This window comes from Lissotriton vulgaris, chromosome 1_1 (assembly GCF_964263255.1).
Source record: "Lissotriton vulgaris chromosome 1_1, aLisVul1.2, whole genome shotgun sequence".
Lineage (NCBI taxonomy): Eukaryota > Metazoa > Chordata > Amphibia > Caudata > Salamandridae > Lissotriton > Lissotriton vulgaris.
Window position 1 is genome coordinate 1,128,542,920 of NC_141685.1, and position 72,089 is coordinate 1,128,615,008.

At 47.4% G+C, this 72,089-nt stretch overlaps 1 protein-coding gene across 1 annotated transcript; it reads left to right on the plus strand.

The window, feature by feature from the left end:
• The first annotated feature begins 45,107 nt into the window (after nt 1–45,107).
• On the plus strand, nt 45,108–52,467 carry LOC147748755 (uncharacterized). The gene is made up of 3 exons (XM_086928403.1): nt 45,108–46,573; nt 51,035–51,121; nt 52,299–52,467. Exons 1-3 carry the CDS (start codon nt 45,108–45,110, stop codon nt 52,465–52,467), a joined length of 1,722 nt encoding a protein of 573 aa, XP_086784529.1.
• The last annotated feature ends 19,622 nt before the right edge of the window (nt 52,468–72,089 follow it).

The window sequence follows — 72,089 nt, forward strand, 5'->3', positions numbered from 1 at the left end:
TACGGAGAAGCTGCTGGCACCGGAGCGAAACAAAGGAACTACCCACCGCATGCGGGCACACCTGGGAAACACACACCCCCAAAAAATAAATACCCCACGAGAAGGCCAAGGGGGGGAGGGGGATTTAGCCATGGAGTGCGAGGGCTAGATTCGCTACATGAGCCGCAAGGCATTCCAAAGGGAAAATTGATCAGTGAGCGAAGTTAAAGAAAGCGGCACGGAAACAGCAACCTCGAAAGCTATAATTACTCTCTCTATTACTTTCTAACAGAGAAATGGAACCTGAACATTGTGCCACCATGATACTTGAATAGTGTTTAGCCAAAGACGCCACTCGAGCCACTGATTAAAAGCCGGCACTGACTCACGAGAGCAAAAGCAACTCTCTCCGCTCCTGTTGATGACCGTGAATATAGAGACTGAACAATGCCCCTGATGGTGTCCAAAGGAAGAACAGACACGCCTCCACTCTACTCGAAGTTCCAAAGAGGCAACTCCGCAAGTCTGCAGCCAGAAACACTTGCACACAAACTACATAATAGACTCTGACAGACATGTCCCCCACAAAATGAAACAAAGACGCATAAAGGCCGTACAACGGGCACCATATCCCCCATGCGCCGGACACCTCGAAGTAAAGCACCCATGAAAATGGCCGCACTGGGAGCCCTTACCCACATGCGCAGTACATCAACAAATGGTGCCCCTAAAATGGCCGGACACAGACGCCATTAACCACGTGCGTCGGACCTATAGTAACAAACAGCCCTGAAAATGGCCGCCCTGTGCGACATTACCCCTCTGAGCCAGACATCACACAAATAGGCCCCTAAAAATGGCCGCACAAGTATTAATCAACTTGCCCCCCCACTACCTCCTGACCAGCCCACCAGCTCGACACTGTGCGACTGCCTTTACTAGAAACCGCCACCGCCAAACTGCGTGGACCCTCGGAAGGTTGCCGTTCAAGGAACTCACCCCGCATACTCTTCTACCTGCTGGGGGGCTCATGCAAACCAAACCCTACCAGCTCCCAAGCTCAGCAAAGGGCAGGAGAAGCCGCAATAGTGCAAGGAAAAACCAGAGAAATTCCCCAAGAAGACCCCCACACATTTGGATGAACCTGAAAACACCTGCACCCCTTACGCCAGACCGCTCAAAGATGCCAACACATGGACACCAGTAATGAACACCGTGCTAATCCCAAAGCTGGTAACGGACCACATCTAACACACAGACAGCCAAATGGCGATTGAAACACCCATTAAAAAGGCCGAGCCATAAGTGCGAAAAACCCCGTACACAACCTGATTTATATATCCACTTCCCGTGTAAGGGGCCGGGGCGCCCTACTACAAGGCACATCTCGCAAACAAACCAATAGTAGACCCTCATCTGTAGTGCGGCAAAACTTTTACTCGAATACGCCGTGACTCCCAAGCTCGCTTAACGACCAGCCCTCTTGACCGCTGCACATCTGCCCATGACGCGTTGTCCTCCAAAGCCTCCGTGCCTACCCTGGCCGCGCGTGCTGGCAAAAAGCATCGCTTCTGGCTTATACACAACAGTGGGCCAAAATAGGCTCCCCCACATGCACCCAGGCATCTCCGGACGTGTGCTTTCGATAAAATTACTGGCGAGCAGCATATCACCCCCGAGGACCGCACAAGGTAGCCCACACCAGTGCCCAAAGTAAATCAACACGGGCAAACACACGCGTCCCCACAAGCCCTCGCAGCAACCGAGACAGAGTCTCGGGAGAAACTCCCGGCAGGGCAGGGGGTTGCGCACGCGACCCGCGGCAAAGACATCTGCAACACCGCTGCTCCCTGGTCTAAAAGCGCCGACAAACCCCTCAAAAACCCGACTCACCGAAAGGAACACCTCCGAAGGAAAACACCTGACGCAATACCAAGGCCTCTGGACGACTACCAGATCGCCCACCAAACGGCGTCAGGGTGAGGGGACGGCGGACAAAGAGGCCGCTAGGTGGGCGGGGGAGGAATATATACTCTCCCCCGCCCACACCAGTCCGGAAGTGACGCGCGGGACCCTACGGGATCTCTTAGCGCTGGGCTGCCCCGGGCCGTGTGCCATCTTGTGGCACTATGGGGGCCGCCCTCTTACTAGTGTCCTCTGCGGGTACGTGTCGGTCGGCCTGCTTTGTATCACTTTCTTGGTGACGCTGGACAGAGAGGACTATTTGCTGTGTATTTTACACTCGCTCTGGTGATTTTAATAATATTTCTCTTCATCTACTTCTACAGACTGCCAGTACATTGGCTGTTTCACCTGTTATTTCAGTTGCTAGATATGCGCATGCTGTTTACCTCACTCAAGAGAATCGTGCAGATTGTCTCTTCGATGATAGCCCACTGTGACACACACATGCATTTGCTGAGAGACACAAGTTGGGTGCACTAGCGCGCCGGGAGCCCTCCAGCTCAGCGCTTCGTACGTGCCACCATCTAGTGGTTGGCGGGTGCACGTAACTTCCATACATTTCTTTCTTTCGTTTTCCTTGTCTTCCAGTGCAGCACAGTATTATTCTAGCTGTATCCTGTCTTTATCCATGGAGGTCACAACGATTGTGAGTTTTCACCAACTTCGGATCGTAACACTGGCACAATCCAGGTGCAGTCTGACAGTATATAAAAAAAGACAGGTGGTGAATATAGTGACTACATCTAGTGGCTGTGATTTCTTAGGCCCACTACTGACTCACTGTGTTCTGACTCTTCATGTTCCTTGTGGGTGCCACAATATACGTTTGACTTCGTTTTTGTGCTGCCAGTGCCGATGGGTGTTACAAGACACTGTCAGCAAAATGTGATCTATACAAAGATTGTCTGCTTGAGATATACAGTGTGTTCCACTGCACTTCCGTGACACGCTCACCCTATACTATAACTTTCAGCAAATTAAATTTCAATCCATTTCTGTTTCGATGCCAAATGTATGCTTTGCTATGATTACGTAGTTTACTTTCACTATGGTGACATGCACATCATTAACGCTTACTTACTGCAAATGATATTTTAATGTGCTGTTATGCTACCCCATGCATACATGTTTTGGTTTGTGGTACTTTACGTTATGGAATTGTTTATCTCCTATTTATCCTCACGGGATTGTTTGGTGGGTTTTAGTGGTCCATTATCTTACATTTATGGACATTGGGTACACACCTTCATGGGTTCATTTTTCATTTTTACATGAGTACTAGTTGCACTACACACTTTCCTACATTGGCTACGTGTTGCATTTATGGACTCTGGGTACATACCTTCTTTGGGTTCATTGTTCATTTTACATGTGTATGTTTTACATTTTATCTCTTCCCTACACAGGGAGGGCAATGGGTTCTAGCCCCATTTTCTCATACACGTGCTTGCTCGGGCTATATACGTTTTTCACCCTTACACAGGGCACCGTTGCATGGGTTACGTCCCAGTTACATTTACATCGCCACCCTCACACAGGGTGCATCTTATGAGTTCTAGTCCCATTTCTACTTTGCACTGCATTTTACCTCTATACAGGAGTTGTCCCCACATGGGTAACTTTGTCATGGGTCTCAGTCCCATTCACAGTGCTCCTCACCCTTTTGCCTAGGGGTAGAGGACGGTCAAGGGTTTCAGTCCCATTGGCTGTTATTTTCTTGCTTTGTAACCTTTTTATGTTACATTGTCGTATGAATACTCAATGCTATATATTATATCTTATTTGATTTGTCTGTTTGAAAATGGGGTAGGATAGTGATACTGTTTGTATTTACTTCACTTCTTCTTCTCTGTTTTCTCACATGTTCAGATTTCCTTTTGATGTCACTTCCTTTTCATCTTTGTAATCTGGACTATACACATCTTGTTGTTATTCTTCTTTGGTCTTCAGTCTTTCCCTTTCTGCAGTGTTCTTCTCATTCTTCCTTGTTCAGGAGGAGTCACTTCCTTCTCTTCTTCTTGAGCTTGGGTATGTGTTCTGTTCTGTTCAGGTCATGCATTGTCCTTCCTTCCTTGCTTGCCTGCCTGGCCAGTGGGTGTGTGTAGGGGTAGTCTTTGATGCGTCTGTGTCTCTCTCTACCACTGATTTCTTCTTCTGCGTCTCCCTGTCTCCTTCTTTCTATTTCATTGTTGTAGAGGATGTTTTTTTTCTATTTGTATACTTACACTATTTGTATACTTACACTTTACCTCCTCCTCCTTGTCTTCTCCCATTCACCTCTTTGCTCTGCCTTGCTTGCTCTTTTCCTTGACGTTTACTCTGTCACACCGTTGTTCCTCCTATGCATTCAGTTCTTTGTTTACTCTTGTTTTATTTTATTCATATATTGGACTTGTGCTTCTGTTGTAAAGAAAGGGGATATGTAGTATCCTGCATTTGTTAATGTAATGTATGTTAAACCTCCTGCTCGGCCAGTGCTTGTACTCTGTGCTCAATAGAATGTTGGAGTCTTGATGTGCCTCGGATTGTTGGGACACAGAGAGGAGGAGTGACAGTTGCGCATGGGCTGAGCTGCAGGCAGGCTGCTCCTCATGAGGCTCCCCTTCACTACTCAACTTCTCAACATGTTACCCATTTGAATAAATCATCTTTTATTACAACCTCCCTGTGTGGGCCTCCTTACTACCCCGAGGCCATAGCCTCGGCTGACCTGGCGGGTCAGTGGACCCCCCATTGCTTTTTAACCCCTTCGCTGCGGGGGATATTCCCCCGCTGTGCTGGAGGGGAGGGGGGCGCGCACAGCGCCCCCATGCTCTTGACAAGCTGAGCTCGTCATGAGCTACGTCGCTCCTGTGCTCATGAGGAGCTCAGCTCGTCACGGCCACACCCGTTCCCGTGGAACGCTCAGCACAGCAGGGGAATTATCCCCGCATGCGAGCGTTCCACGGCTCATGACGAGCTGAGCTCGTCATGAGCACCAGAGCGTGGTGGCTCATGACGGGCTCAACTCGTCCTGAGCATTCAAAGGGTTAAAGAGGGCTCTAGTCTGCCTGTAAAATAGAAGCTTATGTAGACATTGTGTTTCCTAGATAGGGCTGATGAAAGCACATTTCAGTCAAGTCTGTCCCTTAAACTTTATTGAGGAGGTCAAATCTTTATTTTGGCTTGATGTACTAGCCTCACTAGGGGAAAACTATAGTGTTGATGTTAGGAGGCTGTAGTCTGAGCAGGGCTGGGAAGCAAATGTATGTCTCTGCCATAGAGAATACCTATTGTTGTGACTCATGCCACAATGCACAATGGCATAAAAATGGTGCAATGATCCTATTTTATGCAAATCAATGCTAAAATTAAACAATTTCCTCTGGCTTTCTTGTAGTATAAATAATTAGTCTGGACAAGGACCAACTCCATAGGTCAGCCATTTCCATCAGACAAAAAAGGTTCAAACAATCTTAATCAGTGGAAGTAGAGTTTGAAAACATACACACAAAATTAACTTCTAAGATTCCTAAAAAGACGCAGATGTCTGGACCTGGGTTCTTCCTTCCGGGGTTTTCTTTAATAGTGTTGTTGCTGGGGGGAGGAGCCAAGATGGCGACCTGATCGGACGCGCAGCCTTCGGCTCCGCCGGCCCCGGAATCCCGCACCACAATCCTGATTGCTCCGCTCGCCAGTTTTCGCCTCAAAAGGTGCGGGTAACGGAGCTGCTGCCACCGGTGTTCCGCCGACCTCTCCACTCGCCCGGATTCGAAAGTTGCGGACCGATTTGCCCCGGCCCGGGAACCAGCTTGCTCCGCAGTGCACCCGGACCTCACGTCCACTACACAGCCGATCCGCTGCGGGGGTGGTGCGACTGGACGGCGCTTCCTTGCAGGAGCGCGGTCTTGGCGCTACCTGCCATTTGTGAACATTGTGCACGCTCCGGGCTGAGTGGTGGCGGAGGGAAGAGGGGTCTGCCCGGCGAGTCCTTTGTTCTCGGCCGCCATGCTTTGTTCCGCTCTCCTCGTCCCTCTGGCCGATGGCGGCTAGCCCCGCCGGGCACTGTCTGCCTCATCACGTAACTGCTGACCCACAGGCTCTACCCCAGATCGGGCGGAATATCGCTAGCCCGGGGACTGCTCCTGCTGCACCACCACGTCCCGCGAATTCCCCCTTTCCCCCTTCACAGCATCTTGTTGGGGAGAAGACAAGATGGCAATGCCGGCGGCTCGCCACGGTGTGGAAACCTACGCACTCTCCCCACGAAACAGCGAGCACATCGATTCGAAGGGGGCCGGAGCACACTCTTCCCATGGGCGTGCAAGAACGGGGACACTACAGCCTGACTTCACCCTTGTGGATGTGTTGGCAGCCCTGGGTGAGTTGAGATCAGCAATGAAGAGCACCTATAACGCGCTGGGGGTACGACTCGATGCTTGCGCCCAAGCTTTCAGCCAGGAGCAGGGGAATTGTCTCCCACAAAGCTCCGGACTGGAGCTGCTACAGTCTAATGTCACAACAATGCCTCGAAGGGATACAGTGGATGCTACAGTAACTATCGCTGTGGAGGGTAGCGGATTGTTGTCACTTGATAGTTCAGTCGTCGCTACAGTGTTTCCTCCTTGCTCCGAGCTCAACTGTGTGCAACTGTCTGAGACGATGAAGAATCGGCTACCAGCGGTCTGCCCTCCTGTTTTGTCACCAGCATTCTTGTCACGGACTTGGAGTGCTCTGCTTTGTGACTTTTGCGGCTTGAACACGCCAGAGAGGACTCATACCGAGGGAAAATCCTTTCCTAGGAACGGACGCCATTCCTTCTTTGTCTACGCGCCGCCCCCCTCCTCAGGGCGGCCATTTTCTCTCGTCTTCCTGGACCGCACTGGACTACCACGTAGGAGGGGTGAGAGGCCGAGTCCCAGAACGGGCCAGGGCTAGGAGACTTTCTTTGGTTTGATAGCCGGGCGGGTGGGTGGAGGCAAGGTGGACTTTGACTTAGGCCTGATTTTTACGGACTGTTCATTGACTCTCCCTGATTGATCTATTATTGTTGCTTTGCTTGATATTGCTATTGGGGCGGGAAATGCTTATTGGGCCGGCGGAGTCCGCATGCATGTATGATTGCTCCTCCTCCCGGTTCTTCTCTTGTGGGAGTCCAGGGATGGATTTCTGTTCCTACTCCCTATATCACTGGATTATTTTTACTTTCACTTTCCCCTTTGCTTTCTCTTCTTCCTCTTTTCTCTTCTCTTGCTATATTTCGGGTTTATGGGGCGACAAACACTCTGCTAGGGGGGGGGGGGCAGGCCATAGCCTCTGCATGTGTGTAGGGTGGGGGGTTACCTTTTGGTTCGAGTTTTTTTCTATGGTGCCTTTCTTTGTTCTTTTATGATTTTTTTCCTTCTTCTTTGGTCCGTGTTAGGCATATTGGGGGATGGGTGGCGGCGCAGATGTTTAGGGGTTGTTGAGACAGCTTTCTGGTGCTATGACTACTTTGTGACCCTCCTCTGGTCGGGACTTGCATGTTGTGCTTCGAACTGCTAGGAACTGCTGTTATTTGTCAAGTCCCACCTACATGGACCTCGTTCTTCATCTTTTAATTGTTTATGTATGGAGTACTACGACCTGATCTTAATAGTTGCACAAAAAAAATTTAAAATTAACCTGTATTGCTCCTGCGCCTAGTTATCGCGGCGCTTCCTGATCTGTATTTTGCATTGCACCTACTGCTAAGCTGCATTACCTTGCCACCGTATTGCATGCACTAGTGCTACATGAGAGTTCGTGGCTGGCCGGATGGTTGTGGGCCCGTATTTGTACTGTTTTTGTGCACAATAAAGGTTTTCAAAAATTTTAAAAAAAAAAAAATAGTGTTGTTGCTTTGTTACATGGAGAAGAATGTATTGGTTTAACGGTATCCAAGTCAAGGTGTTTGATCTTTCCCCATCATCCTGTTTCTTTGCTTTTTATTCTTTTGCAGGCTTATTTTTTTCATTGTCTGGCTGATGATCCTTGTGTGTATGTGTGTATTTTTGTTGCTGTATCGACAAAGTAAAACTCATGATACATTATGAGTGCATTTTTTCATGAGTATGTAATCTATGTAAAATGCTGTAGGCGTATCACCATTATCAGAACTAATTTAATGTGCGTTGGTTTTTAAAGGAAAACAATTCTACCATGCTTTGCATTAAAGATGTATGACATATGACATGAAAGCACATTGCAATGTATGTCTTGTTATGAGTTGGTTTCCTCGCCCAACAAGGGATAATGGCTTTCAATCTCTAATTATAAAAACTTAAAAATGTAACCAAGATGACAGTCTTCTGTCAGGATGAGCCAAGAAGTATATCATTCATAAGTGTTGGCCCTCTTAGAAACAGTCTTCACATCCATGAACAAGTGTGCAGTGTAATACCACCCTAATGCAGATAAGTGCAAAATGAGCTCTAATGAGTGAGTTATGTGCTTCTACTTTAAGAAATTATCTTGAATGTTGTATTGCAGGTCTTGAAATTATTCATGAGATTTTGAAGCTGATTTGTGCTTACAATATAGATCCAGGATTACAGGAGTGATGAGTCTTGCAGCTGTAATTAGTACGCTCTTTAGTGATATCGAGTGATTGTTTGTGATGTCCTTGAGCATGGTATTGCCTTCATTTAATTGCAACAGGACCGATGCTACGATGGCAGTTCTGAAGTTGTGCTCTCGGAGATAGGTTTTGACTTTGAAGAAAAGTGAGACCTAGTGTTAGGCTGTTTTGTTTTCTTTGTGATGTGGTTTTTGCAGAAGAGACTGCTCATATTGTGTAACCCAAGGAACTTGCTCTCTGGGTGATTTGAAGGGTACACTGCAGTGAGACATTCTTATAGCTTTTTAGTTATCATTGGCCATCAAGACAAATTCTCTTTTCAAGGGTTCAGGTTCAAGCTTCAAGATTTTGACACCTAGGCTTGGAATATGGGAGAAGCATTGACTTATGTAGCAAATAACACTGGCAGGCATAATCTTCATGTGGGCATTGTGTCTTTTGTGGCGATCCTAATGTTCTTCCCATTTAGGAGTATTCGCAGTGATTCTATGCAGAGAGGTACGCAGCTGGTCACCAGGAGGCGTTCTGAACATGACTTCCCTTGATGACCTGCTGTGTGTTGGTCAGGCAGGAAAAGAACAATTTCTGCATTGTGCCATCTAAGCCCACCCATGAAGACAGGACAATGAGCATGGCTAGGAGGTCTCCAGTACTGAACACTCCTGAGAGGTCCAATGTGATCAGGATAACAGGACTCGCCATTGCCGCTGATGAAGAAGACATTGTCTCCCACCTGGATGGTGGCCGACTTTGTGTAGAAAGAAGTCTGAATCTGTAGCTCAGTTGGTACTGTCTTCTCAATGACCTTGTCAAGAAGGGAATATGGGTGATTGGGCGGTATTTGGAGGGTGCTGAGGTGACGTTGGGCTTTTTCAACAGAGTAAGAATCTATCTGGTTTTGAGGGTGTCTCAGGAGACGCTTTGTGTGAAGGAGACATTAGCTATAATCTATTTGCTTTGTTTCTCAAGTGCTGGACAAGTGAAAGAGTTAACTATTGCAAAAGGCATGATGTTATCTTCCTAGAATGTGGCACTGATGGAGTTTATGGTTGAGCTGAAAGGGTGGAGTTTGTACATTCATGTGTTTCGAGAGGGATGGGGGAAGTGGCTGTTGCTGCCAATGTGCCCTCCGTGCATTGCTTTATCTTGAATATTTTATACTAGAAAAAGACGTTGATTATGTTGCACTTGCCTGTGGAATATTCTATTGGAGGGTCTGGTTTGGAAGTAACACAAGGTGTGATGGGTTTGAGCAGCACTTTGTTCCTATCGTTGCAGGCCAAGCCCAGCTGTGGGGCACGTAGTGTGCCAATCTCCAGTATCACTTTTTCTTTCTTATGACCAATTCTTCTTTGCCAGGGTCAATTTTGAATATCCATATTGTCAGTGTATGGTTGGTAGTTGGTTCGGAGAAGTGTGGCGGCACACATTACTCCCATTGGATCTGGATTGTGAAGTTAGTACATCTTGACACTTTGCTGGTATATCTAGGGCCATTTAGAGTCCCATCACTATTTGATTCAGTAAGAGAGAGAGTCGTACTTTCTCTGTTCTGCATAAGGCAAGTATGAAAATCACGGACACATATATTAACAAGCATTAGCAAAGCCAATAGCTTTCATCTATGCAAGCACTATTGGCTTTGCCAAAGTGTTCTAACCATGTTGTACACCACCATGGCTGCTGTTCAGCTTGGCTAAAAGTTAGTGGTGTTGGCGAGAGTGGTGTGCAGTGGTGTAGCGTGGAGTGTCACAGAGTGGAATAGAGTGTGATAGAGTTGAGTGGAGCAGAGTGGAGTAGAGTGTGATAGAGGGGAGTGCATTAGCATGGAGTGGAGTGTTGTAGAGTAGAGTGTCATAGAGTGGAGTGTCGTTGAGTGGATTGGCATAGAGTGGAGTAGAGGGCTGTAGAGTGCAGTGGTGTAGAATGAAGTGGAGTGTCATAAAGTGTAGCAGAGTGTCGTAAAGTGGAGTCGCATAGAGTGGAGTAGAGTGGTAGAGTGTTGTAGAGTGGACAGTTGTAGATTGGAACGGCGTAGAGTGGCACAGGGTGGAGTTTCATAGAGGGGAGTAAAGTGTTGCTTGTGGTGGAGTAGAATAGAGTGGCGTAAAGTGGAGTGGTGAGTGGAGTGCAGTGGCAAATAGAGTGGACTGCCACAAAGTGGAGGGTCTGAGAGTGGAGTGTGATAGAGTAGGGTGGCCTGGGGTGAAGTTGAGTAGAGTAGAGTAGAGTAGAGTGGAGTGGTATATAGTGTCAAAGAGTGGAGTGGCGTAGAGTTGAGTAAAGTGGCATAGACTGCAGTAACATAGAGTGAAGTGGTGTACAGTGGAATAGAGTGGAGTAAAGTGTCATAGCGTAGAGTGGAGTATGCAGGGTATGGTAGCGCACTGCCATTACAGCAAACTCATGTTCAATTGAAATGACCATTACTTTTGTACAGACATACAGTTTTACTGATAACAGTATTCAGAGCACAAATGATAATGTGTCAAAATATGTTGCATCACCTAGTGTATTGATTTGTTTTGATGTTATTAAAATATTTGTTTTCATCACACTTCATAATTACAACAAATGAGCTTCATTTTTTTTTTTAAATAATTTTTATTGTAGTCATACCTATACAGGCCATTGCATAGATATTCAGCACCATAAATTTGAGCAGTTACATAATTTGATTTGTTGTCTCATACCCAGCCTTCGTGCCCACAACCCGGGGGTTGGGCGGCGATGATTTCACGGCTCTCCCATGCCTGATGTTAAAAATGCAGGAGTAGCTCGAAGTTACCGATATGGTACGCGTTATCATGGAACAGCCATTGGGTCTTGATTCCGCAAGCTGCAACCGGGCTCGGCTCGGGCCAGAACCTAGTTCACACGAGCCCACGCACTCTGCCTTCAGGATTGTCAAGGCCTGCCATAGGAGTGACTGATAGGAACTCGGGTGTCCATTGTATGGTTAGATATAGAGCTACTATACCTAAAGCAAAGGGTGATTACACGACTTTGCCCCAGCTGTCATGCAGCCAGTTGTGTCAAATTTAGGAGCCAGCCAGGGGTGGCATAATACATGCTGCAGCCCCTGGCGGCCCTGGGTACACCTATGCCCTGAGTTACAGGGTCTGATAAGGTGGCCCAGTACCACTTGGAAATGTACCTAGGGTACATGGAATCCATTTTAAAGAGAGAGCAGTAGGCCTGGGGTCCTGATTGGCAGGGGTCCCAGGTCGACTATGTCCAAAACCAGCTAAAACACAGGGCAAAAAGTTGGGGGCAACCATAGTCAGGATGTACCTTCCTACAGGGGGTATGAGGGAACCAGTGTAAAAGGCACTCCGCCGGTCCAAAGGCGATGGACCTTTCAGTTACTTCGTTGAGCACGTCGCCTATGTCCTGCCAAAAGTCCCGAAGGGCCGGGCACGCCCACAGCATATGCATTAATTCGACCCCCTCTTCCGGGCACCGGGGACAGGTCGCTGTTACCGCGCCGAAATACCTCCTGATCCTCCCCGGGGTCATGTACGCCCTATGCAGTACATAGTAATGTATAAGTTGAAATCTAGCGTTTCTCGTGCTGTTGCGAGCCCTACGGACAAGCTGTGCCCATGTCGTGTCAGGTATGTCTTTACCCAGATCCACCTCCCATTTGGCTTTCAGTGATGTAAGAGGAGGGAGATTCTCTCTCACCATTCTACTGTAGAGGCACGTCACCGCCTTGACTGTACCCGTTGACATCATGGTATATTGGCATGCGGCCGCCGTCTCGGGTTCCTCCAGCCCCGTGCCCCAGTGGGCTTGCACTGCCCTGGTTACTGCTGCATGAAGTAAAAAAACCCCTCTCGGGACGTCGAAGCGCTCCAGTAGTTCTTGGAACGGGAGTAGCGTACCATTTTCATACAGGTCCCCAATCACATGCACCCCCGCCTCCTCCCACCTCTGTAGATGCGACCAGTCGCCGCCATGCGGTAACGCTGTCAGCATGCCCAGAGGGATCTCCGGTGCATATGGGCGCCTAGTTCCCGCCCTCTTCTGTGCTCGATTCCAGCATTGGCGGTACGTGCGTTGTTCCAACGACAAGTCCCGATTATCTATCCGCTGCTGGAGGGTAATATACGCCAAGACATGCCTGGGCGTCCCCCGCGACCTTTCGTCTTCCGGGCCCCTGAATACTCGTGCCACCTCCTGCGTGAAGACCTGCAGTTGGGCCGCTAAATAATAAAGCTCAAAGTCCGGCACCGCCAGTCCCCCTTCATCCTTCGGGCGAGAGAGCGTTGCCAGCGCCACCCTGCACCGCCCCGCTCCCCAGATGAACGTCGTAATCAAAGATCGGAGCTGCCTAAAGAAGGAGCTAGGTATCCAGATTGGGAGCGTCCGAAAGTAATACAACAATCTCGGCAGGGCAACCATTTTCAGCAAGGAGATCCGGCCTGCTACCGAGAGCGGCAGCGTGGCCCAGAAGGCCATACAGCCCTTCAGTCCTCGCACGCACCGCCCCAGGTTGCCCTCAAGCAAGTCTTCCGCTTTGTGGTAAACATGGACCCCCAAGTACCTAATACAGGCAGGTTCCCAGGCTAACTCCGGCCGGTGTTGCGGCCGAGCAGCCCCCTCCAGTAGCGGGAACAAACTTGTCTTGGGCCAATTAACCCTTAGGCCCGACATCGCTCCGAAGCGCTCTAGCAACGCCTCCGCGCCCTGCAGGTCCTCAGCCTCGTTGTGGAGGAATAGCAGTAAATCATCAGCATAAAGCGAGATGAACTGCTGCCCGTCTCGGGCCCGCACCCCGCGGAAGTGCCGCCCCGTCCGGGCCTCAGCCGCCAGTGGCTCGATAGCCAGTGCAAATAGAAGCGGCGAGAGGGAGCAACCCTGCCGAGTGCCCCTCTCTACCGGATAGCGGAGGGATACCGTCGACCCAACTCTCACTCTTGCTATCGCTTCTGCGTAGAGGACCTTCGTCCATTGGATATAACCAGCTCCCAGTCCGAATCGCTCCATAACAGCATAGAGGTAGTCCCATTCTAGGCTGTCGAAAGCTTTTTCTATGTCTACCGAGAGAACCAATTCAGCCCCGACCCCCCCCCCTCCCGCTCGTCCATGAGGCGAACAAGCCTTCTGACATTAATCGTGGTGTTTCGAGTCGGTATGAAACCGTTCTGGTCTTCGTGCACCAGTCCCGGCATGTGTGGTAGGAGTCTCGCCACCAGTATGGAGCTCAGGATCTTGTAATCTGTGGTGAGCATAGAGAGCGGCCGGTAAGCCGCGGGGTCGCTACCCTCTCTTCCGGGCTTCAGCAGTGGTACTACCAATGCCTCCCACATTGACTGCGGTAGACGGCCCGCTGCCTTGGCCTCCTTATAAACGGTCAGGAGTCGCGGCGCCAAAGTGTCTAAATGTTTACTATAGAACTCTATGGGGAGCCCGTCTATCCCCGGCGATTTGTTACGTGCCATACTCCGCACCGCCTTCCTTATCTCCCCCAGTCCGATGTCCGATCCCAGTTCCTTCGCCTGCTCCGCCTCTAGCCGTCGTAGGGGTAAGTCGCCCAAGAAGGGCTCAGCCAGTCCCATCCGATCTCCCGGGGTGCTCTTGTACAGGCCCTCATAATATTTCTGGAATCCGTCAACTATACCCAACTGAGTATGGTGCACCGTGCCAGCTGCATCCCGCAGCTGAAGTATGGGTGAGCATCGCCTAGTGGGGTTCGAAAGCCAGGCCAGAAGGGTGCCCGCCTTATCTCCGTCTACGTGGGAGCGCAACACATAACGCTTATAGTCAAAGGCTCGGAGCCTCTCCACTTCTGTGGCCACCGCCTCCCTAGCCGAGCAAAGCGTCTCTTGGAGTTCCGGGCGCCCGGGCCGCTCCCTTTCCGCCTCCCTCAGCTTGTCATCCGCCTTAGTCAAATCGCTCAACAACACTTTCCGCACGCCTACATAATCCTTGATACAGATACCCCGCATCACCACCTTAAAGGCGTCCCATTGCGTTGCCCTAGAGGTCGCCGTCCCTTCATTCTCCGCGAAATATAACTCCACCCCCTCCGCCAGGGCCGCCCCGAATAGGGGGTCTTCCAGAGTCTCAGGCCTTAGTTTCCAGGTCGGGACCCTGGGCTTCTCCGCTACCCACGCTAGCCGGATCAGGAGTGGATTATGGTCCGAGATCGTTCTCGACAGGTATTCCGACCCTGTGACGCACGGCAATACCCCCCGGGAGCATAGTATCGCATCCAATCGGACATGCAAATCATGCAGCCCAGAGAAAAAGGAGTAATCCCGGTCAGTCGGGTGCTGTCCGCGCCATACATCTGTCAACTCCCAACTCTCCTGCCACTCCCTCCTACCTCTAGATAGCCTGTGTACCGGGGAATCATGCAGTGGGGGGTGGGATCTATCCAATGAGGGGTCTGCAATGGAATTAAAGTCGCCCCCCAACAGGACCGGGCCCGCCAGGGAGTGAGCCAGCGTCCCCGACAGTGTTGCAAAGAAAGCCAGCTGGTCAGTATTCGGGGCATATATACCAGCTAGTACTACATCTCTGCCTTCTAGCTTCCCCTCCACCACCACGTACCTCCCTTCCTGGTCTACCCACTGGCGCGTGAGTTGGAAAGGTGTGCCTGCTCTAATCCAAATTAGTACTCCCCTTGCATAGGCTGAGTAGCTGGTGTAAAAAATCTGGCCCCGCCACTCCTTTGTAAATGTAAATGTAAATGTACATGTATTTATATAGCGCAAATCGCCCACATCGCAGGCATCTATGCGCTTGCTTAGGGAACCCGTCCTGGTATTCCCCTGTGAGATACCCCGGCAGGGTATCCACAAGGTGAAAGCCAGGCATCCCGCCGCGAGGGGCCGTTGTGGAGATTAAGCAAGCTATTGCCCAGAGTCGCAGAGTGTGAACCCGTGAGTCGAGTAGGCACCGGAGCGAGAATTATCGAGTCCGTGGAATTATTGAGCCCAACCCCCGTCAGGGCGGGGAATTGAACCCTGGTCCAGGGCCGATCTCAGCTTCCGGGTCTGCCGCCTCTAACCCCTGAGCCACACTTCTCCCTTGTAGCGCCGCCCCCTCCTGTTTTGTGAGGTGCGTTTCCTGCAGCAGTGCGATATGCACCCCCCTCCGCACTAAAAAGGCATGCACTTTATGTCTACGCTGCATGGTGTGTAGGCCCCGCACATTCCAGGTTATGCAGTTCAAACGATTCGCATTAGCCATTGTCCCAATGATCCGGCTGAAACACTCTCTTCAGTTCCTGCCCTTCGACGGTGGTGGTGCCCCCCCTGAACAAAACAAAACCTCCCAACTGTCCTGCCCATGACATACCCAGGGTCAATGACTTCAAAGAGAGTAAACAAACCCCAACTGTGGAACCCCCCCCACCCCCAGAACAGGCCCCAATATCGAAATATCAGTCCCCATCCAAACTCCCGCGCCTGATTGACCCAGGTCTCAACTACACAGCCGCTGCCGTGGGTGCCTTAAGGGCCTACGGAGCGCGGCCTCGTCCAGAGGGGGGCTGCGCTGCCCACCTCCCCGCTCCCTCCCCAATTCCCCATGAACTTCCAGCTCTGAGCCCCCCGGTGTGCCCCGACCCTCGCAGGCATGGAATTATGAGTCCCCTCCCAGCGCCCCAAACATTACCCATTGTCCTTTGCTGGCAGTTCAAATATTCAGGATCTCATCCGCCGTCTGCGGCGTCACCAGCGGCCCTTCGGTCCGATGAACCCCAGAAAGATCAGATTCCGAGCCCGATGCCGAGACATGAGTGTCCGAGTCCGTAGCACCTTTAGAGCCGGGGCTCTCAGCCCGCCCTAGCTTCCCCACTTCCAACAGCGCAGCCTGCCGTTCTTCTTCAGTCTGGGAGGCCGTCGGCCCAAGCTTCCCCTGCCTCCGTTTCCTCAACCTCTTCGATTTCCGCAGCCGGGTGGGCGAGCGCTCCCGCTCCTTTTCCCTCTCCTCTCGTACCTTGGCACCATCAGTTCCAGCCTTGTATGTCTCCCACCAGTCCCAGGCGTCCGCAGCCGTGCTAAAAAAGAGCGCCTTGTCGTCCACCACCACCCGGAGCCTGGCCGGGAAGAGCAAGGAGTAGGCGATCCCCTCAGCACGCAGTTCCTTTTTGATTGTGAGGAAGGAGGCCCGCTGCTTCTGCGTCTCAAAGGTAAAATCTGGGAAGAGTGTAACCCTGCTGTTCGCAATCTGGAATGGGCCATCCTCTCGGGCTTTTTGCAGGAGCAAATCTCTGTCCTTGTGGTGAAGCAACTTGGCTATGATCGGTCTGGGCGGGAGCCCGGGCTTGGGAGGCCCAGAAGGGACCCTGTGGGCACGCTCCAGAGTGAAGAATGGCGAAAGTCCTTCCGGTGCCACCACCGTTTTCAGCCATTCATCCATGTAGGCCACCATGTCTCTCGTCCCCTCTGTCTCCGGCACGCCCACGATCCGCACATTACTGCGCCGGCTCCTATTTTCTGCGTCCTCCGCACGCCTTTCCAGGGTGCGTATGCGGTCCAGGGCCTCCGTTAGTTTACTCTCCAGCACTTTGTGAGCGGGCGCCAGGTCTTTAATCGCGGTCTCAGTGTCCTTGACCCTGTCCTTCAATTTATCGTGGTCCGCCCGGAGCAGGCCCAGCCCCGACGCCACCTGCGCTATATCATTGTGGAGCGCGTCACGTGTGGCCGTTATGGCGTCCAAAATGCGATCCTGCAAACGCTGCAGGTCCGTCTGCTCAATGGGGCCACCCTCCGCCACATCGGACGACGCCGCCTCCTCCGCCTTGGTCCTCGGCTTCCCCATTGCGGCCGGCCTCGTCGCTTACTTCCGTTCAATGGCCTGCGCCCCCCCTGGGCCTCCGCAGCGTGTTCAGTTCCAAGGCCCAACGGCTGCCTGTTGCGCCGGGACTGCTCTTCTTATGCAGCGTCTGCCGTGGTATAGGGGGGGGGGGGGGGGGGAGGAGATCAGGGCCTCCGGTCAGTCCCCCTCGATGCGCGCCCCCTGGGACCTGCGACAATCTGTCCTCGTCCGCCTGGACTACGACTTCCGTTCCGCTGCGCCTTAGGGAGCTTGGTACCGCCGAGGTCCCTCCGTGGCTCTATGGGCCACACCACTTTGTCCCCGCAATCAGTGCAGGGGGGGAGGGGGGGCCCTGGGGATGTGTTGCACAGTGACTCCCCCTCCATAGTCCGCCGCTCAGGTCTGCCCCCGCTCACCTCCTCGTTTAATTGGAGCTCGGTCCTGGGTCGCATCTCGCCATTCCTCCTCCCGGCATCAGAAGCCGTCTACCAGCCCCGCCTGCAAGGGCGCACCCGGGCTCTCTCCGCTCCCAGCGCTCGTGGCCGTCGCGCACCGCAGTCGAGGGGGTCAGAGTGTCTCCTGCACAGAGGGGGTGCACCGCCGGAAGCCTCGAAGTCGGCGGTCGCGCCCTCTCAGAGCGTCCCAGCAGAGTGAGCAGCCGGGCAGCCCTCGGTCTTCTAGGGCTCCGCCGCGGCCGCCATCTTGTGCGCCGCTCTTCACACTCCGTCCCGGCGGCCGTTATTATCGGCGGCCGTGCTCTTCGAGGCCGTCCCGCCAGCCGCTCGGAATGCGCCCCTCCGGTCACCACCGTGTCCTCGTGCGGCGCCGGGGCACACGCGGGTTCTCCGCCACGTTTATCAGGAGTAATGTGGGGAAGAGGCACGGAGCTCTGGGCTCACGCCGCCATCACCCTCGGCGCTCAAGCCACGCCCCCTGAACAAATGAGCTTCATTTGTGCTTTCCTAATTCTAATATCATCTGAAATATCTGAACAGTTCTTTTATTGGCATTTACAGTTTGTTGTGTGCTAAAAAACAATAACATCCTTGTAGTCGCACGCTCTTTGCGAGCGGCACTCCCCAGATGGCGCCCGCGACCAGACCGCCAGAACAAGAAATAGGCGGTCTAGTCTTTCCAGAAGGAACAACACCAGCCCGACAAGCGGAAGAACAAATAGCGGGGACATAGAACAGAGGGGCATTCTAAGCTACTTCCGAGGTCTGCAGACCTGGAAACAGAACTGAACCCTGACCCAGAAGGAAGACACCAAGAGGACCAAGAGTTCGTCAACAGCAGAATCGCCCAGTGGCAACGTGTGAGAGTCTAGCCGACCCGGGGAAAAGAAGGAGGGCGGCAAGACTCCGACAGCCACGACCCAGGAGGGCCGTAGCCTTAGGCAAGTACCGTGTTTTAGCTACCTGACTGTGGGCTAGTGAAGGGCAGGACTGTGAGCAGCCCCCTGGTCCACTTCTTTCTCTACCCCTTTCCATCCTCACCCAGTGAACCACCTCTCCCTCTATGCCTTAAACACTCCTGCTTGTGGGTGTTGGTGTTGGTGTGTTAACCATCTCAAGCTTCTGGTTGCTGACCCCGTTGTCCTTTTGTTTCCCTTGAGGGTACAGGCCACGTACAATAACCCTGGATGTCCTTGCAACAAGGAGGAACCGACCAGTAACCATCACAACCTCGTCCCTCGCAGGAAGATCACCGAATCAGCCCTCCCTGGGATACAATGACAGGACTAGATCCGAGGAGCCCCTTTTCTTTACCCCTTTTAAAAACCCTCTCTCCCCTTCCTTTCTTGGACCCCACACAACCTATACTGTCCCTAACCAACAGGTCAAATAAAACATTCACCACCCCTCACTTTTGTCTCTGCGTCCTATACCCCTGGGGATCACAATCTGTTAGGGGTCTCTGGTTGGCACAGGTAGGTACTTGTGACAAGCAGGGACCCTCTCCTCTAGTCAGGGCAAGGGAATTACTCTCCCAAAATAACCCCTGCTCAATCTCTAGGCGACGTGGTGTGAGCAGTCAAGGCTTATTTCAGAGGCGATGTAAGTTCAGCAGTTGTGACCACATACAGTAACCCAGTGACAACACTACAAATAGACACCACACAGGTTTTATATCAAAAATAAGTTACACTTTATATAGAGTTACCACAAGACCAATTAGTGACAAAAAGAATCCACAGTACTATCAAATTTCAAGAGTTCGGGTTTAAAAAGCTTAATTCAAGGATCTGTGCGAGTCGGTAGCCTTGTCTGGCTACAGCGTTGCTGAACAGAACACAGAGTCTAACAAATCCAGCAGACCGCTGCAGTCCGGGCCCACTCAAATGTCGACAGACTCAGTCACAGTACCTTTTCCTTGAGGCGGCCGGCACGGATGTGTGAGCCGGTTCCGGGGTTCATAGCGGTGTAGAAAAAGAAAGCGTTGCAGGTCACGGTGTCCTTCCAGTTGCGGTGCAGGCTACGGCTTGTTGACAGCGTCAAGACGGAGTCGGTGAGCTCAGACCTTGCGTTGTTCGAGGCGGATGTTGCTTGTTGCGGTGCTTCCAGCGTTACGGTGCGGCGACAGAGCCGGAGTTCGGGAGCTGGCGTCAATCAGTCCGGACAGCGGTGCGAGTCGGGCGTCGCAAAGCGTGCGAGGCGGTGCCCAACTCTGGTGGGGTCACAGGACTCAAAGTCAGCAGCAGGGACTGTGTCGGTCAGACCAGTTCGATTTGGTGTAGCGAGGCGTTGCACATCGCGGTGTCCTTCCAGTTGCAGTGCAGGCTACTGCTCATTGATGGCGTCAGGACGGAGTCGGTGAGCGCAGAGTTTGCGCTGTTCGAGGTGGACGTTGCTTGATGCGGTGCCTACAGGACACAGGGCCGGTCGTGAGAGTCGGTCACAGCTCCCTGCCTCTGTAGCCACTTGTTTCCAGCAGCAATTCACAAAGGCTGGTGTAGTCCACTGGTCCTGGCACTTCGGTCAAAGGGTCAAGCTCTCTTCCAAGCCCTTGGAGATCTTTGCACAAGTTGAAAGAAAAGTCCCAAGTTCTTTCTCCTCTCTTTGGCAGTCAGGCAACCACTGCAGGCCAATGCCCCAAGCAGCACTTCAGCTTGGTGATAGTCTCTCCTCAGTTTCTTCAGGTTCCTTCTCCTCAGCAGAGGTTTTGTCTTGTAAGTCCAGAAGTTATCTAATTTCTTGGGATCAGGGTCCCAATACTTATACCCCAAAATCCTTTGTTCTCTGAGGGGAGAGGGGCCTGTGCCCAGTTCAAGCCAGTTCTGAAGCACTCTGTTTACCAGACTTCTCCTTCCCATTCACAGCACAGGGCAGGCACATCAGGCGCCCCACAGGAGGAGGAGCCAGCATTGTGGAAGGCAAGTACAGACCTGGAGCACTTTGTTGACAGTCTTCCTCCTCTTCTTTCAGTGTGCAGGCAGATACATCAGACACACCACAGGGGGTTGAGCCAGCATTTTAGAGGGAAGGCCTAGTCCTATTCAGGTCCCAGGTGCAACTCCTCCCTCCCATCTGGATGAAGATCTCCCTATTCACCACCGGGCTGCCCCTGCTTGTCTCCTGGAATTCCCCAGTCCTGGCACACACAAACCCAGACAAGGAATACACAACTTAGCAGAGGCTGGCTAAAATGGCTAGGCAAGCAAATACCTACTTTCTAAAAGTGGTATTTGCAAACACAGAATATTAAAATAAACTTTACTGAAAGATGTATTTTATTATTCTGAGTCCAGGCATACTAAACTCGAATTTTTACCATGTTCTCTGAGTCTGTTAGGATTATAGAATGTAACAATTCTAACAGCCCATTCTGGCCTATGGAGAACAGATAGCCTTGCACTAGTGAAAAACAAAAATGGCTGTAATTCACTATTAGGACATGCCACACACATCAGGGCTTGTCCTACCTTATACTTACAATGCACCCTGCCTTTGGGCCTACCATAGGGGTGACTAATATGAAGACAAGGGAAGGTTTAGGGACTGGCAAGCGGGTGCACTTGCCCAGCCTGCATGACAGTACCAGACTGCATGCAAGTTCTGCAATGGCAGACCTTAGACACATTTTACAAGGCTGCTTCTGTGGGTGGCACAACCAGTGCTGCAAGCCCACTAGCAGCATTGCTCACACGCCCTGGGCACACTCAGTGCACTGTACTAAGGTCTGACAGTAAACCAAACATCCAATCAGGTAACCACTAATCAATACATCAATTTACAGTAGGGAGCATTTGCACTGTGGCCCTGGACAGCAGTGGCACAGTGCCCAAAGCATCTATTACCAGAAAAACACATGAGTCAACAGCGAAAAATGGAAGGGAGACTCACGCCAATGGTGCCAGGTCTAACACAATCCTACAGCCTTCCTCCAGCACATCCTCAGTACCCAGCACGATTGTCACATAAATCATCTCACTTTGCAGTCAGAGAAAGAAAAGTAAACACCAAGCTCCCCGGAATACAGAGCCTAAAATGTGACTGCTGTCTTTGAATGCACAAGATAAAAACATTTAAAAGCTTGTTTATTGCTCATTCATTCTGAACTCCAGCATGCTATTTTGTCAGTGTTACAGCCCCTACTCCTCTATTTCCAGTCCTATGGCATGGTCGTGAAATTGAGGAATAGGTGTATTTAAGTTATGCCATTAGTATCGAGCACTGACCAAAATAAACAAGCTGGTAGACAGAACATTGTTTCTCACATGCATGTGAGATGGATGAACTGGTACTGGCAAAAGATAAGTAGAATCAGTCAAGCAGAAAGATAGGAGGCAGTAATCCTTTTCAAAGAAATACTGCATATTTGCTGCTTTCTAAATTAGCACACAGGGGTCAACTGACAACATATACTCTTGTGGAGTGTCTCACAAAAAAGAAAAAAAGAGTTTCCCAGAAAGCGAATGCTCATGGAAGAATACAAGGAGACAGTCAGAGAGATGGTAAACCGTTTATGATCCGCAGGAGGGAAAAAGACATGCTGGACAGCCTAAAACAAATAAAACCAGCAACTAGAAAGCAAGCAGCTGTGAATTATAAAGCACAAAGCCAATGGTAAGCAATGGGCGGAATGGATTCCCAGGGACGCTTGCAGAATGTCCCCAAGAAGTCTTTCGCAACAAGACAGCTGTGCTGGCTGGTAGGTTTCAACCTAAAAAGACAAAGAGCCAATAGGAGCCATTGTCTCTAGAAAAACAAGGACTTCCTATATTTGCTTGGTTAAATAGTGGCCGTTATAGTATTTAGGAGCAACATAAAAAAATCTTTACAATGTCTATGAATGCACAAGACAGGGAAACAGCTTCCAATGTCTTTGCTCGACTGCCTGTCAGGGAGAGTGCATTTGCACTGTGTGATGATGCAGCACCCTTTCTAAAACAGGTTCGTATACATGTCATTATAACATTTGCTTCTACCAATTGTATTAATTCCTCCCACAAAATGTGGTTCAATATTTCGAGACATGGGCCTAATATAGAAAGAAGTAGTTCATCTTGACCCCATTTTAGGTCTGACCTCACCTACAATTACCAATTGTTTCATATAAACATAGAGCAGGCTTTTGCCCCACCCAGAGCATCACTCTCGCATAGGCATGGGCGGAAAATCCGTTCCGCTCGCGGATTTTGCGGATTTTCGGGAAATCCGCAATCCGCGAGATTTGCGAATTTCCCGCAAAATCCGCAAATCCGCGAGCAGCGGATTTTGCTCGCACTGCTCGCACTGTTCGCGTGAGTTCGCGCCCCGCGAATAAGTGCAAAATTGCAGAAATACGATCTTAGCAAAACTGAAAGTAACTACTTACCAGGTTCAAAAGTTCAGGCTCATCATTAGTAGCCATTTCCTGTAGTGCTTCCTGAGGGGCCCCTCCAGAGTTCAGTTGCCAGTTGAAACTATTATGCGACCCTGCTCTGAACCTCAGAATAGTTACACATATGCCACAAAGGTCCTGAATTACAGCTAAGGGAGACAAGCAGGAGCCAGGCTGGAAGTTAAAATCCATTAATCAGCCCCTAATTCATTATTGTCAGTTGGGGCAGGGCAGGTGTTGTAACTAATTTTGCAACAATGAAAGCACTTAGCAAGTGCAAAAGATCACTAATCAGGGCGCACTAAGGAAGCAGGTGCCAGCTAAAAAAATATTCTGTGACACATTAATCAGCCCCAAATTAATTCAGGTCACTTGAGGCAGGGAAGGTGTGCTTTGCTTTGCCGAAAATAATGTACACTGGACAACCAGAGGGTGTGGTGATGAAACAGAGGGTGGCATGGGTGGGCCAGAGGGTGGCATGAGTAGTCAGAGAGTGGCAGTGGTGACAGAGAGTGGCAGTGATGAAGAAGAGTGTCCCAAACAGGCTGGACACGTAGAAACAACAAGTTCGCAAAACTTGCGACCCGACAGGTAAGTTCGCAAATTGCGAAATTGTAAAAACCCTCGCGAACTGGCAGAAACACGGGCGAACACAAAAAAAAAAAAAAATCCGCAAATTCGCGGGAATTCGCGGATTTTGCGGATTGCGAATCCGCAAATCCGCAAAATTCGCGAACGCGAGATCCGCAAAATTCGCCCATGCTTACTCTCGCATTGCATGCTATTGGCTGTTTGCCTCCTATGCTGTGTTTGAATTAAAAAGTACATTTAATTATCACACATTATTGACCTGATGTACAAAACCCTTTTGTGAGTCGGGGAAGTACGGAAAGAATCAGCTCAGATCCCTGTCACCAACTTAAGTAAACAGAATACATCTTTAACCATCTAATGATGCTATAAAGATAACAGAATTCCCAACAGTTGTAGGGCTATTTAGTCTGGGAAAGAGTTAAATGTGTGTACGAGTCTCTGTTCTTGAACTTTGCAAGAAACCGAAGACATGTCTCTTCACCTAGTCTTGGCCCTGATTGGACTCACATCGATCCTGCTATTCAGCGCCAGGCTATCTTCCCAGGCAGGGGCGGCCTTAGGCATGTGCAAGCTGTGCACCTGCACAGGGCCACCAAATCCCAGGGGCCACCACGCCAATATATATCCTTAATATAATAATCCTCTGAGGATGGATACATATTTGTGTGGCGGCCCCCTGGCAGGGATTTGGCGGCCTCCGGCTCTGTTCCACTTCAATACACCCTGACCCCCCCCCCTCTTCACTTGCCTCCGCACTCCGCCCCGCCCGGACCCCCTCTTCAGGGGCCCCCTACCTACGCTCCCTGCCCAGGGCCAGTGCCGCCATGAGCCTAGAGCCGCCCCTGTCCCAGGTGAGCCATGTGCTCCTCAAATTCACATAACATCACATATGCTACAGCAGACAATTCATTGGGAATCAGCGTGCCACTGAAGCATCCCAGGTTGCATATGCACCTTCGGGCTTTAAAATACATGAATTGCGTTCTATATTTTGCAGTCATGCTGCATCCGGCTGTCACGTGAATACATCATGATGAAGCAAAGGTGGGTGGTAAAATAGCTAATGGAAGTCGAGGCCTTGCTGTGGCAATCTATGGATGGACTGATAACCCCTGCACTGCGCCCGCAGTTGGAGTAACCGTGTGGGGGGGGGTAGCCTCTCCCCAGAGTTATGCCTCAACTTGCTGTCTTTTTTTTGCTTTTCAATTTGTTTTTATTAGTTTTCAATGAAACAACATTGCAAAATGAAAATCATTCAGAGACAGATAATGCAGTTTGATTTCACACACGGTGCTCAGTACATGCAGAAGGAGTTCAAAATGAAAGTGGAGCAATCACCCCGGCTCAAATGTGCTCATGAACCTCTCCCAAACAGGCAAGTGACGTGGTCATGCTGTCCTGGTTCCTGGCAATAGTTGGGTGAGGAGTGAGGGGGCAAGTATCGCTAGTGTAATGAGTGCCCAGGCCCCAATGTCTACCGACCAACACCAGAGCCCACAGCAGTGCACATGTCTAGGGTGAGGGCTCAGTGTAGACAGAAAGGGCTAGATGTAGGTAATTCCCATTTACAGACTCTTAAATAGCGAATTTTACTGAATCAGTAATTTTACAGATTCGGTAAATATACCGATTCTGTAATTTTCTGCCCCCTACATAGCAAAACCCTAATACCGGTCGGTAACGGCCGAAATCAGCAGTTACCGACCGGTATTTGGGCTCCTACATCTGGCCCAAAGTGTACAAAGAGAATATTTCAAACAATTGTAGATGTCTAGGGATTTTTATTAATGTATTGTTTTAGGGGATCCCAAATGTCCCTGGGTCGGGACCTCAAGGGGAGCAGTTCTGCGTAGTTACTCAATTGCTCTTGACAATATGTTAGATCTGAGAGCCAATCTTTAAACTTCGGCGCTCTGCCTCTGCCCCATCTGCAGGCGGCCCTGCGTTTAGCCATCAGCAAGACAATAGATAGGAAGCGACTATGGGGTTTTGCTATTAATGCAGTGTAGGTCAGTAAGGCCACTAATGGGGAAGGTTCCAATGAAACTGCTGTCATTTGTTCTAGAGCCTCATAGTCCTGTCTCCAATAATCATTAACTGCGGGGCAGTCCCATGCCAGGTGGAGAAAGTCTGCTCCAGCAGAACCACATCTGTCGCATCGATCCAAGTCCCTCCATTTATATTTATGCACTTTGACAGGGGTGTAATATGAACGATGCTGGAATTTGAAGTGAGTGATGCGGTGTAGGCTGCTGGCAGATATTTGCTCCGTTTGGAGGCAACAGTAAGTCCAATGTTCGTCAGTGAGCTCGGAGCCTAGCTCTGTGTTCCAGTGATCCAGAGAGGGGTTTGGAGCTACCGCCTGCTGTGTGTGAATGGTGTGGTGGAGTCTGGAGACGACATGACCTGTAAAATGTAAATTGATACTTGTATAGCGCACTACTCACCCGCAAGGTTCTCAAGGCGCTTGTACGAATACCGCTGTGGAACCCATCCTGGCTTTCCCTGTGAGGCGTCCACTCCTGGGCACCCCCAAGGTGGAGACCAGGCATCCTTAGCGTTGTGGGGGCCGCTGTGGAGATTAAGCAAGCTATTGCCCAGAGTTGCAGAGTGGGACTCCATGATTGGAATAGGCACTGAGGCGAGAATTATCAGGTCCGTGGAATTTTTGAGCCTAAGACCCGCCGAGGCGGGGAATTGAACCCTGGTCCCGGGCTAGACCTCTGCATCAGGGTCTGCCGCTCTAATCATTGAGCCACACTTCTCCACCTGGAGAAGTGGCCTGCTGGACTAAGGGTAGGGGGGCCAGTGTGGGGGGCTCCTGAGGGAAAGTTGGGGGTATGTGACGGACACCCTGCCTAGGAGCACATACAAGAATACCTCTAATGGAGAGGGCTGCACATCGAGGAAGATCTGCTCTAGCAATTTGAATTCTCCATTGAGATAAAGATCACCCCAAGTGGCGGTTTTTGTCCACTCTAGTAGTTTAAGAAATCCCATCTCTTGCAGCAGTGGCATGTGGGGATGGTATGACAGCGGAAGTAATGGGGAGTAAAGCAACGCGCTGCGTAGTAACGTAAGAATATGGCGCCAGGCGTCAAAAACCATACCTGTAAGGGGGACTGGGTCTGCTAGCCCCTGTTCTGCTGCTATCTGTGGCATGTATGCGGGTGGGTGGAACCAAAAATAAGCATAGTGTCCCTGAGCGCAAGTGTAATATAGATCAAAGTCTGGGACATCAAAGCCTCCCACGGCATAGAGCCTAGTTAGTGTTTTCCACTGCAGTCTCAGCTGTTTGCCTCCCCCCCCCCCCCCCCACCCCCATATCAACCTGATAATTTTGGATCGCAGCGCCTTGAAGAAATGCCTGCCTGGGTGGTATGGGATGTCAAGGAATAAGTACAGTAACCGTGGGAGAACAACCAGTTTTATTAGGGAAACCCGTCCTGCCATAGATAGCGGAGAGAATTCCATCGGTTGACACAGCTCACGATACACTCTAGTGCGACACCGTAGTTGAGGCACATTAGTTCCTCCCGATCTCTAGTGATGCATACCCCCAGGTAGCGTAAGTCAGAGTTACACCATTCGAGTGGGAAGTCTAGGGAGAATTGTGTAGCAGCAGGTGTAAGGGGAAGCACTTGCGATTTCTACCAATTAATGTTAATCCCAGAAAGTTTCCCAAAGACAATAAATTCACGAAGTAGTGGATTTATGTTGTGCTGTGGATCCCGAACATATAGGGTGATGTCGTCAGCATATGGGGAAATTAGTATTTGGCGCAGGCTAAAGCGTTGGGCATTGTCCTGGTGACTGTCAAATCTTAGCCGCCAAAGGCTCGGTCACAAGGGAGAAGAGCAGGGGGGAAAACGGACACCCCTGACTGGTACCTCTGGTTATAGGAAAAGCTGGAGACAGTCGACCATTGATCATGACTTTAGCAGTAGGGAGGTGGTAAAGTAAACGGATCCATGAAAGGAAAAGTGGAGGGCACCCAGTCGCTGCAATACCCCCAGTAGATAATCCTACTCAACAGAATCGAAAGCATTGGTGGCATCTAAAAAGACAGCCGCCAGGGCCAGGCTGGGGTCAACATTGGGCAATATGGAGAAACAAGTGTGTAAGTTATGTGTAGTCGAACGCCCAAGAATGAATCCCGACTGGTCAGGGAGGGCGAGCTTTTCCATGAGCAGATTCAGCCTGTTGGCGAGGACCTTCGCCAGAATTTTGGTGTCACAGTTGATGAGGGACAATGGCCTGTACGAGTGGCAGTGGGAGGCCGACTTCCCAGGTTTAAGCAAGGAGATGATGAGGGCCTCTCTCATTGACGGGGGGGCGTATCTTGCTCTAGGGCATCTTCATATACCTCCCGGAGGATGGGAGCTAATTGGTCAATGTAAGCCTTATAGAAGTCAATTGGGAGTCCGTCCAGACCAGGGGCCTTTCCAGACTTCATTTGCATGATTGCTTCCCGTATTTCATCCAGTTCAAATGGGGCACACAGGAACTCCCTCTGCGAGTCGCCCAGCCAACCCAGGGCCACATCCGCAAGAAAGTTGTCTAGGTCAAGGGTATCCCGTCTGCCCGAGGTATATAACTTGGAGTAGTGTGTGGTAAATGTATTAAGTATGTCCTCCGAGTCTCTGCATATCACCTCCCCCCGGACCCCCAACCTCCAGGACATAGTTAGAGAAGCAAGGTTTTCGTATGGTCTCCGCCAAAGCCCTGCCAGGGCGTTCTCCCTCACCATACTAATGGGCCACCCAATACTTCCCTCTGAATTTCGTCTCCCAGTCTGCTGTGGTGGTTTATTCTGAGAGCTTATTTCGGAGCTCACTTTGAGCCCGTCCGCCAGCTCCTCGGGAGAGACTAGCCTCTATACTTTTTAGCTCCTACTCTAGTTTCTGTAAAGTACAGTAGATGTCCCTTAAGACTCCAAAACTTTTGGAAATGCAAAATCCCTGAATTGTGACCTTGAAGGCCTACCATATCGTTTCGACACTCTCGATAGAGCTGCGATTCCTCTGAAAGAAATCAGCAATTTCTTGCTCAAGTTCTTCGCGAAAGGCTGCGTCTAGCAGTATGAAGGGTGATAATCTCCAAAGCTATGTGAGAGATCATGTCCCGGAGGAGTATGCGATAATATCACAGGTGAGTGATCAGAATATGTATGTGCAAGTTGTGTAACAACTTTAATCGATGGGCCGAGACCCCAGGAAAGGAGACAATAATCCAATCTGGCCCATGATGCAGAGTGTGCTGTGAAGTGTGTTCCTTCGGCGGTGTTTGGATGTGTATGGCGCCATGCAGCTGTCAGGAATGGTGTTGTTTCTGCTCAAAATCCGCCCTCAATATCTCCCAGCAAGATCCTTAAGGGGGCCAAGATTTCTGATCACCCTGCCAGTTGGGTTCAGTTAGTGGCGAAATTTCGTTCCAAGATGAACGAAGCAGTTTCCGGCGCCTTAGAACGCTAATTCGATTTGCGCTCTAGTGTTTACTCCTCGCTCTGTCCAGTTCTACTTGGAGCGCGAGCGAGCGTTCTATGGCGCACTTCAACTGATTAATTCTGAGAGGCGGTTGCTCCGTGCTCTCTCTCTCCCTTCAGAACCGCCTTTCCTCGCGGTTGAATTTGTCTCCCGTTCTTTCCCATTTCTCGATACTCCTCCGACTTCCGCAATTGTCCTCCAGAGCTCCGAGGGAGAATTTAACTCTTCAACTCCCGTAAGCGTCCTCCAGAGCTCCGAGGGTGATTTTCTGCTGGTGTTTCCAGTAACCAGTCTCCCCTGCGAGTCATCTTTGGCGGATGTTAAGGAGTCCTTCAGTCCGAATTTAAAACCCCCAAGAGATCCAGTTAATCTCCTGTCAACATTCCTGGTAAGATCATTCCATTATTTCGGTTCTGGCATCAGCGTGTGGGTATTTACAAGCAGCCAGGAACCAACGTTACTTTCTGGGTTATTTCAGTCCAGGGAAAAGTAATTGCCTCATATCTGAACTTACCCATATCAAGTCTATGAGGAACTGGCATTACTAAAGGAACTGACTTTGTTTTTTCTTGGCGCTCTCCTCCAGACTTTGTTCTTTAGCGCCTCACAGGATTTGTCTTCAGAAAGATTCCTAGTTTGTTTCTGTGGATTCATTAGTAACCTGCGGACTTCTACAATTCAGTTTCCAGATGTAGATAGAAATATATATATATATATATATATATATATTTTTGCTTACCACCTTTAATCCTGCTTCAGTGAACTTACTTGAAGTTCATAATTCCTTTATCACATTGAGTCTCAGCTCTAGGAAAGTCTATCCTAGTAATTTCAGAGAGAGGCAAATGTTCACGCTCATTCAGGTAATTAGGGGTTATGAGTTAAGTGATATGTAAATATATCCAGGGGCCAAGTGTTGTAAGAACGTAGTAATTGTTTGCTAACTATTTCAGGTGTGCTTTCATCTCAGAAGAAGAAGAAGAGGTGAAGACACCAGTGTGGCAGTCTCTCAGTTTTTTCTTCCACTTCCCCTTTCCCTCTCGCCTCTGAGACCAGAGAGATCTGGTTCAGGGGAGTAGGGGAGTTGGGAGATTAGCTTCGAACCTTCAGTCAAACGTCCCTACAGAATTCCGGAATTCCAGGTACTAAGTCTTGACAGATTGAAGTGCCCGCAGTTGCCTTCCGTCTGGGCGTTATGGCTGAAGGTTTATATTTAAAGGCCTTGGGTTCAGTCTTGGAAGGTTTACAGAAACAGTTGAGTGAGATTAGAGAGGAGATTAGAAAATCCAATCAGGAGACTAGTTATCTGCGTCAACGACTCAATGAACTCTCAATTAGTCCCAGTCTTAATTTTGGGGGTCAGAGATCTCAAACCTTTAGTCCTTCCCCTTCTTTCTCCGAACTTACCACTCAGGTTGTGCATGCCATGTCTCCTACCATTCCATTGGCCCCACCAGAGAGGTTTCAGGGAGACCCGTATAAGGCTCAGGTATTTGTCACTCAATGTTCGTTACATTTCCTGTGTAAGCCCATAATTTTTAAAGAGGACCAATCCAAAGTGGCGTTCATGCTGTCTTACTTGAGTGGAGATGCCGCAGCGTGGTCCATGCCCTTGGTGTCCACCAATGATCCAGTGTTATATAATTTTGAAAATTTCAAGACTGAATTTTTGCGAATTTTTGATCGGAGAGCAATTTCCCAGTCAACTGACAACGAGCTGTTGGATTTGAAGCAGGGGAACAGAGAGTTAGTTGCCTATCTAGCTCAGTATAATAAATTGATTGTGGAAACAAAATGGCCTGAGGCCAAAAGAGCAGCCATCTTCTACCGAGGTCTGAGGGACGAATTAAAGGATGGTTTGGCTCAGATTCCCAAGAGGCCAACTGAAGTATCTGAATTGATTACCTTAGTTCTTCAAATTGATCAGAGACTTACTGAAAGACGTTCAGAGCGTCGGAAGGAAACTCGACCAATTCCACCAAGGTTTGACCTAATGCGTTCAGATTTGGGAAAGACTAAGGAAGAGGCTTCAGTAGAAGAACCAATGCAGATTGGCACAGTCCGAGGACCGCTCAGCAAAGAAGAAAGAGAAAAAAGACGAGTTGGGAAGTTGTGCATGTATTGTGGTGGTTCCGGCCATTTTTTGAAAGAGTGTCCTTGACGCCCAAAGACTGCGCCATGGGTAAAAGACAGGCTCCACCAGTAGACGGAGTTGCTCTGGTGGAAGCTGACTCGAAGACAACTCCCAATCCGCAAAGTTTAGCCAATACCTTGCAGTCCTCTGCTCCGCATCTCACTCTCTCATGTCAAATTTCTTTTGGAAAAGCAAGATTCGCTACGGTGGCTATCATGATTGATTCTGGAGCTACGGGTAATTTTTGTGATCTCTTGTTCGCTAGAAGTCTGGGCATTCAGTTTGTTAAAAAGTCCAAACCAGAACCAGTACGAGCAGTTGATGGTACCCCTCTTTCTTCCGGTCCAATTTCTTTTGACACTGAGGAAATCACCGTTTTGGGTCCTGGAGAACATCGAAGTTGCATTAGCTTCAATCTTATTGATGCCCCACAATTTCAACTGATCCTGGGGCTGCCCTGGCTCACCGAGCACAATCCCAAGATTGATTGGGCTAAGCGCACTGTAGAGTTAAGTTCAGAATATTGCCTAGAACATTGTTTTGATCCAATTCCTAAGGAAAATGGATCGTTGAACTCTTATTGTTTGGCAAATCAACCTCAGATGATTTGTACAGTGGAAATCCCCGAAATTCCGAAGGAATATCAAGACTTCAAATCGTTTTTTGATGAAAAAGAAGCAATTAAACTCCCTCCTCATCGGGAGTATGATTGCAGGATTGAGTTAGAGCCTGGAGCGACTTTGCCTTGTAGTCGGATCTATGCCCTTTCTGAGTCCGAGAATCAACACCTGAAGGAATATCTTGATCAGAATTTTGCAAGTGGTTTCATTAGACCTTCTCAGTCTCCAGTCTCCACTCCTCTTTTTTTTATTCCCAAGAAGGACAAGAGTTTGAGAACCTGCATAGACTATAGGGCTTTAAATCTGGTCACTAAGAAGAATCGATACCCATTACCGCTCATTTCCGAGCTTCTGGATCAGGTGAAGGATGCCCACATCTATACCAAATTAGATCTTAGAGGGGCTTATCATTTGGTGCGGATGGCAGGAGGGGACGAGTGGAAAACGGCGTTCCGGACTAGATTTAGATTATTTGAGTACCAGGTGATGCCTTTTGGTCTGTGCAATGCTCCCGCTGCCTTCCAGCACTTCGTAAATGACATTCTTCGAGAGTTTTTGGATCGGTTCGCTGTAGTATACATAGACGATATTTTGATTTTTTCCAAAGATATTGAAGAACATGTTTTTCATGTACGAGCAATCCTGAAGTGTTTGATGGAGAATCAACTTTTTGTCAAGCTAGAGAAATGTGTATTTCACTCATCCAGAGTAGAATTTTTGGGTTTCATTCTTTCTCCTCAGGGAGTGTCCATGGATGACTCAAAATTAAAGGCAATCAAGGATTGGCCCACACCAAGATCTGTAAAAGAAATTAAAAGCTTTTTGGGGTTTGCCAACTTCTATCAACGCTTCATCCAAAACTTTTCTGAAAAGGTGAGTCCAATCACACGTTTGCTCAGAAAGAACGAAAAATTTGTGTGGGGACCATATACTGAGGAAGCATTTCAATTTCTGAAGGAATCCTTTACCTCAGCACCAATTCTTCAGCATCCAGATCCTAAGGAACCATTTTTTGGTGAAGCAGATGCATCCAATTGGGCCATTGGAGGTGTACTTTCGCAGCGTTACAAGAGCACAGGACAGCTCCATCCAGTGGCTTATCATTCTCGAAAGTTATCTCCAGCAGAGATCAACTACCCCATTGCTGACAGGGAGCTATTAGCAGTGAAGGAAGCGTTCCAAGAATGGCGCCATTATTTATTGGGAGCAAGACATGTGGTCACGGTATTTTCTGATCATCAGAATTTGCAGTTTTTTAAATCTGCTTGAACCTTGACCCCACGGCAACTTAGATGGTCTCTTTTCTTTGCAGATTATGACTTTGTATTAACTTACATGCCTAGGGTTGTGAACGGAAAGCCAGACGCACTTTCTCGTTTGAATCCAGATGAGGATTCAGAAGTAAAACCGGAGTCCAAGTCAGAAGAGTTTATCATTCCCAAGGAAAAAATTGTGGCAGCTTCTGTGGTAGATGAGTTGGAAGGAAGAATCAAGGAAGAATTTCTGAAAGAGAACTACTTAAATCGGGAATTTGAGGGACCAGATCGAACTGTGAAGGAAGGGAAGCCGTTTATTCAAGGGAAAATATTTGTTCCGGGAGCAAAGTTACAAGAAGAGACCATTGGTTTGTTTCACAATCAGCAATTGGATGGGCACAAGGGCGTAACCAAGACTTTGGAGATGTTGAAACGAAATTTTGATCGGCCTGGCATGGACGCTCAGTTGAGACACTATGTTGCCACTTGCGAACAATGTTTAAAGGGGAAAAGTCTCAGACAACCATCACAGGGTCTTCTCATGCCTTTACCAGTTCCCCCTTATCCATGGCATACTGTGTTCATGGATTGTATTGTGGAGTTGCCATCTAGTCAAGGGAATTCAGTCATTTGGGTGGTGGTTGATCATTTTACCAAGATGAGTCACTTTGACCCCCTAAAAGGTCTTCCAAATGCCACGCAATTGGCTACTTTGTTTGTTCAACATGTGGTAAAATTGCATGGAATTCCTAAGGTGGTCATTTCAGATCAAGGATCACAATTTGTATCTCATTTCTGGAGATCCTTTTTGAAAGGGTTGGGAGTTGACGCTCGTTTGCCCACCAGTTACCACCCAGAAACTGAAGGGCAGACTGAGAGGGTTAATCAAGACCTAGAACAATATCTTCGATTGTACCTGTTGGAGCAAGCTGGCGAATGGCCTTCCTTACTTAGTACTGCTGAGTTTGCGTACAATAACTCAGTACACTCAGCTACAGGCTTCTCCCCTTTCTTCCTAAATTATGGCAGACATCCCAATATGTTGGTGGGTCATGAAGAAGTAGATGTTCCGGCCGCAGGGGAGATAGTTCAGAAATTGCAACAGGCATACCAGTTAGCTTCTGAGAATCTAGTTAAGACAAAAGCAGCTTACAAATGTCAGGCAGACAAGAGTCGTAAGGAGGGACCAGTTTTTGAACCTGGGGATCAAGTTTGGGTCTCAACTCGTCATATGCGATTGAGAGGAAACCGAAAGTTTCAACCTAGATTTGTGGGTCCTTATCCTGTGGTTCAAATGATAAATCCAGTGAGTGTTAGGTTAAGTTTGCCTAAAACCTTAAAGATTCATCCAGCCTTTCATGTGTCTTTGATACGACGAAATCCACCAAATTTGCGTAAGGTACTTCCACCAGCCCCAATTCTGGTTCAATCAGCTGAAGAATTTGAGGTCAAGAGAATTCTAGACTCCAAGATTAAGAAAGGTCAGGTGTTTTATTGGGTAGATTGGAAGGGTTATGGTCCTGAGGAAAGGTCTTGGGAACCCAGTTCAAACGTTCATGCCCCTAGATTGGTGAGGGAATTCCATAAAACTCATCCACAGAAGCCTAGGGAGGGGGTTTTGGTGGGGGGTACTGTCAGGAATGGTGTTGTTTCCACTCAAAAACCACCCTCAATATCTCCCAGCAAGATCCTTAAGGGGGCCAAGATTTCTGATCACCCTGCCAGTTGGGTTCAGTTAGTGGCGAAATTTCGTTCCAAGATGAACAAAGCAGTTTCCGGCAACTTAGAACGCTAATTCGATTTGCGCTCTAGTGTTTACTACTCGCTCTGTCCAGTTCTACTTGGAGCGCGAGCGAGCGTTCTATGGCGCACTTCAACTGATTAATTCTGAGAGGCGGTTGCTCCGTGCTCTCTCTCTCTCTTCAGAACCGCCTTTCCTCGCGGTTGAATTTGTCTCCCGTTCTTTCCCATTCCTCGATACTCCTCCGACTCCCGTAATTGTCCTCCAGAGCTCCGAGGGAGAATTTAACTCTTCAACTCCCGTAAGCGTCCTCCAGAGCTCCGAGGGTGATTTTCTGCTGGTGTTTCCAGTAACCAGTCTCCCCTGCGAGTCATCTACGGCGGATGTTAAGGAGTCCTTTAGTCCGAATTTAAAACCCCGAGAGATCCAGTTAATCTCCTGTCAACATTCCTGGCAAGATCATTCCAGTATTTCGGTTCTGGCATCAGCGTGTGGGTATTTACAAGCAGCCAGGAACCAACGTTACTTTCTGGGTTATTTCAGTCCAGGGAAAAGTCATTGCCTCATATCTGAATTTACCCATATCAAGTCTATGAGGAACTGGCATTACTAAAGGAACTGACTTTGTTTTTTCTTGGCGCTCTCCTCCAGACTTTGTTCTTTAGCGCCTCACAGGATTTGTCTTCAGAAAGATTCCTAGTTTGTTTCTGTGGATTCAGTAGTAACCTGTGGACTTCTACAATTTAGTTTCCAGATGTAGATAGAAATATATATATATATATTTTTTTGCTTACCACCTTTAATCCTGCTTCAGTGAACTTACTTGAAGTACATAATTCCGTTATCACATTGAGTCTCAGCTCTAGGAAAGTCTATCCTAGTAATTTCAGAGAGAGGCAAATGTTCACGCTCATTCAGGTAATTAGGGGTTATGAGTTAAGTGATATGTAAATATAACTAGGGGCCAAGTGTTGTAAGAACATAATAATTGTTTGCTAACTATTTCAGGTGTGCTTTCATCTCAGAAGAAGAAGAAGAGGTGAAGACACCAGTGTGGCAGTCTCTCTGTTTTTTCTTCCACTTCCCCTTTCTCCCTCGCCTCTGAGACCAGAGAGATCTGGTTCAGGGGAGTTGGGAGATTAGCTTCGAACCTTCAGTCAAACATCCCTTCGGAATTCCGGAATTCCAGGTACTAAGTCTTGACAGCAGCTATCAACTCATTGTCAGTCAATATGTCTTGCAGCGTTTTTTGAGACCTATTGTAATGGTGCGGCATGAGATTGGACCTGTCTGCGGCAGGGTTAAGGGCAACATTGAAGCCCCCCCCCCATATAATGTGTGTAGGACCGATCTCTGTATTTTTCCGCCACAGTGCAGCAAAGGATTCCGGTGACTCTTCCTTTAGGCCCATAAAAGAAAGCTAAAATGACCGATACAGGGCCCAATCTGCCCCATACAATGAAGTAACGCCCCTGCTGACCTTGTGTTGTCCCGGCCACTACAAAGGGGGGTTCGTTTTTTATGAGGATGGCTGTCCCTCTGCAGTATGAAGAGTATGATGAGAATGTTCTATGATCTGCCCACTTGGATGCAAAGGTGTTGGGGTGATGGGGATTGTGTTGGGTTTCTTGCAGCATTACGACCTGTGCCCTGTGCCAGTCCAGGTATGCCAGGACCCTACACCTTTTCCTCGGTTCTCCCAGCCATCTGACGTTCCAGGTGAGGACATTTAGGTGTTGAGGAGGTGTCGAATTAGCCGTGCGGTGATGTGCAATCTGATGTTCGTTGGTGTGTTGTACCTACTTCTGCAATGAAGATATATGCGCTAGATTTTGTCTGTCTATCACTGTATGTTGCGTGTGTTAAGGAAACATTCATAAACAGTCCCATGCCCCCCTCCCACTGAAGCATCCCAAACATGCCAGAAATTGCAGTCCCTCCCCCCTCCCCAAAGAAAACCATGAACCAAAGAAAACATCTGCAGACCATTTCGTAGTATGAGTCAAAGGGGGAACGCCCTCTGTAGGGAACTTTTAGGTGCTTGCACTGTTCCTCCCCACCCCCAGAGTAACAGGACGATGGGATGGACTGTTCCCAGGAGGCACAAGGTCAGGCTGATTTGCATATGGCCATGTCTGAACTGGGGTGGCAGAGTGGGCTAAAGAACGGTGATGGATTAAACCCAGATCTGTTGACTGGGTGTGAGTGTTTGATTGGTTCAGATGCTCCGTCCATCACCACCCCCTTTTGGTCCCCCGCTGTTCACCTCACACACCCCGCTGGGGCCCACCACTGGACTGCTGTAGAGACGTTAGCGTGGCAGCCCTGGGCGTTGGCGAGCACACCTCCGTGTGTCGGGACAGCAATGGGGCAGTGGAGTGGCGCAGCAGCTGTAAGGTGTTGTGGGCCGATCCTCTCCAGGCTTGGGAGGCTTCAATCCGTGCTGTGCACTACACCGCCACGCCGCCAGCAGGATCTATGACTGCGCAGTCGAACAGTAGCTCAGTGCAGCGGAGCGGGGAAGGCCAATCGCCAGGAGCCGCTATGAGGATTTGCTGTTCTTGGTCAGTCACCGGCACTTCAGGTAGGGGAGGTTGCAATGCAGCACATGTCGGGGCAGTATAAGGAACACTCACCCCTGTGGAGTTGATCGGCCCCGTCTTACACCGCCGCCAAGTCGGGCCCCAGTCGTCACGTGGGCGCCGTGGTACTCGAGTGCCGGGGTTGGTCCTGGCAGGAGCTCCATGCAAGGCAGGGCTCTCCAGATACGGCACCAGATTGGCGTCGTAGGGAGCTTCAGCAGCACGCCACCAGCCTCAAATTTGCACCGACCAGGCAGGGGGTCTCAACCTTCATGGCGACGTCGCAGGAAAACTAGGAATGCATGGGCAGGATTAATGGCAGGATCAAGGTGCCAAGCAGCAACAGCCTCTCATTAGTGCTGCCATTTTGCTTGTGCGTCACCTAGCGCCCCCCCTCCCCCAACTCGCTGTCTTGTTTGTCTCTTGTGTGCCCTGCCATTCCGGCAGATCTGGGCTGCGAGTGCGGACTCTGTTTGCTACCCCCTTTCCCGGCCTACTCACCCTGCCGTTTGGCATTCCCAAATGAGTGGCCCTCCTCCTACACACCGCCCTCGCGCCTCCATAACCAACACATGTACCCCCTGTTATCCTCTTCGCCTGCCGTCTGGCACTGCAAAACTGCTATTGCTTAGGTGTGGGTCAGTGGGTCTTGATAAGTTCCTTGTGCACACCGCTCTCCAACTCCCCGAGGTGAAAGAAGTGAGCTGTGCTTGGGAACAGTGCCCTTTTATCCCCCCCCCCCACTGTCCCTCTTGGCCGGCGGTGGTTTCCTCCATTGGGGTGTTTAAAAGATACCTGGCCTCCTCCATTGGCCGTTGTTTCTCTGCCCTTTTCAGCGCTCCATCTCTTGTGGGGTGGGTGCGGGGCGAGCCCCCTCCTTTGCCTTTGGGTGGGCTCTTGCGCCCAAACTGGTTATTTAGGGTCACCGGCGGTTGCTATGGCGACGGCCCGTGAGGCCCCCTTTGGGGACGGCCTCTGTAAAAGTTACAAATTCAGTAGAGCTGACACTGTTTTCAATTCTCCCAAAGCGGATACAATGAGTACTAATGAGTTGTGTCATTGAAGTGCTCTGAAAATACAAAACTACAGTAATGAGCGCTACATAGAAAAGGGTGCTAATTATTGGTATAATAACCACTAAGCAAATACACAACAGCTCAGTGAAGCGCATGAAGCAACTTTTGTTCCAATACAAAGCGGCTATGGTTTTTAATCAACCATTTATGTTTATTCTTGTACTTGTTTTATGCTTTGGCATATTAGATGATTATGGTAAAAAGAGCGTAGCTAATTGTGTTGGTGTAGCTAAGTTTTCTGCATTGCCATTAGTCAAAGTCAGTCAAATAAAAACCCTGGATAAACATAGCAAATTGCAACACTTAAAGCAACCTTCTGCCACAGCTCTATAATATATGTTCTTTATGAGCGAGTGAAGTCGTTGCAAAAATGTATAACTTATCACTAACAAGACAGAGTATGCAGTATCTTACACACTACACTTATGGCTTGGCTGTAACTGGCTCACACTTAATATGTGTCTTTATGCACCATGTCAAAAAGTCTATCCTCCAATCAAAATGCCACTAACCTGTCCGAAGCCATATTACATTACCGTCACAGGATAGTTCCATGGCCAAATTTCTAGAGGACATGACCTCTTCTTATAATGTATCCTTCCTCAGCAACCCTTAGGGCAAAGCAATCACTAACCAATCAGAATGTAGACTGAAATGTTACTCTCTTTTAAAAATGCCCTATTTGGCATTTGTAAGGGTGGCATGTGAGGCGCATACATGCCCATAGGGCATGTATGCGGGCTACATGCACACACATGTAAATTTCAGGGGTGCAGCAAGGTGTCTTTGAGATACCCCCTGCACCCTTGAAATAATTCTCAAATTGCGATTAGCAAATTGCGAATTCGCAATTTGAGAATTATTGCACTATCATTCCTATGGGCCTCCTGGCCCATAGGAATGCATTGGAAATTATTCCTTATTTGCGAATTCGCAAATAAAGAATAATAAGGAATCGCTAAAAAATTGCGATTTTGTACATACATTCCATTTTGCGAATTCTAAATAGCGAATCGCAAAAAAACGCTATTTAGAATTCGCAAATCGGAATCTTGATACATCTGCCCCTAAAATTCCACGTTGTAATGCATAAATGGGACACTGTAGTCTCTTGTGCGGTAAATAACTTGATCAAGGATTTGTAATACGTTGGGACATCAAGTATGGTTAACATTCTGCTGATGTCGAGCAGGAAGATGAAGAGTAATTGAGGTTGCAAAGATCAGCTTGTACTACTTGTAAATGCCCTTTGTGAATACTGAAAGTCGTAAAGTTAGACTTTCGTCTAACTTTACCTTTGTGAATCGGGCCCACAGTGCGCAAATATTCTTCCTTGCAAGGACGATTGATTGAGGCAAACCCCTCCGAGGAGTCCAGGGGCTGGATAACTCACAAAGGACATGTGCTGTTAGGCTATTTTTTCAATTCTCTTTAAGGTTTTATGTATTTGGAGATGCATAAGGACTTCTGGAGATGCAACTGTGCCTTGTTTGCATAACCCTTCCCCATTCTTTGAGCTCCTACGGGATTTCAGCCTTACAGCATGACCCCACAGCTTTGGATAGAGCATGGTTGATATCGTTGGGATTTAACCTGATTTTGAGCCAATCAAGTAAGCACTTTTGCTACCTAAATACACGTTTCCAAGTCAAAAGTAAATTGACAGGGAGACACATATATTTCTTACAGATTCCCCACAGACCATATTTGAGTTTTCAGTAGTCCAGTTTAATCCGATTTCTTTTATTCATTTTGCTCAGTGTCCTTGTTACAACTTTTTTTTATAAATGCTTGTTAATTTAATTATTCAGTAATCAATTTCACATCTCATCAATTGAATATCAACCCAACATATGTTTTGCATTTTTAAGATGGCGTCATCAAGGCAAAAATTGGCCCCGCTTCCCAGTGAATGACATGGAATGTTATTAATTTGTTATGCACCAGCTAAATATGGCTCTGACTTCCAATGATTTCATGTTAACTTTCTTTTATGTGTCTCCTAGTCCAGTGTGCCTTTCCTTAATGGTGTTTAGTTTCTCCTGAGTATCTTCTCTTTTCTTTAGTGCTCCATACTTTACTATTTAATGGTAAACTGGATAACATTATATCATAAGCAATAGGACATATGTAGGTTCTTATTGTGTATTTGTTGTAGTTTTTGTTTGCGAGTATCTTTGTGTGATGTACTCTTAGCCAAGCAAGATACTAACTGTGCGCAACATCTCAAAAGTCTGCATCCCAGCCATTTCACTTGTTCCTAAGACTCGCTTGCGCCGCTGTCCCTACAAACACCACTAGGTGGCATGCCAGTGTCGCTTTTTAAAATGTCGTCTTTCTTGGTGTAGCGCTATGCAATCTCTAAATCTTTGTTTCGTTATTTAAGTACTGGCGTGTAACATACCATCTCTAGGTTAAGACTCGCCCTGCATTACTTGTGTCTGAGTTTTTCCAGCTTTGCCGAGGCACGGGCCATCTCGGTGTTCAATAGGAACATAAAAACAAGGCTTGGCTACAAATAAAGAGACAATATATAAGGAACACATTTACAAATACAGGCCCCTCATAGTCAAATATTGGAAAAATACAAAAACATTTAAACGACTAAAATGCATACTTAAGCACCCAGCATAACATAAATGCATCAAAAAACACAAAGCAATGGATAAAGTGTGTCACAGTGTAACTTTAATTAATAAAGAAAGACCAACCAGGACAATATACCCAAAAGTAGCGGGGAACCACACAGCTTAAAGTCCTGGTAATAAAAGAACATCGAGCATACCCTAAATGCAAATGTTTCCAAACCCTTAAAAGGATATATAGAAGCCACATTGTTCCATATCATGTCATGTGTGATTCCTTTAACCAGGAACCGATTTTTAACTAACAATACTTTGCACGCTGAGGCTCATGGTATAGATAGTTTTGTGTCATTGTAAAGATGGGTTCATGTGCCCTGGCCTGGACCTTGGACAGCGCTGTTAAGTGACAAGCAAAAAACGCAGGTGCCACCAAGTCTCAGTTATTTGGTACTAGTCTAACAAACTCCTCACACACCACTCACTGGGCACAAATCTGGCTAGGTACCCCAGGTCTGACTGGGCATAAGGCTAACAGGCATCTCAGCTGTTTTACTGGAGCTCACAAATTGTTTCAGTCATGTGTGAGTTTCATGTCATATCTCGTTTTCTTTGCATTCAGTATATGAGGCAAACATTATTTTAAAAAGTGCAAGGAGTTAGTGGCACAACCAACATGCACTGGCATCATGAGTGTTATCACTGGAACTGACGTCATTGGAAATACAAGATATATAATAAATAGAATCGAACAATGTACAGGTACTCGTACAATGGGAATCTGTCTAAATTACACATTCATATGCATATACTTACTTGTCAATAGATTGTCGGGTTCCTGTTGTGTACACAAGACAGGGATCCTTGAATAAGTCGAGGATCTACTCACTCGCTGTGCCTTCTCAAGGATGGATAGGGAGGGGACTTAGAGGTGCAGTTCCCCCTTGGGCTGTATTCAGTGGTACAGGAAGATTCATTGGCAGGACTATGCTAAGGCACTGAACGAGCTGCAAAGGATGAGGAGAACACAGGCAAGTTTGGATACCCGATAAAAGACATACCGTAATAGTACAGCAAAGACTGCATCTTACTAGATCCAGTGGCAGATGTTGCCACCATGAACCTCCTCCAAACCACGACACCAGGTGCCTTATTATACATTGTGCCACTGGGGTGCAGTGGGCATATGCGCCTGCGTTACACGCCCCTGAGGCCTCTCTTTGCCTCTGTGCCTATGCCATATTATAGAGCGGGGTGAGAGCACAAACAGGGCCTCAAGAGGCGCACTCACAGTGTGCCACAAGTAGGTGGCACACTATCAGTGCGCCTCCTGATGCACCTCCTGATGGCAACCTTGTGGAGGGGAGTCGTGGGAACCCGAGACACCACCAGGAAGGTGGGCTTATTCCCTCTCTGCACACACCTGCAGGGGGATCTCTCTCCCTCATTAAAGTTCAGGTGGGCTGCCATCTGCCCTGTGAAACACAGAGCGGCTTGGAAGCTGCAGCTCCGTATTTCCCTAAATGTGATAGCCATATGGCAGCGCGAGTTCACAGTTCCCTCAGAGCAGAACATTTTTTGTAACAGAGTGCACTGTCCCTGTTTGCGTCCCGTGCACCTGTTTAAAGGTGCGCCAGGGTGCAAACAGAGACCTTGCTCCTTTTCCCTAAAAACAGTCCCAGGAAGAAGCCTCTGGGTGATAATGTATGGGAAACCAGGCAGCAGGTGAGGAAGGAACTCCCAGAAAAGGAGAAGGTATCTGAAGGTACCAACAACACAATACAATCATTAGATGAGGAAGGATGGTGGATTAGGGACATGAAGGATCAAAAACAGGAGAAAAACAAGAAAGGCGAGGAATAAACGAATGAACGCGAATTACTACGAAAAGAGAGCCACAACAATTAACAACCCTTTGCATGGCATTATCCTCAGGTTATTTAGAACCTTAAATATTTTATCTATCCTTTCAACCCTTCAAGAGTCTTAGACCACCAACAAAGTGTAGCTACAGGTAAATGTCAGGTTAGTGGTCTAGTGTGTGAACCTTTTCATTTTCCATAGCCCCTTTCTCAAAACTCTACAGTCCCGACTAGTCCTCCGTCTAATCCCATATCTGTGCTGAGGCCGAAACCTCACAGTACACTCCCCTGCTCCCAATTCCTCCAACCTCTGAAGAACTCCTCACCATGATCAAGAGATTGGACCAAGTTTCATATGGAATGGCCTATGAAATATTTGTACAAGTCGAAGAGCATGGACAGAGTTCGCAGGTTCCCAATATCTTTTCAGATATGTTGTACCACTTCCAGGCTACCAGGTACTGGAGGCAACCTTAATGTACGCGTGAATCTAGAACAGCCTCAATAGATGTACAGGGGAACATCTATTTACACAGTGTGGTGGATTACTTATTATGGCTTAAACAGTGGTCTTATCTCAAGATACATGAATCGCATGGTGAATGTGCCAATAAGAGGGAAGACGTGAAGAAACAAATGTATCACAGAAGTGCCCACCATTTCCATTACTGGAAGGGACCCTCAAAATGAGGTGTAAATTTGGATGTGACCCCTGGATTTTTAGGTGTATAGTGGATAACCACACCATCTCCATTAAACTTTGTTCCGGAGGCAATCAGACAACTATTTGTACTGCGCTTTACCTTGCACAGATGTTGGTAGGCAGCCCTCTGGATGGTGTAGATTAGGACCTTATGAACATCCTACACCTGGCCGAGATCTCCCTTGCTAACCTCAAGTCACCTCATACCTCCCCCCCACGATCACCGAGCCTCCCAAGCACCCACTCCGCTACCTCTGAGACATCTTCGTCCGCGCAAACAACCTTGCCACCTCTCAGAGGAAGAATCCCTGTAACAACAGAGGCTGGTTGACTAAACTTGAAACGCCGGGTACAGCAGGGGCAATGAGGATGCTAGCTGACCCCTTCCCTGATTGCGGCACCACCTGCGAGTAGTAAGTAAACACTTGTGAGGAGACGGATTCTGTGGATGCCCACTCAGGGCACTTTTCCCCTCATTGCTCTCCTATTCTATGTTCACAGAACGCTCGGGATGAATACGGCCCCTTTAATTCCTGTGCCTGGGCCGGTCAGCTGGTAGGATCACGTGGTTCAGAGATTCTGAAAAAGGAAGACGCCGAGGGAGACCGGCGTTCGTTTGGACCTGCCGGTGAGGAGCAGACGTTGGTAACAACTTTTGAAGTTCCCCCCTGGAGCAACGCGTCGGAGGAAGTTTTCCCCTGGAGCAACGCGTCGGAGGAATCGGAACCAGCTGCTGCCGAGGAGTCGTCACTGTGGGACGGAAGACCAGACGAACGCGGAGAAGGGCAGCTAGACCCTAGCTGGCATCACGCTGAAGCCCGCCACGGCCCAGGAGAAGGGTCGTGGCTTAACAAGGTACGGGGTAGACTTGGGTTATCACTGGGAGGGACCCGGGGTTCGGGGAAGGCTGGGAGCGGCATGACTGAGAAAGCCTAAAAGCCCGCTGTGTTACCGCGTTGCACACTGGTGATGGTGGTGACTTCCCTTCACTTTCCCCGGCAACCCGCGACATAGGAAGGAAGGAGAAACCCCTTCCTGATATTTCTTTTTTTTCTTTTCTTCCTGGTGCAACGAGAGCGAGTCCAGAAGGGAGGCGGTACCAGACAGTACGAAGCTGTTCTTCCCCGAAATCCCTAAAGGAAGAGGACTACAACTCCCATAATCCCTGGGCAAAGACTTTGTGAGAACTTTCTGATTACGTCTTCTGTGTAGGAACAGCCCGATTCTAATCACGTCTTCTGTTAGAAACCACAATAAATAACAATCTGATCAAAAAGAGCATACCTAGTCCTGGTCTACTTCTCGCCCACTCCACAAGTGGTGTCAGAAGTGGTATCATAGTTTGCCTCACAATGGAGAATTTAATACAGCAGCTAATCCGTGGGCAAGAGAAGCTGGAATGGGCAGTGGAAAAGCAGATGACTTCTGCTCAAGGAGGCCGGGAACTCATGAGAGACAGTCTGGCTAACCATGCAGATCAAATGCAAAAAGTAGCGGATGACAGACGGGAGTTAACCACACAGCTACAAATAAGGACAGGAACTGGGCCAAACGTATCTCTCCAGAAGTATGTGCCAGGGGAAGACCCCGATGCCTTCCTTCTTAACTTCGAAAGGGCGGCAAGGGCATCTGGGTGGCCTGAAGCTAAGTGGCCTTTCTTTCTAGCCCCACTTCTTACTGGAGAAGCACAAGCTGCCTACCAAGTAGCTAACCCTAATGGAAATACTTCATATACAGAAATAAAAGACTTGATCTTAGACCACATGGGCTTAGATGTAGAGGCATATAGGGTACGGTTCAGGAAGGAACGTGGCACCGCAACAGATAATCCCAAAACTCTGTATTTCAAGCTAAAGGCAGCAGCTGACAAATGGCTAAGACCCCATTCCCAAACAAAGGATGAAATCACGGATATGATTTATTTAGAACAGTTCTTAGAGGCCCTACTATACCCCATTCAAAGATGGTTGAAACAACACAAGCACCTGAGTCCTGAACAGGCTGTAGAAATGGCTACTACATTTTATAGGGCACAACCTAGGTCCTTACCTTGGGACTCTGACAAATCTACAAAAATAATGAGTGGTCCGGTGAAACCTGAAAAGAAACCACTGAAACCTCCGCTAGATGTAGTAAAGCCAAGAACACCCCGTTTAGAACCTCCTCCCCTACGCAATCCACAGTGCTTTGAATGCGGAGAATGGGGTCATATAGCTCGTAACTGTCCCAGGAAGAAACCACCCGAAGAGCCGATGGATATCGGATGTATACCCCGTTCCATCCTATATTCTGCAGAACTCGGACCCAGTTTCCACGTAAGTGTCCATGTCAAGGGGGTACAGGTGAGGGCCTTACTAGACTCGGGGTGCAAACAGTCAGTCATTCTCCAGTCCATTGTAGTACCGCTCCCTGATGATGTGGAAGATTCTGTACCAATTAGGTGTGTCCACGGGGATGTGAAGGTTTATCCCGTCATCAAAATCCCTGTCACTCTTCCCCAAGGTCAGACGGTAGTTGTCAGGCTCGGGGTTGTACCTAGCCTACCTGAACAAATGATAATAGGGCAAGACAATCCCTCATTTCGTAGCATGCTAAGAAACAAACTACAGAACGATACTTCCACAAACAGAGATCGTCCTACTCTTCTAACCCAAGCTCCATGGGTCAGTGACCGAAGCTTTAGGTACGCACAGAAAAATGGCCCAACCTTACAATCAGCATGGACTCAAGGTCAACAAACATCCCATACCTACCCTTCCTTTCAAATAAAACATGAATTGTTATATCGCATAGGGAAACAGGGGGATACTCCCCAGTTGTTAGTCCCCCAAGCATTTCGAGAACAGGTTCTTTTTTTTGCCCATTCACATCTGCTAGCAGGGCACAGAGGGGCCCAAAAGACGATGCAGATGTTGTTGCAACATTTTTATTGGCCTGGCATATTTTCCCAAGTCACTCGATTCTGCCAGGAATGCGAGGTTTGCCAAAAAAGAATCCTTATAAGCCACCAGCAGTCCCGTTACAACCATTGCCGATTGTGGGTAATCCATTTGAAAGAATCGGTATGGATCTCATTGGTCATTACCTCGTACCAAGAAGGGCCACCTCTACGCTTTAGTGGTGGTTGACTATGCAAAAAGGTATCCAGAAGCCTTTACCCTACGCTCCCCAACAACCTGAAACATTTCCGAGAAACTCTTGGAGCTCTTTTCACAGGTTGGTTTCCCTCTGGAAATATTGACCAATCAGGGCACTCCCTTTGTCTCTAAGTTGATGGGACAAATTTGTAAATCTCTAGACATTTCCCACATCAAAACATCAGTATATCATCATCAGACGGATGGACTCTGTGAGCGTTACAATGCCACTTTGAAATTGACCTTGCAGAAACTCCTAACTGTCGAGGGCAAAGAATGGGATCAGCTACTTCCTCTAGCTTTGTATGTAATCCGGAGCCAGGTGCAAGCCAGCTTAGGATGCTCCCCATTTCAACTCCTCTATGGGAGGGAGCCCAGGAGCCTTTTGGTGATTACGAAAGAAGTGTGGGAACAGGAGAAAGAAGAATATACCAAAAATGTTCTTGAGTATACTCAGAACCTCCACACCCGGCTCCACAAACTAAGGGAATTCGCTGATTCCAACTTAGAGAAAGCTCGAAGACAACAACAAACCCTATATGATAAGGGAAAGAAGTGGCGACCACCTCAATGTAGGAGATTGGGTGCTAGTCCTGTTACCATCCAACCTTGGGAAACCCCGGTCAGGGTGGCAGGGCCCATACAAAGTCACAGAGAAAGTGGGTTTAACTTCGTATAAGGTACAGATCAAACCTAGAAAGACCCAATTTTATCATATAAACCTGTTAAAAAAGTGGCTAGGGCCCCCCCCCCTCAAAATGTACAACACGTAGGTACCTTGCCGAGTTAGTTGTCAATCCAGATTTAACTGAAGAACAAGGCAGAACCCTTCAGGATACCCTGAACCCCTTTTCCCATCTTTTTTCTAACCTACCTGGGAAAACAAGATTAGCTGAGCATACCATAGACACACAGGTTGGAAAAATAGTAAAACAGAAGCCATACCGCATTCCAGCTGCGAGAAGGCAAGCCATTGAGGAAGAGGTTAAGAACATGCTAGACTTAGGGGTTATACAGCCCTCCAAAAGCGACTGGTCCTCTCCTATCGTGCTCGTGCCAAAACCGGATGGCTCAGTTCGCTTTTGCATTGACTGCCGCGCAGTCAACTCTATTTCAAAGTGTGACTCATATCCCATCCCTAGAGTTGACGAGTTAATAGAGAAATTACAGGAGGCCCAATACATTACAACCCTTGACCTCACAAAAGGCTATTGGCAGGTACCCCTCAAACCAGAAGATCAGGAAAAGACTGCCTTTGTTACACCAACAAGCCTGTATGAGTTTACTGTCTTACCCTTTCGGTTGCACGGGGCACCTGCCACGTTCCAACGCCTTATGAACAAGGTGTTACATCAGCTTCAGGAGTACTCCTCCGCATACCTTGATGACATTGTCATATTCAGTCCAGACTGGGAAACCCATTTACAGCATTGTACCCAGGTTCTTGGGTCCCTGCAAGCGGCAGGATTACATATAAATGCAAAAAAATCCAGAGCAGGCTTCAGGTAGGTAAAACATCTTGGGTTCCTTCTGGGAAACGGTGTTATCGAACCACAATCAGAAACGGTGAAAGCAATAGCAGAGGTCCCCTTTCCATCCACCAAGAAAGAGGTCAGGGCTGTCCTGGGGCTCCTGAGATATTACAGACGGTTCATTCCACAATATTCCGAACTTGCTGCTCCCCTGACTGACCTACTACAAAAGAATGCTAAAACTAAAGACTTCCAACACCCCAGCGAGGCCGCTACAACAGCGTTTGTGAATCTTAAAAAGACCATAACTTCTGCCCTCATTTTGAGATCTCCTGATTTCTCGAAGCCCTTCCTATTACACACAGACGCTTCCGAACATGGGTTGGGGGCGGTGTTGTCCCAATTGGCATCAGATGACATTGAACATCCCGTCCTTTTCATCAGCAAAAAACTCTTTCCTCAGGAGCAGAAATATCCTGTCATAGAGAAGGAGTGCTTGGCCATTAAGTGGGCAGTTGAGAAATTACAATACTATCTGGAGGGGACCCATTTCATTCTTTACACTGACCATGCTCCCTTAAAATGGATGAGCCGCAACAAGGGATACAATCCACGTATCTTGAGATGGTTCCTGTCCCTCCAACCCTTTTCCTTTGAGGTGGTTCATAGGAAGGGAATTGACAATGGAAACGCTGACTTTCTTTCCCGCCTACCTTTGTTCCCCGAACATGAACAAACTGGGGTTGGGGTGTGTGAGGAGACGGACTCTGGGAATGCCCACTCGGGGCACTTTTCCCCTCATTGCTCTCCTATTGTATGTTCACAGAACGCTCGGGATGAATACGGCCCCTTTAATTCCTGTGCCTGGGCCGGTCAGCTGGTAGGATCACGTAGTTCAGAGATTCTTAAAAAGGAAGACGCCGAGGGAGACCGGCGTTCGTTTGGACCTGCCGGTGAGGAGCAGACGTTGGTAACAACTTTTGAAGTTCCCCCCTGGAACAACGCGTCGGAGGAAGTTTTCCCCTGGAGCAACGCGTCGGAGGAATCGGAGCCAGCGGCTGCCGAGGAGTCGTCACTGTGGGACGGAAGACCAGACGAACGCGGAGAAGGGCAGCCAGACCCTAGCTGGCATCACGCTGAAGCCCGCCACGGCCCAGGAGAAGGGTCGTGGCATAACAAGGTACGGGGTAGACTCGGGTTATCACTGGGAGGGACCCGTGGTTCGGGGAAGGCTGGGAGCGGCACAACTGAGAAAGCCTAAAAGCCCGCTGTGTTACCGCGCTGCACACTGGTGATGGTGGTGACTTCCCTTCACTTTCCCCGGCAACCCGCGACATAGGAAGGAAGGAGAAACCCCTTCCTGATATTTCTTTTTTTTCTTTTCTTCCCGGTGCAACGAGAGCGAGTCCAGAAGGGAGGCGGTACCAGACAGTACGAAGCTGTTCTTCCCCGAAATCCCTAAAGGAAGAGGACTACAACTCCCATAATCCCTGGGCAAAGACTTTGTGAGAACTTTCTGATTACGTCTTCTGTGTAGGAACAGCCCCATTCTAATCACATCTTCTGTTAGAAACCACAATAAATAACAATCTGATCAAAAAGAGCATACCTAGTCCTGGTCTACTTCTCGCCCACTCCACAACACTCTACAGATATTACCTCAGCAGGGGAAGGGGAAAAAAGGGATAAACGAAACAAAAAAGTTATGGCAGCCAGAACACTCAATGGCGTGGGATGCAGGAGTTGTAGGCTTCACTCCTATGACAGCCTCTTGTTCCCTGTATGAGGGACACAATACAACAGGCATGAGTTTCCCCCCTAACCCGCTTACTGAAATATATCTTATATATATTAAAGATGAGACTAAACTTACATAATATCTGCCACAATCATGCTGAGATACAAAAGGCACAAAAGGAAAAAATAAAGAAAAGGAAAGAAAATAGTTCTCCATTCCTCACCCTGTTGTAATGTGAAACACCTCAAATATTGCTCTAGTGTTTGATTGAGCCTTTCTGTTTTGCCATCTGTCTGGAGATGATAACTTGTACACAAACGAGCATCTATTTTCATTATGTCACACAGATCCTTCCAAAACCTTGATGTAAATTGGGTTCCTCTGTCAGTGATGAGAACAGAAGGAATTCCATGCAATCGTACTACTTGTTGTAAGAATACAGAAGCCAATTCCCCTGATGTGGGTAACTTGGTTAGAGCTACGAAATGACCCATTTTGGTCAAATAATCTACGACTACAAGAACAGTATTGTTACCAAAACTGAGAGGCATTTCTACTATAAAGTCCATAGACACGGTGTGCCAAGGAGCTGGGGGTATTGGTATGGATCTCAGTAGTCCGCTAGATTTTTTATGCTGAGCTTTAGCCTGAGTACAGATTGAACATTTGGAGACATATTCTTCTGTGTCTTTACGCAGCGTTTCCCACCAGAAATATCTAGACACAGTCTGTAAAGTCTTCTGTATTCCCAAATGGCCACTCAAAGTGGAATCATGAGTCCATAGCAAAACTTGTCTCTGCAGAGATTTATCCGGTACAAAAAGCTGTTTTTCATAAAACAGCAAATGGTTCTTGGTTGATCTATGTAATGGTTCTTTGGCAATCCAGGACTTTTCATCCAATGTTTCTGTTTTCTTCTTTACCTGTTCCAGGAAATCTGCAGTGGTTGTCAATGCCATTATTCCTGTTGGAAAAGAAGCTTTTTGGAGAATTACAGGAGGTTCCTCAGCTAGTGTAGGGTTGGTTTCCGGAATGGGCAGGGATCTCGAAAGTGCGACAGCTTTGTAATTCTGGGGTCCGGGTGTATATCTGATCACAAAATCAAAGTCTGAAAAGAATAACGACCAACATAGCTGTTGAGATGTCAAGGCTCTAGCACTCTTTAGAAAGAGCAAATTCCGGTGATGAGTGTATATTTCCACCAAGTGTCTGGCTCCTAGTTGATGATGTCTCCATTCCTCACACGCCCTTTTTATTGCCAATAATTCCTTGTCCGTGATACTATAATTCACCTCAGCAAGAGAAAAACCTTCTACTATTAATCAACTATTCCACAACAGAGCACAACCTAGAGGGGGCCAGCCCGTCCTAGAAGGCCTCAAAGGCCTCCAAACAACCGTGCTAACAGCGAAATCTCCACATAAGCTGGAACCTACTGAGGCCCCCAAGAGTCTGCAATCAGAAACAAAGAAGAGACAGCGCAAGAGAGAAAGGGGTACAGTCTAAGAAGTAAAACTTCAGAGATAAAAGCCAGTACTCCACTCATAGGGAAAAAAAGGCCGGTCACCAGCCAGTGCTCTTTCCAGAGAGGAAAAAAGGAATAACAAAAGACACATCTCAGGGCAACCGCAAGCGCCCTAATCCAGAGCAAGCCTGAAATCCACAGGTCGCAATGCCTTAAAAATCACCCCCTCACTCAGGTCTTACATCAAGGTTCAATGATAAGGACAGGAACTGTACCCTCGAGAAAGCCTTGGACCCGGAAAAGACTCTTAAAGACCCATCCAACACAGGCAGGACCTCAAAATGCAGGCAAACAAGAAACAGCGTAAACAAAGTGAAGGAATACTCGACCTAACAGTCAGTAATAAATATTAGGCCCTCTCTGTCGACGAAATAGAAACTGAAGCAGAAAGAGAAACTGAGCATCGGCCTGAAGCAACAAAGACTTTTCTGGAAAAAAGCCAACAGGGTCGCTCACAAACACCGCCGGCAACACTCACACCAACCACAAACGATATGGATACGGATCCCCCATAAGCTACAGTTGCCAAGAGTGTCACCATCCCTGAGAATGCTCTAGAAGAGATGATGAAGGAGCTTCGAACTAAATCCGCTATCTCCGAAAAAAAACCAGACCAAAATACAGGAAGTATGCGAAGTCTTGGATCAGAAAATAAATACTCTCATTGACAGTGTGACACACGTTGAAGGTGAAATCGAAGTATTAAACAAGAAAACTGAGGCAAACCACAATGAAATAACAAAACTAAAGACCAGGGAAGCTGAGATCAGTGAAAGAATGGAGTCCCTGGAAAACCACGCCATGAGAAACAACCTCAAAATTCTGAATATCCCGGAGTGACTTGAAGGATAAGACATCAAAGGCTTCATAATCCAGCTATTAGAGGAAAAAATCCCTTGGGCTAAATCGGTAAATCTAAACGAAGAAATCCAAAGGGTACACAGAGACCCCTTTAGAAGGTGAAGTTTAGAAAAAACCTGAGGAAAGTTCTAATCAACTTCATGACCTACTCATTGAAGGAGCGAATACTTAGCGAAGGCCTTAAAGCGGTATCCTACACTAAAGATGACTGGTCCTGTAAAATCAGATCTGCTCTATCTAAAACAACCCAAGATAGACAATGGGAGCTCGGCCAACTTATGCCCCAATTGAGGGCACTTGGAGCGAATGTCCAGATGCGCTTCCCAGCACTACTCAAAATCATGTGGAACAATAAAATGTTCAACATAAGAGACCCGAAAGAAGTGGAAGGGCAAATTGAATAAATCAAGACTCACCAGGAAGATCAAACTCTATCAAAATAGTAAATAAAATATTCACCACCACAAAAGAGTGAAAGAAACGGAAAAAAGGGAAAAGAATTAACAGTGTCAAAATACCGGTGGGAAAAGTAAAATAAAGTTAAACTTAAATTTTCAAAGGCAAGGAGCTCAAAAAGGACAGCTCCAATGCCCAGAAGGAAGAAGAAAAGGGAGGCTTCTCCAAGGTGGGGGGAAAGAAACTATACACAAGCTAGAAAAAAGAAAAAAAGAAAGCACACGGTGGGAAGCAAAATGGGGAAAAAAATAAAAAACACAAGAAAGTCCTAACAGCAATATCAGAGGAGTACAAAGGCCAAGTCGGGAGAGACAAAGACAAGACCAACGACAATGGCCATAAATAAAAGCAAAGAAAAAGAACTTAAAATATTAACGTGGAATACAAATGGAATGAGAATTAAATCACAGAGAATGAAAATATTGGAGTACCTGAAAGACTGTAATAGCGAAGTAATCCTAATCCAGGAATCACACCTAGCAAAGGAGGAGTGGGAACCAATATGTAAAACCGAGAGATGGATAGAGCACTGTAATTGTTCGAACCAAAACTGTAACATAAAAGGAGTCGCAATCATTTAAAAAATTCTTTGAAAGCAGTGATCGAAAAAACTGAAATTGACAAAAAAGGCAGGTGGGCTATCGTGACGGCAAGAATCTACAATAACGTATATACCCTGGTGAGCTACTATGGCCCAAATTCCGACGACCTGGAACCACTAAAGAAGCTATATGCCAATCTCCTAGCAACCAACTCCCCAATAATAATGGGAGGAGATTTTAACATTATATTAAACCCCTCAGAAGACAAATATCCTGCAAAGAACCTCCCCAACCTGCCAAACATGAGAGAATGGTTGGGGCAATATATGAAAGACCTAGGCCTGGTCGATGTATGGAAAGAAAAAGGAAATACAAATCACCGATTCACGTATAAAAACAAAAGATTAGGGCATGCTTCCAGAATAGATTTTTTTCTTATTAGTAGGAGTCTAGTAGAACAAACAGAAAAGGTCGAACCGTTCGCAGCCCATATCTCTGACCACTCAGCTGTACAACTTATACTGATGCTTACAACTTCACCTATTCCCCAGTGGTGGACTGTAGATAGGACTATTTTCCGAGTGGAGACCTATAATGAAAAACCAGCAGAAGAAACAAAACTGTTCTTTGATCTTAACAAGGCTGGAACTACAAAACAAACTGCCTGGGATGCTTACAAAGCAGTTATCAGAGAGAAAATCATCAGCATAGCATCGCACAGGAATAAAGAAAAGAATATATTTGTCAATCAGATTGAAAAAGACCTACTATCGCTAGATGTGGACCTCTCTCTGAAATAGAAGAAAACATAAGAAATAAGAAAACAGAGCTCCATGACTTCCTGGAAAGAAGAGTAAGAGACAAATGGGAATCCAGTAAACTTTCTCATTATGACTATGGAGAAGGATGCGGGAGGATCCTAGCCTGGAAAGCAAAAACTAAGAAAACTAAAAATAGAATTAAAAAGATACAAAGATTAGACAATACAGGACATACCGCAGTAAGTAGTACAATTAGGCAAGAATTTAAATGCTTCTTTGAGGATTTGTACACGGAGGACCTAATTAGCTCTGAGGAACAAATACAACATCTTCTAACGAATATAACCAACCCGGTGGCTTCACAGGAACAGATGCTTGCTCTCAATCAAGAAATCTCAAAAGAGGAAGTGAGAGCTGCAATTAAGTCCCTTAAAAGAGGGCAAGCTGCCGGTCCAGACTCCTTACCAAATGAATTATATTTACACCTCCAAGAAACACTGTTAACACCCAATATGGGATTTTTAAACTGTATATTCCAAGATAACCAAAAACTCCCAAACTCCTGGAATGACGCAATCATTAATATTATCCTAAAACTAGGGAAGGACCCAATAAAATGTGAATCATACAGACCCATCTCCCTCTTGAACAAGGACTACAAAATATATACACAGATCCTGGATAAAAGAATAGGGGCAGTGGCAGGGTCTCTAATTCACTCAGACCAAAAGGGTTTCATTAAAGACAGGCAAATACATGAATTGTCCCACGAGCTCATTGCTGCCATTGACATTGCAATTCAAGATGCTCCTCCTCTATCGGTAATAACTTTTGTCGCAGCAAAAGCTTTCGATCGAGTTAGTTGGCCTTTCCTTAAAGCTACCCTAAGGAAATCTAATCTAGGTGATAAAATCGAAAAGTGCTGTATCCAGTATCTACTCAAGCCCAAAAGCAAGAATTGTAGTAAATGATGCCCTTACTGACAACGTACTCATTAAAAGAGGCACTAGGCATGGATGCCCCTTGTCTCCCCTCCTATTTAATTTTGGCATTGAACCTTTGGCTATCTTATTAAGAGGTGAAGAAGAGATCCAATCATTCAAACATCGTGGATGGGAGAAAAAGGTAGCATTATATGCCGACGACCTGATAATATTCACTGGGAATCTAGCAATTTCACTTCCAATAATAGAGGATACCATAGCCCAGTTCGGAGCAGTATCAGGCTATCAGGTTAATCAAACCAAGACAGAAATTCTTGAGTGGAACACAGCCTCAGGAAACCCCCTTATCAAAGACAAAATCAAGTATCCAGGAATTGAATACACAAAAGACCTAGATAAAATAACCAACCTGAACTTCTCTAGGATATATAGAGAAATAAGACAACTACTAAAGGCCTGGTCAGGCCTACAATTATCATTCCTAGGAAAATCTAACTTAATTAAAATGACCATTTTACCGAAATGTACATACTCATTTAACTTCATCCCTCTGAGCTTTAGTACGGAACAAATCAAAAAACTTTCGGGAGAGCTATCTAGTTTCATTTGGGCCGCTAAGGTTGTCAGAATCGGCTGGAAAAAACTTAGAAGAAACAAAGTACAAGGTGGAATCGCCAGCCCGGACATACTCGAATATTGTAGATCTTTTCAGTTCAAGAACAGCAGGATTCTACTGACCAAATGGGATAGCTGGCCCACCTATCTAAAGGCACTCGTAGGCTCCAAAGAAGACCACTATTTATACAAATTCGGCCATCCGAAATTCTTCAAAAAAATAAAACTTAAGACAATAAAGGCCGCAGCTAGATCTTGGCTGGAGACAAGAAGAACACTAAAAATACCATAGTTCAGCAAACATGCGCCAATCTGGGAATCACCAGGCACCCCTGAATGTTTAAAAGATGCACTATCGATCCCATTAAGAAAGCACAACATAAACCACTGGGGACAGCTCCTAGAAAACAACCAGATTGTGAAATGGGAAACTCTATACGAAGAAACTCAGGGGTCAATATCAAGATTTAAATTCTACCAACTAAACAGCTGGGTGAACACTTTAAAAAAAAACTGCAAGGTGATGAGATCATTGAACAAAAACTCCTGAACCCAGCTACCTTCAAAAAGGAGGTTTCTTACTGGTACTGGGCCCTTATAAGAGCAGGGGAGGAAGAGTACAAAACGTCACAAGATATCTGGGAGAAAGACATGCCCGGCATGGACCACTCAAACCTTTGGCTTTCCTCAAACGCTATCATGGGCCGGGTAGTAAAATCCGCCTCCCTGAAGATAAAACATCTTTTCACGATCCACAGATCATACTGGTCCCCAAAAAGGCTTTCTAAAATGATCAGTAATGTACAAAAAAGAAAATGCCCGAAATATGGAGAAGAAAGGGTTGACAATCTACATATGTTCCATGGCTGCACAGTGCTGAACAACTACTGGGACCAGATGGGTAAGACCCTCTCCGACGCAGTAGATCGTCATATAAAGGTAAGCACAGAAACTATTATTTTTGGGATACTATGTAGTGAAACACCCCTGCCTCTAACTAAGGATCAAGAGAATATTCTATTTATCTTGATTCTCCTGGCCAGAAGAGAGATTTGTATAAATTGGGCTAAACCACCCCCCCAAAACATACAGATTGACAAAACTCCATATTAAGGGTATATAAGCTTGAGACTCAAAAGAAACGCACGAAAAAAAACAGATTCTCGAATCTGTGGGAAAGGTATAATTTGCTACAAATCAGAGGGTCAAATGATTAAGGCAAATGAAACAACAATTTCAAGCTAACCACTTGACGAGAGTAGTCATAATGACTAGCTCCCCCACTGCTGAAAATCGTGTGCCTTTTGGTTTGGACAAAAGAAGGCCGCAATAAAAGGACAAGGCTAGAAAAAGAGATTTTCAGGAGAAATTCTGGCCCCCCACTCCAAAACTCTGAATGAACACTGGGGCTTTTGACTCCTCCTTACCATAAGATTATTTGCTCGATGAGGACTAATAAAAAAATTAAATTAAAAAAAGAAAGCAGACTACCGTTGCAGGATGTCTCTGCGAGAGAATGCCTCCGATGGCATAGTGTGAGGCATCTGTTTCTACCACAAAGGGCTGTCTGGCCTCAGGATGACGTAGAATGGGAGCTGTTGTGAAGCATGTTTTCAATGTTTGGAAAGCCTGTTCCGCAGATTCAGTCCAAAGAAAGATGGCTCCTTTTCGCAGAAGGTGTGTCAAAGGTTGAATGATCTTGGAGAACTCCTTAATAAATGTAAAAGTTCGCGAAACCCAGGAAATTCTGCAAGGCTTTCACACAAGAAGGGGACTCCCACTGGATAATAGCTTGTATTTTCTTTTGGTTCTTACAAAGACCATTGGTCCCAGAAACTCAACTTCCGTAGCGTGGAACATGCATTTCTCCAATTTGGCATACAGAGCGTACTTCTGCAAGCGCTCTAACACAGCCAATATGTGATTGACATGTTCTTTCTGTGAAGCGGAGTATACGAGGATGTCGTCGATGTAAACTATGCATGAAACATCCAACAAACCTCTGAGCACTTCATCCATAAAAATTGGAATGCAGCGGGGGCATTGCAGAGGCCGAAGGGCATAACTTGATATTCGTAGAGCCCGAATTTTGTGCGGAAGGCTGTTTCCACTCATCCCTCCGCACTCGCACAAGGTGATACGCTCCCCTAAGATCCATTTTGGTAAAGATCTCCTTTTAGCTGGTCCAGCAGTACCGGTATTAAATGAAGGGGGTACCTGTTCTTCTTGGTTACCCTGTTAATTGCTTTTCGGGATGAAAAATAGGGGTGAGGACGCAGGAGAAGTTGATTGACGAATGAATCCGGAACGCAAGAGATTCTCCAGATATTGTTGTAGGTAGGTGGTTTCTGCCTCAGTGAGGGCATATATCCGACTACAGGGAATGCTTGCGCCAGGCTCCAACTCGATCACGCAATCATAATCCCTATGGGAGGGGGCAGTTTGTTGGCCTCTTGTTCACTAAAGACATCTTTATATTGTTTGTAGGCCTCCAGAAGCGTGGAAACCAGGCAAATGCTCAACTCCCGACATCCACTAGCCAGCAAGGTAGCAGGATTCTCCCTCTGGTAGCACGCGAGTACTTGGTCCTGAGTACAGTTTTCGAGATAAAATGCAGAATTTAATGTAACCGTGCAAGCTGCCCATTTAACTACAGGATCGTGTTGCATAAGCCAAGGCATTCCCAAAATGAGTGGAGCATCTATGAGGTCAAATTATATTTGTTCATAGTGGTTCCGTCCGACTTGCATGACGAGTTGACGTGTATGAAAGCACACCGGACCTGATAATAACTCCGTGCCATCCACTGCCTTTACCGGTTCGGGAATCTTTTTTCTTATGCACTGTACTCCCAACTCCTTGGCATATTGTTGGTCAATAGAATTACCCGTTGCCCCGGAATCCAATAATGCATGCACCATCACTGGCTCGACTCCAGGCCACTCCACAGTGACACACACGTTTATATGAGGTATGGAAGTTTGCACTGTATTGACCACAGCGTGAAAGACCTCTTCATGATCAGGTCTCAAACAAGGGGTCTCTAACTTGTTTGAGCATAATCGTTTCCCGACATAGTAGACGGGTACTCCACCACAGGTACAGTTCTAGCACCTTTGTCATCTTTATATATGGCTTTGGTCTTTGATTTGCAATCCTTAATAAAGTGACCAGGCTTCCCACAATACATGCACAGTCTTTGGCTGCGTCTTCGGTTCCTTTTGTCAGTGCACAGTGGTCCACGCACACCACCTATCTTCATAGCTTCGGTTCCATCATTTGAGGAAGAGGTTCCTTCGGTGAGTCTAAAGGTCTTGTGAGCCCTGCTTAAGTGTTATAAGTTCTCTATCTAGTGAGAGCAGATGCGCTTTTCTGTCAAATAGTTTGCGCATTTCTTCACAAAAGTCAATAAAATTAAGCAACACAGGATTGTTTTTCTCTTTCAAGGGGAATGACCAGCTAGCAGCGTTCCCACCCAAATAGGACATCATAAAAGCTGTATTTGCCTGGTCATCAGGAAACACAGCAGGTTTGCACATGAAATGCAGTTTGCACTGCCCCAGGAATGTGCCAAACGTCTGTGGATACCCAAAGAATCTCTCGGGGGAGCTAAGGGTAACTGTAAAGGCTGAATAACCTGGATGGTAGATGGGCCCAGTCCTACCTGCTGTGTGGTGGCAGTAGAATGTGTAGGTGGAGGTAAGGTCCAATTCCTAATGTAAGTAGCCCCTCTAGTACTGGTAGGAATTGCACAAGATAGACCCGCAACCTCATGTCTCATGGCACCCATCTCATTTCTCATTCTTGGTTTTCTTCCCTGAAGGCATCCACCTCCATCCGTAAGGCGGTTAAGGTTTCCAACACTGAAGTTAGTACGGTGTTGCTACCCATCGCTCGGCCCGTAGGTAACCATGGGATTGTCACTCTGTCACAACAGAGGCTGGTTGACTAATCTTGAAAAGCCGGGTACAGCAGGAGCGATGAGGATGCTAGCTAACCCCTTCCCTGATTGCAGCACCACCTGCGAGTAGTAAGTAAACACTCTAAAGAAATCACCTAAGCAGGGGAAGGGAAGAAAAGGGATAAACAAAACAAAAAAGTTGTGGAAGCCAGAACACTCAATGGCGTGGGATGCAGGAGTTGTAGGCTTCACTCCTAGGACAGCCTCTTGTTCCCTGTATGAGAGACACAATACAACAGGCATGAGTTTCCCCCCTAACCCGCTTACTGAAATATTTGTTATATATATTAAAGATGAGACTAAACATACATAATATCTGCCACAATCATGCTGAGATACAAAAGGCACAAAAGGAAAAAATAAAGAAAAGGAAAGAAAATAGTTCTCCATTCCTCACCCTGTTGTAATGTGAAACACCTCAAATATTGCTCTAGTGTTTGATTGAGCCTTTCTGTTTTGCCATCTGTCTGGAGATGATAACTTGTACACAAACGGTCATCTATTTTCATTATGTCACACAGAGCCTTCCAAAACCTTGATGTAAATTGGGTTCCTCTGTCAGTGATGAGAACAGAAGGAATTCCATGCAATCGTACTACTTGTTGTAAGAATACAGTAGCCAATTCCCCTGATGTGGGTAAGAAGATAGTTCTTTGTTCCTAATTGCTCAGGTTTGCTAAACTCAGCAGGTTAAAGTTTCAAAATGTAGGAAGTCACTGAAGTAGAGTACTTATCTGAAAGTGCTGTCTTGAGCCTCAATTAGTCCTCTGTAAGTTGAGTTTGTCGATTGGCTGCAGTCACACAAGATTTGAAAACGCCCTGTTTACCTCCAGGATTAACGTCACTCCTCCGAGCCTCTCAATGGCTCAACTAGGCATAAAAAATGATGTATAGAACAACCCAAAAGATATTTGCGTGTTGCACCCTTTCTTGTGGGTGAAACAACCAAAGTAATCCTGAAAGATGAGCTTGTTTCCTTACAAGCTTTCAGCACAGGTCCATGTAGCAGGAAAGAACTGATCCAGCTAGTTAGCAACAAGGCTTGTTACTCGTAAATGCGCTCCAGCGCAAACACAAGCTGTAAGCCCCCAAAGAATGCCAGGCGCTGCTGGCGGGTCAAAGGTCGCAGTCGCGCTCCAGCACGAACGCGTTAAAACGGAATGATAACAGGAAACACCCGCGGCATGATAGACTCTGCCGGCAAGTGAAAAAGGACGCTCTCGCACTACAGAGCGAAAGCGGGTAGATTAACAAGGCGGCATCCACTGGGAGCTCTAGCAATACCGTGTGTAGTCACAACAGAGGTAGCGTCTTCTGCATGAGGCAGTCTTCACCTTAGAACACAGGTGAGAAGCACCAGACAACAGGAAAGAGGTGCCTCTAAAGGAAGTAGATTGAACGGACAGTAAACAGAGAAGACAGAGCTGACCTTTAGGCTTTATGGGAGATGTAGTTCCCTGTGCCTTTTCCTTCATTCATTCCTGCTGGCTTCATCTATTCCACCTTCATCCTGGCTTAAACGTGACAATCCCGCGCTCTCGCACTCTCCTACACTTCTACCACCACCACTTCTAACCCCCTAGACCTTACGAGAAACTAAATCCTAGCCATCCTCCGAGACCACAACTCTGCCAAAGCCATCCCTTATACACAAGACACGTGTCCGGGTCACCCGATCAGCACGGTCACCATTAACCCCAACAGGTCACCTACCCTCCATAACAGAAGTGTGATGAAAAGCAACCTTGCGCCGGTAGCCCTGTCCTTCAGACCCCGGTCACCACCACCTAAGACCCCCCCATTATCTGGTCTCTTAATCATTTGCCGTTCAGCAGTCAAGCATGCCGCTGATATTGCTGACCTCATCCTGAACAAAAACTTAGACCTAGCTATACTAACAGAATCTTGGCTCAATGAATACTCCACCCCCTGCCTGGACCTGTTAGTCCCTCCCAACTACAATATCGCAAGACTGGACAGCAGGCGCGGTGCGTCCATTTGGGCGTGGAGGCGTAGCCCCTCCCGCCCGCAGCTCCCTCGGCGTCTTTGAACTTAAGTTCAAAGACGCTGAGGGAGAGAACTGACAATCATGTCAGTCAGCATGACGTCGGACCTCCCACCCCCTTCAGAGACTGAAGGGGGTGGGCGGTCTGGCAATGCATCATGTTGACTGACATGATTGTCACCAGGGGAAGGCAGCAGCAACACAAATGCGTATGAGTGGGGACGGAGGGAGAATTTTTGCACCGTGCCCACTCATGCGCACTTGTGTTTCCCCTTGTTTGCGCATGCCCATTAGGAGCCCCTCGATCTCCTAATGGGTGTGCTGCGGGCGAAGATTAGCCAGGGCCCCTAAGTCACGCCTGGTGCTGCTGGCAGCGCCAGGATTGGCTGAGAGGGGCTGCCAGGGCCGTTCGTTAACAAGTCGCCAAGGGGAGCAGCAGAGGTGGAGTGGACCGGCTGAGGTAAGTTTTCCGTTTATTCCGTTTCATTCCCTGCCAAGCTGCCACCTCCCGCGCGAACACCCCCCCCCCCCCCCCCAGCGACTGGCGCCGAGGGTACTAGGGCGCTTTACAGGAGCGATGAATTCCGATATATATATGTCAGCTGTTAGAACATGGACTTCGGTTCAGAGTGACACTATTAGTATAGCTTGTGAGCACTGGCAGTTTTCATGGGCAATCTTCTGTGATATTAATCAACTGGCAGGACCCAACCGCATGCCCACCATGTTCATCTTACAACTTCTCGAAATTTGTCTGTCCAAGAATTATTTTCTATTTGATGGCCAATACTATGGCCAAATTAAAAGCACTTCCATGGGGGCTGTTTTTGCCCCCAACCTGGCTGTATTGTACATGGACAGTCTTGAATGCGGACGTATTCTGACCTCGTCAAATCCCTTCTATAGTGGCATAGCCCTATGGAAGCGTTATATTGACGATATTTTTATGATTTGGAATGACTCTGACGATCTGTTACCCCAATTTCTACATTGGCTTAACAGCAACTGCAGCGGTCTTACCTATACCCTAACAACAAGTCACTCCAGCATCCCCTTTCTAGATGTCAACATACAGGACAAAGAAAGTCTATTAATAACTAGCCTCTACAGGAAGCCCACAGAGCGCAATACTTTGCTAAGTTACAAAAGCAACCACCCTAGAGCGCTCCGCGATTCCCTCCCATATTCACAATTTCTAAGGTTGAGAAGGAATTGCTATCTTAAGGATGATTATTTCAAGGAAGCACAATTACTTAGCACCAAACTTAGCGCTAGAGGCTATCCACGAAGACTTATAAAAACCTCATTGAAAAGAGCATGGTTTTGTCCGAGGGAGGTGCTGCTAGAACCTAAACCAAAAAAAACACAGAACCGGCTGGTCTGTGTTACCACCTTTTCGCCAGTATCCAATTCATTGACTAAGAGTATTAAAAAACACTGGGCAGCACTGAATGTGGGCCAACTCCAACTTGACAAACCCCTGTATGCCTTTAAAAAAATCCAAGTATTTGAATGACCATTTGGTGCGTGCAGCATTACCTGCCCCAGACCAATTGACTACAATTGACACGCTCTGGGGTCTTCCGAGACTCACTGGGCATGTCAAATGTGGCAATTGTTCCATGTGTGACAGTACTATAGAGGGCAAAGAATTCATGCACAAGGATATCAAGCATGCCCGTAGAGAATTTTCTAACTGCAATAGTACAAATGCCATCTACGCTATTGTTTGTCCATGTACCATGATCTATATAGGGCAGACAACACAGAAAGTACGCACAAGAATCTGCCAACATAGGAGCCAAATACCTTGTAGGACTCCTAATGCTCCACTTGTGCATCACTTCACGGAACTGTCACACACCGAAATGGATTTCAAGTGGACCATCATTTCGGTGATCAAACTCCCTAGTCGTGGAGGTGACTTACAGCAGCTACTCAATAAGGAGGAACTACGTTGGATACTTAAGACCCAGAGCCTGCACACTGGTCTGAATCGCACCGAGGATTGGACCGCCCTGATCTAGACTCCAACATCGTCCTTTCAAATGGAACTCTTTTATGATCATGTGTAACTGCATAACTTTCTGATTCATGTATCACATCTTGTGATTGTAATTGATTCTATCAAACCCATTAATTTTTCACCACTACTGTTACTTTATTGGGTTTATTTCAAATTGTTTTTCCCTTCCCATTTTTCACAAGTTTTAGAGCAGTATTACATTGGTTAAATGTTACGTGGCTAATTGTAAATATGTCACTCATTTGTGTTATTATAAAATGCTTTTCCCTTTTCCCTTTTTTTTTCCGCAAGTATCAGAACAGTACTATATTGTTCAATTGCTGTGTGGCCCATTACAATTATGTAATTGAATGACTATTCACTATGTAATTTTGTCATGCCTCGTATGCTTTAAATTAGATTGTCTACCCTCCCCTCCGAGTACACCCAAGAGGGCTGCCCCATACACCCATTGCAACCGTCTGGTTGTTTTCAACCACACGCAATAAGTGCCCAACCCAAAATGGCCGACACTTTTTGCCGCTTTTTCATTGGACATTAGAAGTCACGTGATCAAAGTAACCCCAACATTATATCCACATCGCGTGCACGGCGAATCGTGAAGATTGCACTCGCCCTGCAAGGATCCCCATTGTGGACCTCCTTCCTCTATTTCTCGGTAAGCCCCTTTTACTCTATTTCTCGGTAAGCCCCCTTTACTGCGGTTTTACTCTTGAGGCTGTCGGAGCATCATTAATCATATTCGCTCTCATTTCCTCCATACAGATTATCCACCAAGGGTATTGCCCCTTTCGGTAAGCCTTTTTAAACGCACTTGCGTTTTTTCACTGTTACCGTATCGGTCATTTTCATTGACACTTCTTCTTCCCCCTTCCGCCTAGATCCCCTTAATTGCCGCTACGGACTACTACCCCCGCAGTGAGTTTTCACCTCCGTTATTACGGTAATTCACTCGAGGGCGCATGACAACCCCTCACGTTTATTTTTTCTCTCTGCAGAAATTCGTTTATTCTACTTTACTGCGCCGAGAATCCTTTTCAGCCCAAATTTACCGGTAAGCCTACTGGCGACCGTCCCTTAAAGTCAATTGATCCCATTTCCTCACTTTTACCCGGGACACAGCTTAAACTTTGATCAGTTTTATGTGACACAAATCACTTTTTAATCCATTGATCTCACCATAGCAATACTGTTCTCCTCCCTTAAACTACCACTGGTTTTTGTTCCTTTCAGAACGTTGCGCCACGGTATTTACATCTATCCCGCTCCAACCATTCCTAGCTCACTTCATGCATGCAGCATGTACCGCACTCCGTTACTGCTGTCACCTTGGCATGGCATGAGTCTTGAGTATGGAAGATTTGTTCCTTCAATGGCCATATACTTCAAATATTGGTATGCATCCTACTTATTAGAATTTGGTGACAAAGTTATTCTGGACAATTTTTATTTCAACATTTCTTTTATTTTCATTTTATGTGATTTCTTTTTATTATATTTGTAGAAAATTATTTCATCATGAATACATTTTTGGGAGAATATTTTTTCTTAATACATGTAAACAAATATCACAAGAATAGCTATAAATATGTACAAAAACATGTGACACAGATTATTTAAAAAGACACCACCTGATACCACACACACCAACTCAAAATGCTACCATTCTCACACTCATACTTCATTCAAACCACACCATCAAGGAAAAAGGGGAAGACTGAGTTACAGTTGGCAAGGTCTAAATGCCAATTTTAGGGTCTCAAGATGCAATTTGAGGCCCCTGCACCAGGTCGACGCGCGTTTCGGCGGCTCTAGGCCACCTTCCTCAGGACCTTTTTCTCACAATTTATTTGCCAGATATCAGGTGATCTATAAGATATATATGAAAAAGAAAAAGAATATATCTGTCACCAAAACAATCGCAACAAATTGAAGAAATTGCGGAAGAAATTGAAACGAATTGAATCCCATGCATTTTATATGTTTGAGTACCTAAAGGCAGGTGTAATTCCCTCAGGATTAAGAGTCCGTAATGCCCCTGCACTATTTGTCGACATCAGAAAGTTCCTGGAGCGGTGGTCACTTATTTCTAACCGCTGCTCCAGGGACTGGATGATGTTGATTATAGAAACAGCTAAGGACATAGCATCCACACTATTGCAGGAGATAAATGACCTAGAAGCTAAGCTTAACGAATCCACGGCTGTGGATGAAGCTAAGAGCAGCCTCGAAAAAATCCAAACTGAAATGAAGGATTTTGATACCTACCTTACTAATAAAAAGACAGATAAGTTAAGGAAAGATGTAAGGTGGTTTACTAAAGAAAAGATCTATCCATACCTTACCCCTAGTTGCTATCAGGAGGGGGCGCAAGGTAATTACAATCCTAATTTCAATGGCTACTCTGGGAGGAGGTACACCAATTTCTCTGACTCCGGTTCTTCTGGATCAGAGGGAGAGAATTATCAAGATATGAATAATGGCAAATACAACTCCAGACCATTCAGAGGTAGGTCCACTCAACGTCCATTCAATGGGAGGGGTTTTTTACCGCGGGGCCAGTACAGAGGGAGGAATGTACGTTGGCAAGATCAAGGAGCCCAAGCCCAAATGAGCCCTCAACCTCCACAACAGTACTTAGCAAGGGCTTATCTTTTGTCCCAAGTATTCACTTGAACAAATTCAAGCTACATGAGGATCTGTTTGCCTTTTTTCGAAAGGTTAGATTGAATACATTTTTTGCTGATCGTCTACCAAATGAGGAAGAGAATAATCTGTCTAAGTGTAAACCGCCATCGACTTTCACTCCGACATTGGATATGGTTGGCACAGACGTGCGTATTTTTGAACAGAATGTCCTTTGGGACATTGCACGAGTTATAAAAAATACCTATAAACCTCAGTCTAATCTCTCTAGTTTGGAAATTGCATCCCTTAATGAATTGAAATCTAATCCCTCCATTGTCATTAAACCTTGTGACAAAGGTGGGGGTATTACTTTATTTGATAGAGCCAACTACGATGATAAAATGTTTGAGATGCTGTCAGTGACAGAGCATTACAGACCAGCACAACGGAAGGAACTGGAAAGGTTTAACAAACATATTCAAGAAATAACCCAAGTGGCATTCACAGATGGATATATTTGTGAAGATGAATATGTTTTTCTCAACAAAGCCTCCCCATAACCTCTGCCCTTTATGGTCTTCCAAAAACGCATAAGTCAGAAACAAACCCACCTATGCGACCCATAATATCTACCATTGGGTCCTGCAAGGAACCTCTATTAAAGTATGTTGATAGATTTTTGTGTCCCCTTACTCATACGTACACCTCCTATATCCGTGACACCGGGGATATAATCAACAAGATAGAGGGCCTGCCGTTCAATCCCGACATAGACATCCTCGACATTGAGGCATTATACACGAATATTCCTCAGTGTCGAGCGTTACAGGGGGTCTCAGACCTACTGCAGAGATATCCGGCGGATCGCCCTGATGTTTTCATTCTTCAATGTCTGGAGATTGTTCTTATGAACAATTTCTTTGAGTGTAATGGCCGCCTTTTCAAACAAATCAAAGGTACTTCAATGGGGCCCTCTTGTGCCCCGAGTGTGGCTAATACCTTCATGGGAGAGTGGGAGCTCAAAAACATCTATAATGAACTAGCTCCATTTTTTGAAAATATTTCAGTTTGGAAGCGTTTTATAGATGATTTTTTTTATTTGGAGTGGTCCAGAAGAGCTTTTACAGACATTTATCCTTTGGCTGAATGCTAGTGATACCAATTTGAGGTTTACGGTGAATTTCAACAACCGCAAAGTGGACTTTTTACACATCAGTATTGAAGGTATTGATGGATATCTAACAGTAAGTCTTTTTAGGAAAAGTACAGCCAAAAATACCATTCTAAAGTTCAACAGTTATCATCCGAACTGTCAAAGGGAATCCATCCCCTTCGGTGAATTTTTACGAATTTGGCGAAATTGTACAGACCTGAGCTCCTTTCACAAACATGGAGATGCTCTCCAAAATAGGTTGCTTATGAGAGGTTATCCCCATCGCCTCGTATGGCATGCCTATAAAAGAGCTAAATATTACGACAGAACTGCGCTTCTCCAGGGCACTACACGTCCAAAACAAGACCGGATGACGTGTGTGATTAACCACTCTACTCTGAACTTCAAAATTATTAAATTCAATTCAATTCAAATGATTTATATAGCGCGCTACATACCCAGAGGGTCTCAAGGCGCTTGGAGAAGGGTGGGGAATTACTTGTCGAATATCCAGGTTTTAAGTTGCTTTCTGAATGCTAGGTGGTTCTGAGTGAGGCGAAGGTGAGTGGGAAGTGAGTTCCAGGTTTTGGCTGCCAGGTAGGAGAAGGATCTTCCTCCCATGGTGGTTTTGTTGATGCGAGGTACAGCAGCAAGGGCTTGGTGGGAGGAGCGTAGCTGGCGGGAGGGGGTGTAGAAGGAAAGTCGTGTGTTGAGGCATTCGGGTCCAAGTTCGTAAAGTGCTGTGTGTGCGTGGGTTAGGAGGCGGAATGTTATCCTCTTATTGACGGGGAGCCAGTGGAGGTTTTTCAGGTGACCAGAAATGTGGTCTTTACGCGGAATGTCTAGTATGAATCTGGCTGATGCGTTCTGGATGCGTTGGAGTTTTTTCTGAAGTTTTGCGGTGGTACCGGCATATAGGGTGTTTCCGTAGTCCAAGTGGCTTGTAACCAGTGCGTGGGTGACCGTTTTTCTAGTTTCGGTGGGGATCCAGCGAAATGTTTTTTTGAGCATGCGAAGGATGTTGAAGCAAGATGATGAAACGGCGTTGACCTGTCTGGTCATCGAGAGTGAGGAGTCCAGAATGACGCCCAGGTTCCGTGCGTGGTCCGTCGGGATGGGTGCTTTTCCAAAGGACTCTGGCCACCACGAGTCGTCCCAGGCGGAGGGGGAGGTACCTAGGATAAGGACTTCTGTTTTGTCGGAATTCAGTTTCAGACGGCTGAGCTTCATCCACTCGGCTACTTCTCTCATTCCTTTATGTAAGTTTGTTTTGGAGGTGTTAGGGTCTTTGGTGAGTGAGAGGATCAGTTGAGTGTCATCAGCGTAGGAGATGATGTTGAGGTTGTGTTGGCGTGCGATGGCCGCGAGGGGGCTCATGTATACTTTGAAGAGGGTGGGGCTGAGTGAAGATCCTTGTGGCACGCCGCAGATGACTACAGTGGCCTCTGACTTGAATGGTGGGAGGCGGACTCTCTGGGTTCTTCCGGCAAGGAACGAGGTGATCCATTCCAGTGCTTTTCCTTGGATTCCTATGTTTTTGAGGCGTTGTAACAGGGTGCTATGACAGACTGTGTCGAAGGATGCGGAGAGGTCGAGGAGGATGAGGGCGACTGTGTCTCCATTGTCCAGTAGAGTTCGAATGTCGTCTGTTGCTGCGATGAGTGCGGTCTCAGTGCTGTGTTTGGCTCGGAAGCCAGACTGTGAGGAGTCTAGGGATTTGTTGGTTTCGAGGAAGGCGGCGAGCTGGTTGTTGGCAGCTTTCTCGATGACTTTGGCCGGGAATGGAAGGAGCGAGATGGGGCGGTAGTTTTTGAGTTCGGTGGGGTCAGCTGTGGGTTTTTTCAGAAGGGCGCTGAGTTCGGCGTGTTTCCAGCTTTCCGGGAAGGTGGCGGAGTTAAGGGAGCAGTTGATGACATCTCGGAGGTGGGGTGCGATGACGGAGTCAGCTTTGTTGAAGATGTGGTGAGGGCATGGGTCTGTGGGGGATCCTGAGTGGATGGAGTTCATCAGGCGGATGGTGTCCTCAGTGGAGATTGGGTTCCAGTCATTAAGGATGTTCAAGGGGGGTGGGGGTACGGCAGAAGGTAGGGTGGGTTGGTCTCCAGGATGGTTGTCAAAGCTGTTGTGGATGTCTGCTATTTTGTCGTGGAAGAACGAAGCTAGGGAGTCGCAAAGGGCTTGAGAGGGAGTGATGTCGTTGGAGTTGGCAGTGGGGTTGGTAAACTCTTTGACGATGTTGAATAATTCCTTGCTGTTGTGGGCGTTGTTATCAAGTCGGTCTTTGAAAGCGGCTTTCTTGGCGGTTCGGATCAGTTGGTGGTGTATGCGGATGGCGTTTTTGAACGCGTCCCTGGTGCTGGTGTTTGGGTCTTTTTTCCATGTCTTCTCAAGGGAGCGACAGAGTTTCTTGGATTTCTTAAGATCATCGTTGAACCAGGGGGCGTTTTTGCTGCCTAGTTTAATTTGACGTTTTTTCAGGGGTGCTAGGCTGTCGGCGCTGTTGGTTAGCCATTGAGTGAAGTTAATGGCTGCTTGGTTGGGGTTCGAAGAGTGGGCAGGGGGGTTTTGGAGAAGCGTTGAGGAGATCTGGTCGATGGTGATTTTGTTCCAGTTTCTTCGCAGAGTAGGTTGAGGATGGTTGTGGGTTGTGGTCTTTTTGTAGATAAAGTGAACGCAGCCGTGGTCCGTCCAATGGAGAGCTGTGGTGTGACTGAAGGAGATATGTTTGCTGGAGGTGAAGATAGGGTCGAGAGTGTGACCTGCGTGGTGAGTGGGGGTATTAACAAGTTGTTTGAGTCCGAGGTTGGCGAGATTGTCCAGCAGGGTAGTGGTGTTGCTGTCGTTGCTTTTTTCCAGGTGAAAATTGAGGTCTCCCAATAGAATGTAATCCTCGGAGGGGAGGGCGTGTGGGGTGATAAAGTCAGTGATGTCTTCACTGAATTGTGCACGGGGTCCTGGTGGCCTGTAGAGGAGGGTGCCTCTGAGTGTGGTCTTGGGGTCAGCGTGGATCTGGAAGTGAAGGTGCTCGGCGCTAGCGAGGTTGATGTCTGAGATGGTTGAGATGCGGATGGAGTTCTTATGGACAATAGCGATGCCTCCTCCTGTTTGCTTGGTGCGGTCTTTTCGGATGATCTTGTAACCTCCCGGGATGGCAATGATGATGTCTGGAGCTGAGGAGGCATTCATCCATGTTTCTGTTAGGAAGGCGACGTCCGGAGAGATGGTGTCTAGTAGATTCAAGAGGTCGATGGCGTCTCTGTGGACCGAGTGGGTGTTGAGCAGGATGCATTTAAGGTGGTTGGTGTCAGGTCTCTGTTTGGTGTTAGTGGATGAGGAGTTGGTCTTGGTGCCGTCAAACTTGCAGGAGTTGCATGAGAAGGGTCCATTGGTGTGTCCGGGGGCGCTTGGGCGCAGTTGGGGAGTCGACCGGGGTTAAGGGCTAAGAGGGTGGAGGCGGCGTATGTAATGCGGGTGGGGTGGGTGGGACAGGGGCCAGGGGGTCTGGCGCTGGGCGCGGCCTTGGCGCGGACGGGCGTAGACGGGCTTACCTTTGGCGCACCTTCGGCGCGGCCGTAGCGCGTGGACGCTGCGCGTTGGGGCATTCGACTTAAATGGATAGTCGAGGGGGGCGGAGCGTGGGAGGGTCAGCAGGGAGGCGTTAGCTGGGAGGGTAGGCGGGACAATCGAGTAAACAACAAGCCAGTACCTCTGTTAGCCTATAGAAGGAATAAAAACCTTAGGGATATGTTGGTACATACCAGACAAACAAAAACTTCGTCTTCCGATAACCTGCGTTCCATCACAGGCCTACCAGTTGTTTTAGGCAATCACAGATGTGGCTCTTGCCACGCCTGTGAATCAGCCATCACATCTGAGGTGATTAAATAGAATGAAAAACAAATTAAACTGCGATACCTGACGAATTGTCGCAGTAGTAACATCATTTACATTCTGTTCTGCAGTTGTGGTTTGGCTTATGTGGGTGAGACGAGTTGCGAATTTCGCGTCCGTTTCAGCGAACATAAGTCTGCCATTAGGACTAAAAGATTATCGGCCCCCCTAGTCCAGCACTGTTTAGATAAGAACCACACTGAACATGAAATCAAGTGGTCTATCCTGGAAAAGGTAGTACCCAGAATGGGCCAATTGAATGAAATCACCCGGAAGAAACGTGAAACTTTCTGGATCTATCACCTTGATAGTGTTAAACGTGGATTGAATGAGGAAATATCTTGGTATGTTACCAAGTAGTGATGTTTACATTCCTTCTAGTTAGCAGCTGTATTACAACCTATATCAATAGTCCTTGTAAATATGATTCATTATTGGGCGCTGATTTCTTTTCCATTTTTTTCTTACTTATATGTGCATTGCTTTATGGTTTGAGTATTTCTCTTATTTTGAGCCCTTCTTCACACCTATGAAAAGTAATGGTGAGTGGACATGTGTGTTAACCATGATTACCGGTACGAAGAGAATAGGACTGTTTACAATACACAAGTATTATTCT

Excerpts from the sequence above, each read along its gene's own strand:
- LOC147748755 (XM_086928403.1), top strand. The coding sequence starts at position 45,108 with ATGGAGAATTTAATACAGCAGCTAATCCGTGGGCAAGAGAAGCTGGAA. Across the intron at positions 46,574-51,034 it reads CAGGGGGATACTCCCCAGTT|GAAATCTGCAGTGGTTGTCA; the intron begins GTTAGTCCCCCA and ends TACCTGTTCCAG. Across the intron at positions 51,122-52,298 it reads GGTTCCTCAGCTAGTGTAGG|TGTGACACACGTTGAAGGTG; the intron begins GTTGGTTTCCGG and ends TCTCATTGACAG.